The 54,298-nt window shown below is 33.1% G+C and overlaps 1 protein-coding gene across 1 annotated transcript; it reads left to right on the top strand.

Moving 5' to 3' along the window:
• Nucleotides 1–20,687: 20,687 nt before the first annotated feature.
• Nucleotides 20,688–43,238, top strand: LOC114328975 (uncharacterized). The gene is made up of 2 exons (XM_050647878.1): nt 20,688–20,942; nt 42,985–43,238. Exons 1-2 carry the CDS (start codon nt 20,790–20,792, stop codon nt 43,195–43,197), a joined length of 366 nt encoding a protein of 121 aa, XP_050503835.1. The 5' UTR covers nt 20,688–20,789; the 3' UTR covers nt 43,198–43,238.
• Nucleotides 43,239–54,298: the final 11,060 nt, after the last annotated feature.

Genomic DNA, 54,298 nt, shown 5'->3' with positions numbered 1-54,298 from the left:
CTTATGCTTTAATTACACAATCGTGAAGTTCTCATGGGCCGCTCGTGGTGATTTGGCCTAGGGCCGCAAGTATCCTAAATCCAGCACTGCTTGTATGACAAATTTATAGCCTGGTTTCTTTAGTCGGACAACGTAAATATGTTAATTATGGCAGGTTATATTTTGCGATTACAAAAGTCATAATTTTAATTTTTTAACGTTCAAATAATACATGTTTATTAAAAAAGTAATTGACCGACAAAAAAAATTACGCGAACTTATGAAAAACGAAATTCGTGGGGATAAACTTTCATGGTTGATCACTTCGAGTATGGAGCAGCAGGCGTAGTCTCTCCGGTGAGAGTCCAATAAGAGTCGAAAATCGTCGATTCAGCGTGCTGGACAGCGCTCCGTATTCTAAGTAAAAAATAAGATTGCTTTGCCTTCGCATTAAAACTGAATAAAAATGGAATTTTTATTTTATTTTTATATTGGTCACAGACGGGGTCGTGAATTGTAAGTTTTTTGAATTCCCTCTTGTCTTCTTCGCTTCAGCATCCATCTGGCTTGCAAATTTTAGAAACCATGGAGGTGTTGCCAAGGAAATGGACCAATAAGTTTTCAATTTAAAAATATTTTAGTAATATTTTAATATTTTTCAATATTATTATTGTTGCTATTAGGATTGAAAACTTTACCTTTCAATTGTCAGATGACGCTAGTCACCTAATCCATTCATGTCAGTTGCAGTGTGTGGGGATAAACATTCATGGTTAATCACTTCGAGTATGAAGCAGCAGGCCTACGTCTCTCCGATGAGACTCCAATAAGAGTCGAAAATCGTCGATTCAGAGTGCTGGACTGCACTCCGTATTCGAGGCTGGGTTTCCTCGACAGCGGCACCGAAAAACTGCGACCGTAACACTGCGATGAATTACGTCAGATTACGATGAAGAATTCAAGGTTCTTCACTGCGGCAATGGAATGTGCAAATTCAGCAAGCGGTGGCTTCCAACGCATCCTTGGAAACCACCGCTATTATTTTGCGTGGTACAGTTTTTATGACGTCATTTATTGCAGTGTTACGCTCGCAGTTTGTCGGTGCCGCTTTCGAGGAAACCGAGGCTTAAGTGAAAAATTAGATTGTTTTGCCTTCGCATTGCAACTGAATAAAAATGGAATTTTTATTTTATTTTTGAAATTCTTTTTAAACAGTGGTAGTATAATTGCACTTTGTCGGTATGGTCACAAATTACCTACCCTCTGATCTAGATGCTTCATGACAAAGCTTTGTTTGGATATGAAACGTCTATACAGTGAGTACGTTTGAGTTGGAATAAATTCAATTTCCCGAGAATGGGAGACTCTGGAGATAAATCTCGAAACAGGTCGATTTTTATTTTTAAATTATAATTTATTGGCATATATATCATACTAGTGACGTCATCCATCTGGGCGTGATGACGTAATCGATAATTTTTTTAAATTAAAATACGGGTTGTGTGATACCTCATTCAAAAGGTTATTCAATTTTCTATTCACTAATATAAACATTAACATAATTATTTATACAGGGTGCCCAAAAAAACTTTTTTGAATTAAATTAATTAGGACAGAAAGACAAATGTATGTAATTTATTTAATGCAAAATACCGGGTGTCCACTTATATTTTCCCCCATTTTAACTGCCTATAACTTCTAAACGGCTCAAGATAGAAATATGCGGTTTTCACTGAAATGTTTTATTTTAGTAAAAGTTTTGTCTGAATAGATGGAATTTTTTATATCGCTTTCAAATACGAAATAAAAATGGCGGATTTTTGAAAAAATCTTTATTGACTTTTTTTTAATGGAACACCCAATATATTCTTTTGTAAATTGAAAGAAAGGTCATTCACCTATCTAGCGATATAAAGTTTTTCAAAATCGGTTGTCAAATCACTGAGTAATTAATTTTTAAAATGAGAGGTGCAACGTGGATATCACATACCTAAATAACATAACTAAGCAAGTTATGTGATTTCCACAATGCATCTCTCATTTTAAAAATTAATTACTCAGTCATTTGACAACCGATTTTAAAAAATTTTATGGCGCTGAATAGATAAGTGACCGTTTTTTCAGGTTTTTAGGTAAATAACCATTTTTTATATCGCTTTTAAATAAAAAATGGCGGATTTTTGAGAAAGATAACGTTGTTGACTTTTTTTATTAAAACTCCCAGTATATTTTTGTGTCTTGAAAAAACGGTCATTTACTTATCCAGCGATACAAAAATTTTTAAAATCGGTTGCCAAATGACTGAGCAATTAATTTTTAAAATGAGAGATGCAATGTGGAAATCACATAACATAATATCATTTTGCTCAGTTATGTTATTTAGGTATGTGATATCCACGTTGCACCCCTCATTTTAAAAATTAATTTCTCAGTGATTTGACAACCGATTTTAAAAAACTTTATATCGCTGGATAGGTGAATGACCTCTCTTTCAATTTTTTATTTCGTATTTGAAAGCGATATAAAAAATTCAATCCATTGAGACAAAACTTTTACTAAAATAAAACATTTCAGCGAAAACCGCATATTTCTATCTTGAACCGTTTAGGAGTTATAGGCAGTTGAAATGGGGGAAAATATAAGTGGACATCCGGTATTATAGTATATATTATAGACCAGGGAATTTAGCATTATAAACACCCGAATAAATAATTTTTTAAATACACTACCTAGAGACTTGCAGTTTTTTGCATTATGTTCAGGATGACACCAGGAAAAAAGTCTACTATTCTAAAATGGGTGGAAATGCATAGTTGCACTGTAAAGTGCATAAAATGCATCCAAAATTGCATAAATATAAAAATAAAGTCAACATCGGTATACTAAGGAACAAACTTTATTATTTGGGGGGTTTTTGGGGTCACTGAATACGATTACGCCATCAGAACTGACCTCCGGATCACCTGGTAAGGTGATCGAGAGGTCTGTTCTGATGGCATATTCGTGTTTAACCACCTCAAAACCCCCCAAATAGTCCAGTTGCATGAACTTAGTGCCGAAATCCCTCGAAACTCCAGAAGATGACGTGCTTTAGTAACGACCCTGGGCACCAGGTAGTACTGCGGTCAACTTACGCATCCGAGGCTACAAAAATTACCATCAAGCTCAAAATTGGTAGGATTGTTCAAAATACCATCATAAATGAAATATAAAAAGTCCTCATAAATCCGACCCGTGCTAAAAATTTTACGCGGGGTCAAAGTCACCAAATATGGTTTTTAGCGATTTTCAGCGAAACGGTAAGTTTTATCGTAAAATTATTTTCAACAAAAAATGTAGATTAGACAATTATCTATAAAAAATGTCTCATTACTTTTTTTCCTGAGAGCCACCGTTTTTGAGATATAACGATTCAAAAAGTGGTAATCGTCATAATATGCTCACACGTTTCCACACCACCTTTGAGGTAGTGTACTTAGCGCGTTTTTTTAACGTGGTTTCCCCAGTTGGCCTATTCCACGGATCTGTTATGATTCTGTTTAATTTAAAGCTATTTTATAATTGATATTGGCAAGAGTTAAAAATGATGAAAGTTATATAAAGCGGTATAAATTAAAAAAAAGGGAAATTTATCAAACTGGTTCATAATTTTCTAATACTTCCGCTTCCCTTGTTCTTCTTCTCATTGTTCTTCTTCCTCTTCTTCATCTTCTTGTTCTTCTTCTTTTTCTTCTCGTTCTTCTCGTTCTTCTTCTTCTTCTTTATCTTCTTGTTCATCCTGGGTGCAAGTAAATTGTCCCAATAATGACACATCGCATGGTCCCTCGATAGAATCAAATGAATCCTCAATTGTTGGTGATTCAACATTGGAGCACGACCGGTTTTGACAATTAGTGCATGCTACCGAACAAACAGTAAAACTTTTTTGCAACCACATTTAGCGCTACATCCCTTTTTACAGTTGCAAACAATTGTGTTCAAGAGTTTTTCCGGCACAGGGGGGAAGTAAAGTTTGAATTGGTTCTAATGAACTGTCGACTAATTTCCATCCCCAGTCTTTTGGATCTAGCTGATAACCAAGCCACACTTGAACTGTAATATACCCGAAAAAGATGTTGATGAGCAACCGCTGAGGTTGGAGGAATACAAGACACTTCTTTTTTGTTTCGAGTACTTTTAAAAAAACATGCATATGGAAACTTATCTAAGCACGTAGTTTTCTTAGGCGCTCCATACATAGAGAGAAGAAAGCTAATTCCGTTGGAAATAACTTAGTAGTACTCAAAACTAATTAATACTTCGAGGGTGTCATCTACCTGAAGGGTACCATGAGGGTGTCATCTACCCACCCAGGAAGATTACGGTGTAATTTGCATAAGTATTTATTAGTATTTAGCAATAAACATTTTGCCTAGAAAGTTGTCTTTCATTATTATGTTCAAACCCTTCTGAGAAAAGAATAGGTAGTGTGATTAGATTAGCCGACGAACGTGTTTATTCCGACAAAACCCATCTTAACAAATTGAACTAAGGCGCATAAATAAGAAGAATTATTATAAGTTAATCCTTCTTTGATTTTTGTTGAGTTGATCTTTTTTATCTTTATAAGTTAATACTTTGTCATATCAATTTATTATTTTTGTTTGGATTAAGCCGTAAAATTCAAATAATTCTTATTATTCTCGCGTTACATTCACTTCGTAAAGATTTTTTTGTTGGCACTGTAATATAATACAGCTTATACATTGCATCCCTCAGTAGACCGCAAGCTGTATAGTAGAAATATTATCATATTTATAATCTTATATTATTATGTGCAATATAAGTTAAATTGACCGATAGAATATTATGTTTACTTGTATTACAGCTTCAGTGATGTATATACCTTGTGTACTAATACATAATATATATTATGACGATTAGAAGTCTTTCAACTCTTTGAATCGTTGTATCTCAAAAACAGTGGCTCTTAGGAAAAAAACTATTAAGTTATTTTTTATAGATAATTATCTAACTTACATTTTTTGTTAGAGCTAATTTTACGATAAAACTTACCGTTTCGCTGAAAATCGCTAAAAACCATATTTGGTGACCTTTGACCCCGCGTAAATTTTTTAGCACGGGTCGGATTTATGAGGACTTTTTAGATTTCATTTATGATGGTATTTTGAACAATCCTGCCAATTTTCAGCTTGATGGTAAATATTGTAGCCTCACTCCTATTTTTGAGTCTAACTAGACCGGTCTATAGTGCGGAGGTCAATTGTGATGGCATATTCATATTTAGGGACCCCAGAAACCCGCGAGTAATCCGTTTGCATCGATTTAATGCCGAAAACCATCGAAACTCCAGAAGATGACGTCTCTTGCAGTGACCTTGGGCACTAGTTGATACGGGGGTCGGTTCTGATGGCGTGTTCGTGTTCAGTGAACCCAAAAATCCCCCGAATAACAAAATTTGGTCCTTAGTATACTGATTTTGACATGGTTATGCAATTTTGGATGCATTTTATGCACTTTAAAGTGCGATTATGCATTTCAACCCATTTTTTAATAGTAGACTTTTTTCTTGACGTCATCCTGAACATAATGGAAAAAACTGCTGAAAAAAGTCTCTATGTGCTGTATTTAAAAATCGATTTATTCGGGTGTTTTTAGTGCTAAATGCCCCAGTCTATATAGTGTATAATATAAGTGAGTTCCTCACTTTTTCTTCTTCTTTCAGTTGGTAGCAGCTCATGTCCCTTGAGAGGCATCTTTCACTCATTTCGACTCCTTGTTAACTCTTTTATTTCTTTCATAGTATTTTATCCTTTCCTGTCTAAATGTGGCCACACCAATTTTGCTAGTTAGTCTACATAGTATTTATTACGGGTTCCTGTTCTAATTCAGTTGGATAATTCAAACGGATTACTCATGGGTTTTTGAGGTTTATAATAAACACCAATATGCCATTAGGACAGACCTCTGGAGCACCTGGTGCTCAGCGACACTGCAAGGGACGTCATCTCTGGAGTTTTGAGGATTTTCGGAATTTAATTGATCCAAATGGATAACAGGAGGTTTTTGAGGTCACTAAACACAAATACGTAATCAGAACCACCCTCCGGAGTACCTAATGCCAGGGTCATTATAAGGAACGTCATCTTCTGGAGTTTCCATGGTTTTCGGCATTTAATTGATGCAAATGAATTACAGGAGGGTTTTTGAGATAGCTAAACACGAATATGCGATCAGAAATAAATGATTCCCGGAGCACCTGGTGCCCAAGATCAATAAAAGGGGCGTCATCTTCTGGAGTTTCGAGTGTTTTAGGCTTTAAATTGATGCAAAGGAATTACTCATGGCCTGCTTGGGTTGCTGAACGCTGATATGGCATCAGATCCAACCCTCTGAGCTCCTGCTGCCTAAGACTGGTCATCTTCTCGAGTTTCTAGAGATTTCGGCACTAAATTGATGCAAACAGATTAATCAATGTTTTTCAGAATTAATGAACATGAATACGCCATCAAAACAGCCCATGGAGCACCTGGCGTCTAAAGCTCGTCATCTTCTGGAGTTTCGAGAATTTTCGTTACTAAATTGATGCAAACGGATTAATCATGGGTTTTTGGGGTTGCTGAACTCGAATACACCATCAAAGCAAACACCGGAGCACCTGGCGCTTAAGGCTCGTCATCTTCTGGAGTTTCGAGAGTTTTCGTTACTAAATTGATGCAAAAGGAATAATCGTGGGTTTTTGGGGTAGCTGAACACGAATACAACAGCAAAGCAGACACCGGAGCACCTGGTGCCTAAGGAATATCACCTTAGTGATCTACTGGGTTTTTCGGGATTTTCGCTTAAAGAATTCAATATAGATTAAATCAAGGTTTTTTTATAGGCTATATGTAAATTGAAGCAGCTGAGTCTCTAGAATATTCAAAAGTGGGAGAAACACGGCGAAACCCCCAAAAACCCGCTATAAACGGTTTTTCGCATTTTTGAAAGCGACGAATCTTACGGAAAGATCTGAAAAAATTAGAAATATAGTGTTTGATACAATACACAAAATAGAAGAAAATATACCTACAGCCATCTCCAAAAAATAAGTTATAAGCTTTAGCCCTGTTATACAGCCAACTAATTGATATATGCAATTTTTGTAATATAACTTTCATAGATCGAAGCTCACTACGTAATCGAAAAGCTATGCAATAATTCATATGAAATAATAAGTTAAATTTATTTAAATTTTTTAAAATTTGTAATAAAATTAAATTGTCACATTTTAAATTATTTTATCAGATAACCCGTTGATATTAACTTAGACCACAACAACAAGCAATCGGTTGTGTAAGTATGATATACTGACTAATTCTGCAAAATTAATGCATCATATAAATGGCTAAAGTTACTGATATCTGTTCTCTTACTTAATGTATTAGGGTATTTCAATATGTAACACTTTTGCAAAAACTGCCTTTTAGACAAAATGCGTTCATTGCAAAGAATTTTGACCTCGTCAAGTGACCACCCTGTGGTCACTTGTTGAGCAATGCTTGTTGAGCAATGCACAAGAGTGTTTTGACAAATTGATGTCACTACGATGAGAAGTGAGTCGCTCTTTAAGAGATCGTCCAGTCTGACCTATATAGCATTTGAACATTCACTTGTTCAAAAAAGGACAAGGATGTTTTAATTTTATAGAACAAATTTTTGAGTGTTTTTGAATTCTTGATAACAATTTTTACAGGAATATTATTGTTTATATACAGTTTATTCAGTTTTTCAGTAACCTGAGGGAAATATGGAAGCGATGAATAATGGGTGGATGAAGTTCCAAGTGCAGTAGTCAGCAGAAGTTTGTTATTCATAGTATTGTTTGAAATTGTTTCTAACAATCCTTCAATATTCAGACTCCGTATTTGTCTCGCAGGTTTCTTAAACTGCGATGACATAGTGCAAGAAGTAATAATAGTCTTAAGAGCGTTATCATTTCGGAAAACGTGGAAGGTCTCATAGGCAGAGATGGTTTAGTCATTGGATGGACAGATCAAGTGCAGAAAGCTAACAAAAAACTGGCGGCAAGACATTCTCTGAGTCCATGAAAGCAGGCTAGGATAGAAGCTTAAAACAAATAGTTGTTCGTACGGTAGGAATCAGGGGCTCAGTAGTAAGGAAACAATTATATATAGAGAGACAACAGAGAGAGAGAGAGAGAGAGAGAGAAAATAGTCATTAAAAGCTTGACAGTAAACAATAAAATAAATTTCTACAGTAATTAAGACAATAGAGTACTTAAAGTAACTAAGTAAATAAAGTTGTATTGTTCCTTATTATATATATTATATATTATATGATGTATTTTCCTTATAGTTAATATAAATAATTATTTAGATAAGTAACAAAAATAACTTATTAGGGTACACTCATTATGCCTATTAAATAATTGCCATTAAGAACAGTGTAAACAGCTCCAATACTAGTTCAGGGAAATTATCAAAAAAATTATACCTACTCTGTTTTTGACACTGTCAAAATTTATTTCTTTTTTGGACTTAATTAAGTAGCTTTAACAAATTAAGGTCTTCTTCTTCTTCTTTCTCATAATTCTTAGTGCCCTTCAGGGCGTCGGATGTCGAGTTCCGCCTTTTATCCATTTCTTCAAATTGCTTCTATTGGTGACCAGGTTCTTCATATCCCTCATATCGTATGTCTCCTTTCACCTATATCCTGGATCTGGTCCATCCATGTCTTCCACGGCCTTCCTTTTTTTCTTTTATTTCCCATTTTGGCTTCATGTACCTTCTTTGTAAGTCTTTCTTGCTCCATTCGTTGTATGTGTCCAAACCAGCTTAATTGTTTGTTTTCGATCTTCCTCATTATCGGTTATTGTCCCAACTCTCTTCTGATATCTTCATTTCTGAATCTATCAAACTTCGTAACTCCGGCTATTCTTCTCACGTATTTCATCACGGTTGCGTTTATCATTTATTCATGCTTCTTTTGCACAATCCATGTTTCCGCCCCATATGTCATTATCGGATTTATTATACTGTTACACACTGGCGGATCCAAGGGGGGTGTCACGGGGGTCATGACCCCCCCCATAATTGTAAACCCACGTATACTATGGTTGGTAAGACTAAGTGACCTTGCCTCAGAGAAAGGTAATTAAATCACCCTCAAGACCCATGACCCCCCCCCCCAAACAACATTTCTGGATCCGCCACTGCTGTTACATACTCTGAGTTTAGTTTTGTTGTTTATTTCTGACTTTCCAAAAATTGTATTATTTACACTTTAGTTGCCTTCTTCAGTTTATTACTTATTGCCAAGTCCCTTTTCCCGTCATCTGTTATTATAAACTGCGCGTCATAGAAAACGGGCACCCTAAGAAATGGGTCATTTTTGATGTCGCGTATCTCCTAAACCTGTTGTCCGATTTAAATGTGTTATAGCCCTATTCTTTGTCAATATCCCTCTAATAATATTTTTGCTAAACAGGTAAATTTTCATTGGATACAGGGTGTACGAATCAAACTGTGTTTTTTTCTCAAAGTTCGCAACACCCTGTGGAATATTCTAGCATTTATAAAATACTGAAATTAATACCCAACTATAGCCTCAGGTCTTCTTAACATTCTGTTTTTTGATTCATTCGCTTATGTTGGATAATACAAAAGTTATGTACTTTAACAACTAGCCATGTTCTTCATCAGTACAGGGTGTTATAAGTCTAAGGGGTTTTAGGGACTAAATAAGTTCGACAAACTTTAAGGGCTAATTCTGCATTAAAAATAATGACAGTTTGCTTTATAACCATATATCCGCAAAAGCTTCGTTTTCGAGATACGGGATGTTAAATTTTTTTTTACAAACTGATGATTTATTTATTGCTTTAAAACCGGTTGAGATATGCAAATCAAATTTGGTAGGTTTTAAGAGATGGTTATTGCGCATTTTTTGACATTCAACTAAGAATTTTATATTCACTATTGGAGCGCATACTGGTAATATGACCGATCATATTATTCGTATGCACGCCAATGGTGAATAAAAAATTCTTAATTGCATGTCAAAAAATGTTCAAAAATTACGTCTTAAAACCCACCAAATTTAATTTGCATATCTCAACCGGTTTTATAGCAATAAATAAATCGTCAGTTTGTAAGAAAAAATTCAACATTCTGTATGTCGGAAACGAGCCATTTGCGGACATATGTTTATAAAGCAACCGGTCATTAAGTTTTTATGCAGAATTACCCCTTAAAGTTTGTCGTACTTCTTTAGAAACACCCTGTACTGATAAAGAGCATGCCTAGTTGTTAAAGAACATAACTTTTGTATTATCCAACATAAGCAAATGAATCAAAAAACACAATGTTAAGAAAACCTGAGGCTATAGTTGGGTTTTAATTTCAGTATTTTATAAATGCTAGAATATTCCACAGGGTGTTGCGAACTTTGAGAAAAAAACACAGTTTGATTCGTACACCCGCTATACAATGAAAATTTACCTGTTTTACAAAAATATTATTACAGGGATATTGACAAAGAATAGGGCTATAACATATTCAAAAAATCACTTAAATCGGATAACAGGTTTAGGAGATACGCGACATCAAAAATGACCCATTTTTTAGGGTGCCCGTTTCCTATGACGCGCAGTTTATTTCCCAAATATTTAAAAGTAGATACATGTTCTATTACTTATTCCCTTATTAGTATTTCTACAGAGAGAGATTGTTATAGATGTCCTTACGACTCAAAACAACAGTCGCTTGCCTGGAGGGGTCAGCGTAATGAGAAAAACCTTATTTTCCTGGACTATACCGCCGATTATTTTTATAAAGTAGTTTTGCAATATAAAGCAACCCATTTTCTTTGTTTATACAAACATGAAGGTAACCATGGAACCAGTCATACTAATCACGGCACTTTTTGCTGGTGCTTTGGTTAATGGAGAGGTGTTTCTTATTTTTTTTATATTTATTTTGTATAACTTTTTTAGTTATAATATAACTAAATAGTTATAATATAACTTAAGTTGGTTATAATATACCTAACTAAATTATAATACAAAATATCATTTTGTAGTTAGTTTTTTATGGTTATTATGTATATTACTAGATTGTAGACTTTCATTGAGTGGTTGAGTGTTGTAACATTTTTAGAATTGCAATCTAAAATATATTAAATTTTTTGATTTTTCGGATTTTTGGGATCTTGGTTAAATAGATACTTTCACCTTTTCACTTCTCTAGAAAGCATTTTAGTTTTCTGAACTACTAGGCTATTGATTATATTCAAAATAAGATAGCTAAAAAGAACTACAACGTTAACGGGGTTTTATTATTTCATATTATGGTCAATGGACATCTATATATGAATAAACCGCGGAGTGCTACCATTTTAAGGGGTGCGTTTTTGAGAAATGGGTGAATTAGTCCCTGGGCACAGGTTACATTAGGGTGAGTTCTGTGCACTTTTGGTACAAATATACCTACATAAAAATTGTTCCTGGTTAAATTTCCTATCTAAATATCACTTTTTAAAGTTAATGATACTTTTTTTTACAAAAATATATTCAAGAGAAAACTCACAAAGAAACCCAAAAGAAATAAATTTTGTTTTTTGTCCCATAACTTTTGTCCACGAGGATATAAGTATAGATATTGCTTTACAGAAAAAAATCTACATATTTCTTCTTTAAAATGTTGTTTAGTAGAGGTAATTAGGATATACAGTTTTCGAAATATGATTTTTCAAAGTTCGCCACTCACAGCAATTGTGGGCAATTTTCCTTGTTATTTCGCAAATATTGTTCTGTAACTTTTTTCTACGTAACTTTAGGTATATGCAATGGTACACGTAGTAGGAATAGAAATCAAATACCTTTAAAATGGTCTACTGTATAACGTTGTACGACTTTTTTTAAAGAGATTATGGTTTATCAAGATTTTATACTTTTAACGATTTCTGATAATATAATATAAAAATAAAATATTATTATTATTTAATATATTATATATCATATAAAGTATATATAATATATTATTATATTATATATTATATTATATAATAAAAAAAGCTTATTTTGTTTACTTTAAAATGGTGTATTATAAAAAATTCTAGGTTATATTTGAATAAGATATTATTTTTCAAAATGTAATAACTGCTTGCAACAATTTTTGATTTTAGGATTATTTTTTAAATTTCTCATTATAACTTTTTTTCTTTTACATGAATATACTATATATTGCTTAATAAAGAGGTCTTACTTTGTGTTCTTTAAAATGGTGTATCATCTATATTTAAATAATGGAAACCGAGAGATTATTTGATATTTTTTTACTTGTATTATTTAAAAAAATTTCTTTTACAAAAATTACTTAAACATTAGTCTTAGAAAACATAACTTTAGTTAAAATTATTTAAACGTTGACATTTAAAAAAATTTCAAAATCAAAGACCATCTCTTCGTTAGGAGTAGCTTCAATATCTTCCTCTGACACCTCAGTTATCTTAGAGTTCCCACAATTAGTACCCATGCACATGCACACTTTGCAGAATATTGAACAACTAATTCCTATCTTCCTACAACCGCAGTTTTTTGTACATCCTTTGGTACATTTACATGCTATTTTTTCAAGGAAAGCTTGTGGTGCAGGAGCTTTGACAGTAAATATTGGAATTAATCCATATTTTTAAGTTGGCCCGGCCGAGTCAAGTGGATCCAAAGTATTACCTATAAAAAATAAGATTCAATCATAACACATAATTACATAAAAAAGTTATAATGAGAAATTTAAAACATAATCCTAAAATCAAAAATCGTTGGAAGTACTTATTACATTTTGAAAAAGCATATCTTATTCAAAAATAAGCTAGAATATTTTATATTACACCATATTAAAGTAAACAGAAGAAGCTTCATTTTTTATCATATAATATAACCTAAATGTAGAAAAAAAAAGTTATAATGAGTTCTATTCCTCTTACATGTACCATTGCATATGCCTAAAGTTGCGTAGAAAAAAGTTACAGAACAATTTTTGCGAAATAACAAGGAAAATTGCCCAAAATTGCTGTGAGTGGCGAACTTTGAAAAATCATATTTCGAAAACTGTAAATCCTAATGACCTCTACCGAACACCATTTTAAAGAGAAAATATTTAAGTTTTTTTTCTGTGAAACAATGCCTATACCTATATCCCCGTGGACAAAAGTTATGGGACAAAAAACAAAATTTCTTTCCTTTGGGTTTTTTGTGCTTTTTCTTTTGAATATATTTTTGTAAAAAAAAAGTATATTTCACATCAAAAAGTTATATTTAGATAGTAAATTTAACCAGGAACAATTTTTATGTAGACGTATTTGTACCAAAAGTGCATAGAACTCACACTAATATAACCTGTACCCAGGGACTAATTCACCCATTTCTCAAAAACGCACCCCTTTAAATGGTAGCACTCCGTGGTTTTTTCACATATAGAGATTCATTGACCATATGAAATAATAAAACCCCCTTAACGTTGTAGTTCCTTTCTATAGTACATTATCAATAGCCTATACTTTTTAATATATAACATAATAGTCCTGGATTCCTCGTACCAAAAAATGTTGATTAATAGCAAGCTAAAAATTTGTTAATAGCTTAACGGTGTCTAGTCGGACAAACTTTGATGTATGGGAACACTGGAACAGGGAAACTGTACGAGAAGATGAGTATCTCCCGTAGGCCTTAACAATGTCTGTGTGTCGCGGTTAAACGCGACTGGTTATTCTTCTTCTTCTTCTTCTTCTTCTTCTTCTTTTGCCGTCTTCTAACGAAGGTTGGCAATCACTTCCTTATACGCTTCTTTTTCTATATCTTTTGCAACATGAAATGTCTGTTCAAAAATGAGGTTAGTCAAATCTCTGATTTTCCTCAGCCAACATTTCTTCTTCCTTCCCAATCCTTTTTTCCCCTCTACTCTTTCTTGCACGATGACGTATAACAGAGGGTATTTATCGTTACGAAGTATGTGGCTTATATACGATGCTTTTCTTATTTTAATTGTGTTCATAAACTTTCTGCCATGTACAATTCGTCATAAAACTTCTTCGTTTGAGATTTTTGCAGTCCAAGGAATTTTCAGAATAGGTCTATATAACAAGATTTCGAATGCCTTTTTTACGGATTGGGCTTTTAGAGAGACGACAGGCTAATACGCAAATTCAGCTAAGGCCAATAAATCCTAATACCCCAGGCTGTGGGTGAAAAAACGTGATATAATTCAGGAATTTTTGAAACCTATCAGGTGTTGTAAAGGACGATGCCAGGAATAACTTCTACTAAAATGTAACCAAAAATATTGTGCGCTTTTTTTTTTAATTGCGATTTTCATTTGTTAAATTTGCAATTTTTAATGATTTTTAATTTTGTAGCTTAGGATATTGATTTTAGAGAAAAATTTTTTAATAGAAAGTTGTATTAAATTAAAAAACCTACAATTTGAGCTATGGTAAGTTTAATTTCGTTAATTGGTTATTGCAAAACAGCCTGTGAAAGTCCAAAATGGCCGTTTTTTACAATTGCATTATTTATTGTACAAATATTGTACAAGATCTTTCAATTCATAACATAAAAAAAAATGTAAAACCAGATTAACGAATTTGTTGCTTAGATATTATAAATTGTATATCCCAAGAGGTCAAATGTCGAAGGCTATAACTTTTTGAAAAAAAAATCGTAGAGAGTTGGTGAAACATCCTATCTCCTTCTAAAGAGTTATATTTTCATATTCTGATGTAAATAAATGCGTAAAACATTTTTAAATCTCTAACTTTTGGTTTTGAAAATAAGGGGGCAAATTTCGTTACAAACATTTAGAGCTGAAGCGGCCCTGTACATCCTATGAGTTTTTAACTTACAAATTATTGTTGCTGAAGATGCAACGAAGATTTGTAAAAAAATAAAAAATTTCTACGACCAACTGAAGCCGAGATAATTTTTGGGTTTGAAAATAAGGGGGCAAATTTCGTTATAAGCATTTAGAGCTGAAGCGGCCCTGTATATCCTATGAGTTTCTAACTTACAGATTATTGTTGTTTGTAAGACGAAACGAAGATTTATAAAGAAATTAAAATTTTCTACAACCAACTGAAGCCGAGATAATTGTTTTTTTTTTCTTAAATCGTAGTGCCTTTATTTATAATAATTAAGAAATTATTTTAGTCATTGACTAAAGAAAGACTTATATTATCTTAAAATAAAAATTATTATAAAATATAATTACATTTAATTATTAAAAAATATTTTTTAAATCGGTGCTTTTGCAAGCGGGCGAATTTTGCAAATCGCCCGGCTGGATTCAAATCCGCGCGCTCGGAAAATTTTTACGTAACTTGTATTAAATTTTGACAGCAAACAATTTAATAATATTACCATTATAATATACAGTCTATTTACCACTGTATTTGTTTTTCTTGATAAACTTTTATATGTGAAATCCAAAAAGAATAGTCACTACAAGAAGAAAAAGTTTTATATTGTATATTATAGTAAGAAGTAACATTATTATTATTATATTTATATAACAATGAAAAAATTAAATAGCTATTTGTATAACAAGGGAGGAAAGTGTAACTTTTCCTCCCGAGAATGAAGTTTACTGCCCGACGCGTAGCGGAGGGCAGTAATCATTCAAGGGAGGAAAAGGCACTTTACTCCCATATTATACATATGGGTTTTCCACCTTCCTCAAATAACAAGTCATTTTTTCATTTTTACTTAATTTATTTATGTAACTAACCAACAAAATTTATTAGAACTAAAACAACAAGTAGGTACAATATAACTGTCAACTGTCAAATATAAGTCAAATTATTAATGTAAACATTGTTAAATCAAAAAAGCAATTTACTGTTTTTTACCATTCTGCAAAATACAAGATGTTTTATAAATAAACGTTAAAATGTATAGATACTTCGTAATAGAAAATAGATATTATATAGGGCGTCAATAAGTTATATTTCATGAATGAAATACCATGACGTCACTTTTACTTTTCCTCCCTAGGGAGGAAAAATATTTTCCTCCCTAGGGAGGAAAAGTACAACTTTGCTCCCTACAATCACGTCCGGAAAAGTATACTTTCGGTAGAGGTAGGTGGAAAAATATATTTCATATATTATATGTATCATTTTTGTAATATTATTTCTTTAGAAATGAAATTTCACATATAAAAGTTTATCAAGAAAAACAAATACAGTGGTAAATAGACTGTATATTATAATGGTAATATTATTTAATTGTTTTCTGTCAAAATTTAATACAAGTTACGTAAAAATTTTCCGACTACGCGGATTTGAAGCCAGCCGGGCGATTTGCAAAATTCGGCCGCTCGCAAAAGCACCGATTTTAAAAATAATTTTTAAGAATTAAATTTAATTAAATTTTATAATAATTTTTATTTTAAGATAATATAAGTCTTTCTTTAGCCAATGACTGTAAAATAATTTCTTAATTGTTAAAAAAACAATTATCTCGGCTTCAGTTGGCCGTAGAAATTTTTTATTTTTTTTATAAATCTTCGTTTCATCTTCAGCAACAATAATCTGTAAGTTAAAAACTCATAGGATGTACAGGGCCGCTTCAGCTCTAAATGTTTATAATGAAATTTGCCCCCTTATTTTCAAACCCAAAAATTAGAGGTTTAAAAATGTTTTACGCATTTATTTACATCAGAATATGAAAATATAACTCTTTAGAAGGAGATTGGATGTTTCACCAACTCGCTACGATTTTTTTTCAAAAAATTATAGTCTTCGACATTTGACCTCTTGGGATAAACAATTTATAATACCTAAGCAACGAATTCGTTAATCTGGCTTTACAATTTTTTTATGTTTGGACTTTTCTCAGGTTGTTTTGCAATAACCAATTAACAAAATTAAACTTACTATACCTCAAATTGTAGGTTTTTTAATTTACTACAACTTTCTATTAAAAATTTTTTCTCTAAAATCAATATCCTAAGCTGCAAAATTAAAAATCTTTAAAAATTGCAAATTTAACAAATGAAAATCGCAATATAAAAAAAGCGCACAATATTTTTGGTTACATTTTAGTATAAGTTATTCCTGGCATCGTCCTTTACAACACCTGATAGGTTTCAAAAATTCCTGAATTATATCCTGAAATCGACCTATTTTTCACCCACAGCCTGGGGTATAAATATATTGTGCAGCTATAAAAATTAATATTTTTTTATAGGCTATTTCACTAGACTATTTTTAACTGATAAAACATCATAGCAACGTTACGTTTCCTACTGACAAAAGTCCTTCCTGCCCGTGGTTTCTCAGCGACAACATTATGACATATCCGTCACGAAGGTGTCTGGTAATTCTATTGTTGTCAGTTTGACCAACGTCATTGGTCAATCGTCATTGGTCGTCAATCCTGACGAAAAATCAAGATTTGGGTGCCAGTCAGGTGAAAAATCAAAACATTGGTTTCGGAAAATGTCCCATTGAACACGCAGAGGTCCAGAAGCTCTATTTGGACCCAATTTTCGGAGTTTCTACAGGTGAGAAATTTTACGCTTGAAAGATGTACTACCATAATGGAACTAGCAAAAATTCTCGAGGATTATGCCTTTAACATGAAAAAAGGCAATGGCGAGGACTATACAGAGTCGTCTGTATAAACAGGGTCTATTTTACCACTAGGCCCATGAGGCACCTGCCTCGGGCCAGCATTTTATTGAGGCCCGGAAAAGTCACCAAAAAATTTTTTTATTGCAAATAATAAATAAATTTTCAAAATTCATTCATTTTACGTGAAATTATATGACATCTCACAATAAGAGTCATATTCATAAACCATAAACCGTTCTGCATAAACAATGATTAATTGTTTAAACATAAAGTAAATTTACAGTCCCTGGCCAAATTATTATACGCACTATAAGGTTTTATATAAAATGTTAATTCTAAGGTGATACTAAATAGGTATTTTGCATCTACCTGACACAATGTATGTTGTTTGGTTGTCCATTTAATTGTTTATATTTTATTACAAATTAAACATTATCATAAATCAACAAATATGTATTTATTAACTCTTGAAGGAAAACAGAAATAACGACAATTAAATGTTAATATTTTAGCAAGGAGCTCCATCTTGCATACAAATGAATGGTTCCCCATTTGGAAACCAGTCTTGGAGCTGCAGAATCAATCGCCTTTGCAAGACATCTTTGTACTGGTCTTGCCGCATCATTCCTTTTACCACGTACGGACGTCCAGTACCCTTGCCGATAATGACTGACCAAATCATCACTTTTATAGGGTGCTCCACAGCATTTTTTATTGGTGACAGGTCTACTGCAGGGATAAAATCACATTTGAAATGTTGCAGAATAAAGCTCAGTTTTTTGAGTCGTCATCTTCGAGAAGCTTTTCATCCTGAGTGTGTTGTTCAGACTGTAACACCCTGCAAAAGTGACATTTGGCCAGTCATTAGCGGCAAGGGTGCTGAACGTCCATGCGTGGTAAAAGGAATGATGAGGCAAGACCAGTACAAAGATGTCTTGCAAAGGCGATTCATAGCGCAGCTCCAAAACTGGTGGCCAAATGGGGAACCAGTTGGGAAATAGAAAGGATAATTCGCGCGTGTCATCATCATTAAATGCAGGAGACCGTACAGGTTTGCATTGATAGTATGCCGTGCAGAATTGAAGCTCTAATAGCGGCTAAAGGTAGCTCAATAAAGTATTAACATCTAATTGTCGATATTTCCGTTTTCCTTCAAGAGTCAATGAATACATATTTGTTCATTAATAATGTTTTAGTTGGGATAAAATATAGACAATTAAATGGTCAACCAAATAACATACATTGTGTGTACTACATACAGAAAACCTATTATTTAGTAGCACCTCACAATTAACATATTGTATAAATCTTATAGTGTGTCTAATAATATTGCCAGGGACTCTATTGTTAATAAAAATTTAAATTTCTGGTGTAACTATATTTCTATTAAATAATTAATATATTTAAAAAAGTTACTATTATCATTCTTCTTCTTGTGGTGCTTTCTCCTTTAGTGGAGGTTAGCGACTACACTGGCAAATCTGTCTCTGTCCAATGCGGCTCTAAACAAAGATGTTGAATCAACGCCGGTCCAGTCTCTGATATTTCTAAGCCATGAAATCTGGCGCCTACCGGGACCCCGTTTTCCTTCAATCTTACCCTGGATGATCAGTTGCGCGAGGCGGTACTTTTCGTTTCTCATTATGTGTCCCAGGTAGCTAACTTTTCTGACTTTAATGATTTTTAGCAGTTCCCTACCTGTACCTATTCTCCTCAGAGAATCTTCGTTGGTGGTGTGGGTTGTCCAAGGTATTTTCAAGATTCTTCTATAAAGCCAGAGTTCAAAGGCTTCTAACTTGTTCATCAGTGTTGTGTTGAGTGTCCAGGCCTCCGTTCCATACAAAAGTATTGACCACACATAGCAATGCACTATTATCATTATTAAATTATATTTAGGGGCCCGAAAATTGTGTAGTGCCTCGGGCCTGACTTGAAGTAAAATGGGCTCTGTATATAAAGTCAATGTGGAATACTACAGCAAAAATGGTACAAGAAAAATATTTTACGGAATACGGCATAACAATCGATCCTTCCACATATATATCTTTCGAATGTGCAAGATTGGCTAGAGGTACCAAGCGGAGGCAGCTTCAGAGTGTTCAAGAAAAAAGATAACTCAGTTCAAAAGCATTATCCAGCGAAAAACTATTAAAAATCATCCAAAACTACGACGAGGAAACCCCCGATGAAGCACAAAAAGAGTTTTTTCACCTTTGCTCATTTGAACTTGCTTGGAGAGGCAATGAGGCCGTAAACTGCAAGATTCACTTTATCCAGAAGGAATTTGATGTTATGGGAGAATTTACAGACCGAATTGCATACAACAGAATTTTTTCCAAAACAAATCAAGGCGGTTCGAAAAGTTTGGCAAGCAGCAAATGGCAGTTAGATTATTTTTGAAATTAATGGAAAAAAGGAGACCAAAGATTTTATCAGACAGACTTTTTCTTACCGTTTACCCCAACTGGAAGAATGGATCTTGATTCAAAAACTGTCCACTTGGATCAACATCTTATCTAAGTGGACAAATTATCAGCTGAAAAAATTGGAGTAGACACAAAAAACCATAAAATAACAAACCATTCTCATCGATCTTCAGCTGTGTCAGCCTTGTTTAAGCAAGGTGTTTCTGAACAGGAGTTCATTAAATTAACGGGTCACTCAAATGCAAGCCTTCTAAAACCATATCTGCAGCTATTTCAGTCACCACCAGAAGTTAATCGAAAATCTCAGAACAACAAATGAAGCTGGACCTTCTACTTCCCAACAGCTACAGGTCAATAATACACAAAATAATGCTTTGGTAGTAAAGAATGGGCAAACTACTATAGCTTATAATAATTATACAGTTAATATTGTTAACAAATACATAAAGATTATGGTTCGTGGATATGGTGAATTAATTGTCTCGTGAAATAGTCTTGTCGAATATCATTCGAGAGAAATTTCTTTAACGGCAAAATTTTCTTCTGTTTTTATTAAAGTTTGCAGCGTTTTGGTAATGTTCGCTTATGAAATTTTGATAAAATCACTCGACTGACATCTCGTGTAGTCGAGAAAATGAAGCATTTTGTTTTTTAGCTCCTGATCCTTCAAAAGCCAAGCTTGCAGTTGCATGTTCTAAGGCGTTTATTTGGGCAGGAAGTATTGACAAAAGCCAACCAATTATCAAGAAAATTATGGACGCTTATTTTAAGAGCACCAACAATAAAAAAGCAATAGAAGATATTAAAAAGATATTGGATGAATATAAAAAGCAAATCGGAGATTCCGGCAAAAATATGTATAAATGTATGAATGATTTGGACATAGGCGATAGATTTGACGTGCAGGTAAAGAATAATAATATCCAATAACTAATTTTATGCTTGTTAGATTCTACCTAAATTTTCATAGGTTTATAAATCTGGAATAAATAAATAGTATAGGTACTGTGCAACGAGCATTATGATGCGATGATGGTCACTATGATGCGAGTATGAGGGATACGTCACGAACCGCGTAGCGACTAATGTCGTATAGAATACGAGCATCATAATGACAATTAAATGCGAGTTGTATAAAAAGATTAAATTTTTAAATTTGTCAGTTTGTTTAAATATTGTGAACTGTCAAAGCGTATATGTCATTTGATTCGACATTGCGTATTGCGCATGTGCCTCTTTCGATACAGAACGTCATCTATTGGTACTTCCCTGCACAAAGGAAGGTAGCAGAAATCATATTAATTCATAAACAGGGAAAACAGCCAAGTGAACCTAGCTCCTATCGACCAATCAGTTTACTACCAGTCTTGTCAAAAATAATGGAAAAGTTACTGATGAAGAGACTGATGGAAACTCTCGCAACAAAAAGCTTAATCCCAGACTATAAATTTGGGTTTCATCAGAAACACTCGACAATAGAACAAGTGCATCGTGTTGTTAACACAATCATCAAAGCATTCGAAGATAAAGGTTACTGTGAATCAGCTTTTTTGGATGTCAGCAAAGCCTTTGACAAGGTGTGGCATGAGGGACTCCTTTATAAATTAAAAACGCAGCTACCAACAACAATATATTTGATTATAAAATCCTACTTAGAAGAACGATACTACAGAGTCAGATATAAAAATGAAGTAACTAAACTACGCATCATCAAAACAGGAGTCCCACAAGGAAGTGTCTTAGGCCCAGTCTTATACCTACTCTTCACGGCTGATCTGCCATGTACTGATGACACAGTCACCTCTACCTTTGCTGATGACACAGCCATATTAGCAGTAAACAGAAATCCTGAAGTAGCAGCGATAACACTACAAACCAGTCTCAACAATATAGCAACGTGGGCAAAGAAATGGCGAATTACAATAAATGAAAGTAAATATGCACACATAACATTCACAAAATGCCATGGTGAAACGCCAAGCATCACATTCAACAATGAACGAATACCTAAAACAGATAGCGTAAAATATTTGGGGATACACCTGGACAAACATCTAACCTGGCGTACCCACATATAGAAAAAAAGAAAGCAGCTGGATACTAAATGGAAAAGCAGTACTGGCTCCTTGGCAGAAAATCACAATTATCATTGCGGAACAAATTACTAGCTTACAATACCGTTCTCAAACCAGTATGGACCTATGGAATCCAGTTATGGGGAACAGCATCTAAATCGAACATTGCTATCATCGAGAGATTCCAGTCAAAAGCCTTGCGCAGTATAGTAGACGCTCCCTGGTTCGTAACAAACCGAGACATTTATAATGATTTAGAGATGCCAACGGTTACTGCAGTGACTAAACAGCTTAGCACAAACTACCTAAGACGCTTAGAGCAACATCCAAATACACTGGCAATTAATCTGCTTGACTCGTGAAGAGACCCGAAGGCTGAAAATAAGAACACCCTTGGATCTACCATTCTAACAGCAATAATTGTACATATGAAATTAATTTTAAATTGTGATAATTTTATTTTATTTTTTAATATCGATGTAATAATGTAAAGTTACAAATTTTTATTGTTTTTAACATAAATGTAAGAAAGTAAAAGTGCATACAGAGAGTGGATCATTGGACAAACTCTCTCTCACGACATTGTACCAATCAACATGTATGCTTATTGTTATTATATGATGTAACAGATTGCAAAATAAACATTAAACAAAAAAAGATCTATTGGTTAAAAATCTGTATTATAATGAAGCAGGTATATATGATACAGGTATTGATATTAAAGTATGAGAGTAGAAAAACCATTTAATATTGTTACAGCACTTAGGGGATTAACCAAACACTCTTGGGAGTGTGATGTAAAGTGTGTGGTAAAAATTAGGCCAAAATTGGTATAAGAGACATAAAATAATATTCCTTAAAAGGAAACACTAATTTTATTTTAGTGCAGGTACACTTCTTGTAGCGCTGTTGTAGCATACGCATGGTGCAAGTGTTTGAATAAATTCGTTATTTCGTAAGGCAGCGATTTTAAGGAAAAATCCTGAAACATATGGATTTTTATTTTTGAATTATGATTTTTTGACATATATATCATATTAGTGACGTCATACATTTAAGCGTGATGGTCGTGTCATACATTTATGCGTGTGAATTGGGGTCGTGTGCTAGCTCATTTGAAAGGTTATTCACTTCTCTATTCAGCAATATAAACATTGACATACTTATTAGGGTGTCCAAGAAAAATTATTTTGAATTAAATTTATTGACACAAAAAAAAGAATGTTGTATGTAATTTATTTAATTCAAAATACATTCTACCGCTCTCAGAAAACAGAAAAAAAGTTTAGTTCATAAATAAACATCTCGATACCTAAACTCCAAAACCTCTCAACTGTTTTTGTTCGTTTTTCCTATTTTGGTCTTTATGTATACAGAGTGGGCCAAATAAAAGGAGCCACCCCGATATTTGTCAGTATTTATTGGATTTTAAGAAAATAAAAAAACAGGTCAATTTTTGATCTAAGGGGGACACATTTTTACAGTACAAACATCTGTCATTTGTCAACTCCCTCCCTTCCACTTCCCCCACCCCTTATTTTTAAATAGGGAATAGGGGGCGTGTGCTAGCTCATTTGAAAGGTTATTCAATTCTCTATTCAGTAATATCAACATTGACATAAAAATTTATACAGGGTGTCCAAGAAAAATTATTTTAAATTAAATTAATTGACACAAAAAGAAGAATGTATGTAATTTATTTAACTCAGAATACATTCTACTGCTGATAAAAAACAGAAAACAATGTTTATTTGATAAATAAACACTGTTGCTTAAATTCAATATTCAACCTACCAAGTGGCAGATGGGTGGAAGCTTGAACATTAAAATTAAGCAAAAAGCAGTGTCTATTTATCAAAAAACATTTTTTTCTGCTTTCTGTCAGCAGTGGAATGTGTTCTGAGTTAAATAAATTACATACATTCTTCTTTTTGTGTCAATTAATTTAATTCAAAATAATTTTTCTTGGACACCCTGTATACATTTTTAAGTCGATGTTGATATGACTGAATAGAGAATTGAATAACCTTTCAAATGAGCTAGCACACGACCCCTATTCCCTATTTAAAAATAAGGGGTGGGGGAAGTGGAAGGGAGGGAGTTGACAAATGACAGATGTTTGTATCGTAAAAATGTGTCCCCCTTAGATCAAAAATTGACCTGTTTTTTTATTTTCTTAAAATCTAATAAATATTGCCAAATATCGGGGTGGCTCCTTTTATTTGGCCCACTCTGTATAATAGGTGCGTTCGCGGGTAACTGTCGGCCACAAATTGTTAGCAAATCGCATGCGCATTTTAAAATAATATAAATAATATCGTTAATAGATAAATATACAAGGTATTTTAACCTAGTACAATTTAATAATTAGTTATTAATATCATAGGCGTAATGAGGGGGTGGTTTTGGGGGTATAACCCCCCTTTTGGAAGTACTTTGAGCTCTATAAACTTAACACCATTATTATTCCATACCTCAAAAGAGACCTTCAAGTAGATGTACCCCCCCTTAGGATTATCCTGGTTACACCTCTGATTAATATTAATTAAAAGGAAATATACCTTGTTTATTTATCTTTTAACGGTATTATTTATATTAGGTGAGGTTAGGATTTGCCAACGACAAAATAGTCGCCGACAGGTACCAGCGAACGCTCTTAATATAATATATTATAAAGACCAAAATACGAAAACCGAACAAAACCATTTAAGAGGTTTTGGAGTTTAGGTATCGATTTCTTTTCGCTTAAATTCAATGTTCTAACTGCCAAGAGGCAGATGGGTGGCAGATTGAACATTAAAATTAAGCGTAAAGTAATGTTTATTTATAAAAACATACTCTGGGTTAATTAGCAAAATACAAGGAAAAGTTATTTACCAGCAATTTTATTGCTGGAATCAAATCTTATTATTGTATGTATTAATAATATAGGTATGCAAAGTCCGCAGATAGTGTGCTACTTTTTTTATAAACAAAATGGCGCCCGAAAATCGTGTTTTTTTTCAATATTTGCTCTGTAACTCCAAAGATTTTAGCTTTACACCAAAATAAAAATTCACCGCAATTAAATTCTGCATAGAAACGTGTTTTTCCCGATTCACTTCGACGAAAACTTTCCCCTGAAAAAGCGGGTTTTTCCAACAAAATCTTTAATTTTCAACTAAAACTTTAGATAAGTAATTGTTAATCAATAATTAAATAACTTGGTAATTATAATTCCAGAAGCCGATGGAAATTGAATAAAAAGTTTAGCAACAATTGAATTGTAAATTAAAAATTTACGGTCGCTATAATAACGACAATAATTATGATGCATAAGAATAACTATGATTTTTTTATAAAAAGACACTATACCTATCTAATGTACTTTACAGAATTGAAATTGGACTATTTAGGCGGCCTCAGGAATATTTTAAAATTATAAACAATTATTTGGCTTATAAACAAATAGAATATCTCGGGAAATATTAAACTAAATTAAATTGTAAAAACGTTATTCGAAAAACAGCGGCAGGATGCTTCTTTTAAAAGAAAAAATGTTTAATTATGACGAGTGGTTCCTGAGATACAACCGTTCAAAGTTGACCGGAATTTACGCCAAAGATATAAACAACAGGATCATAGTTTTTAAACCATCACCTTGTTATTTTTGTCCTCTCTCTCCACACCCATTTTCATATCTTTGAAATACTCATAATATATATTATTATAATAAAAACTATCGATAATACGTGTGAAAATTGCCAAAAATAGCAAAATTCCAATCAAAAATTAGGTTGGAGAAAATGTAACCCTCAAAGTTCAAAATCGGTACACGTTAAAAAAATGCATTTTCTCGGCTTCCCATGGAGCAATTTCGTTCATTCTTTTTTTGTTGCCTAATAACTCGAGTAGAGCCATCGAACTAACGCATTATTAAATGTCAAACTTGCTTTTGTTTTGTTATAATAGATTACTTTATTTATAAGAACAAAAAACTACATATTTTTTCCAGTTTTAGGCTTTTTTTTAGATAAACTTACTACAAATGTACCTTTTAAAGTTAAAAACATAAATATTCTCATTTGAAAGCTGTATAATTATTTAAACAATTTTTATTTAAACAAATTAAAATTTTGTGTTATAATAAATAAATTAATTTATTATAACAAAACAAAAGCGAGTTTGACATTTAATAATGCGTTAGTTCGATGGCTCTACTCGAGTTACTGGGAAACAAAAAAAGAATGAAGGAAATTGCTCAATGGGAAGCCGGGAAAATGCATTTTTTTAACTTATACCGATTTTGAACTTTGAGGGTTACATTTTCTCCAACCTAATTTTTGATTGGAATTTTGCTATTTTTGGCAATTTTCAAACGTATTCTCGATAGTTTTTATTATAATAATATATGTTATGAGTATTTTAAGGATATGAAAATTGGTGTAGAGAAAGAGAACAAAAAGAAAAAGGTGATGGTTTGAAAATTATGATCCTATTGTTTATATCTTTGGCGTAAATTCCGGTCAACTTTGACCGATTGTATCTCAGGAACCACTCATCATAATTAAACGTTTTTCTTTGAAAAGAAGCATCCTGCCACTGCTTTTCGAATACCGTTTTTACAATTTAATTTTGTTTAACATTTTTCGAGATATTCTATTTGTTTATAATCCAAAACATTGTTTATAATTTTAAAATATTCCTGAGGCCGTTTAAATAGACCAATTTCAATTATGTTAAGTACATTAGATAGGTATAGTGTCTTTTTATGAAAAAATCATAGTTATTCTTATACATCGTAATGATTGTCGTTATTATAGCGACCGTAAATTTTTAAGTAACAATTCAATTGTTGCTAAACTGTTCATTAAATTTCCATCGGCTTCTGGAATTATAATCTATACGAAAAGGGCTTTTACATTACCAAGATATTTAATTACTGAGTAACAACTACTTATCTAAAAGTTTAGTTGAAAATTAAAGATTTTGTTGAAAAAACCCGCTTTTTCCGGGGAAAGTTTTCGTCGAAGTAAATTGGAAAAAATACGACTCTATGCAGAATTTAATTTCGGTGAATTTTTATTCGAGTGTTTTTGGTGTAAAGTTAAAATCTTTGGAGTTATAGAGCAAAAATTGAAAAAACAGGATTTTCGGGCGCCATTTTGTTTATAAAAAAAGTAGCACACTATCTGCGGACTTTGCATACCTATATTATTAATATATAAAATCATAAGATTCGATTCCAGCAATAAAATTGCTGGTAAATAACTTTTCCCAAAAATGGCCTATTCTCAGATAATCAGCCCAGACTAACAATAGTTTTTCTGTTTTCTGATAGCAGTACAATATATTTTGAATTAAATAAATTACATACATTATTCTTTTTGTGTCAATTAATTTAATTTAAATTTTTTTCTTGGACACCCTGTATAAATAATTATGTTAACGTTTATATTACTAAATAAAGAATTGAACAACCTTTCAAACCAACTAGCACACGACCCCCATTTTTCATTTAAAAAAATCATCGATTACGTCATCACGCCCAGATGGATGACGTCATTTCTTCTTCTTCTTCTTCAAGTGCCATCTCTGCGACGGAGGTCGGCAATCATCATAGCTATTCGGATTTTGGACACGGCTGCTCTGAAAAGTTCATTTCATTTGATATACATACATACATCCATACCATTCTCTCAGTTTGCGCATCCACGATATTCGGCGCCTCCCTATGTTTCTTTTTTCTTGAATCTTTTCCTATTCTGTTTACCAGAATAACGTTACTAGTATGATATAATATGTCAAGAACTAAAAATTAATTTAAAAATAAAAATCGACCTGTTTCAGGATTTTTCCTTAAAGTCGCTGGCTTACGAAATAACGAATTTATTATAAACATTGGCACCATACTGTACATATATTTATGTTATAGCGATAACTTTTTTCTGAAGCTGTTTTATTTTGGCATCTTAATACAATTTACTACTTTTATTTGAGTTTAATTTGATGTTTTAATTTCCACTTCGGAAATCGTTTTCAAAAGACAAAACATTAATAAATTAAAAAAAAATTGTGTTTGTTATTTGGTTAAATTCTTAGAAGAACGAATTCTTCTAATAATTTAATTTTATCTGACGCATTTATATAATTGCATATCTTAAAGGAATATTCCTGTGGTCATTACAACCACGTGGGAGAGTACATAATATTGTGTTTCTCTGGGTCAAATCCACGAATATTTTGAACATTATACCATGTTAAAAACATTATGTAACAAATTTTAAACATCTTAACATTTAAAGGGTTTTTAACCAAAACAGTTTGGTGGTTCAAGCATGTACAGTATTGGATTTTAACACTGATGATGAGTTTAGTCATCCAAAAACGTTCTGCTACGTGATGTCATACGTTTATTCTGCCATAACACAGCCAAATGATGGCAAAGCAGCAGGTCCCGATAATATGCAAGCAGAACTACTCAAACTACTGGACAACGAATCAATAGCAATAATCACACAGAGATATTCAACAACATAATACAACTCTGGAGAAATATCAACAGAATGGCCGAAGTCTGAGTTTATTGCACTTCCAAAAAAAACAGGAGCCAAAAATTGTGAAGAATACCGTACGATAAGCCTGATGAGATATCTCCTAAAATTGTTCCTAAAGGTTCCACACGAGAATTTACAATCTATGTGAAAGTCAAATTTCGCCCAACCAGTTCAGGTTCATAAATGCTGTTGGTACGAGGGAGGATTTGTTTTCAATACAAGTCTTATTCCAGAGATGCCGATACGTCAATTCCGACGTATACGCTTGTCTGGTTGATTACGAGAAAGCGTTTGATCGAGTACAACACGCCAAGATGATGCAAATACTAAAAGAAGCAAGAATTAACAACCAAGATATGAAAATAATTAGAAACCTTTACTGGAATCAGACTGCAAACCTCAGAGTTGACGCTGAACACACCGAATATGTGAAACTCATGCGTGGAGTGAGGCAAGGCTGCATTTTGTCCCCCCTAATTTTCAATCTTCACTCTGAAAGAATATTTATCAAAGCTTTGCACGAAACTGAAAAAAGTATTTTACTAAACGGGTACCGGCTAAATGACATCAGGTATGCAGATGACACCATAGTATCTACGGACAACCTTGAAGACCTACAAGTCCTCATGAGCAAAATCACGTATTACAGTCAAAAATATGAACTCAATGTAAACGTAAAAAAGAGAAAGCTTATGATCAAGCTTATAAAAAGATAACAGAAGGTCAACTCTACATCAACCAAACCCCTGTAGAAAGAGTAAGGCACTACAACTACCTCGGCACCATAATAAATGAAGAATGACTCAACAACCAAGAGATAAGAGCGCGCATCATATGGGGACCTTTTTCAAGAGCCACAACCTTTCTCTTGGTATGAAAGTAAGAATGCTGAGATGTAGGGATGCGGTTTTTGACAAAACACCGGTTTTCGGTTATACCGGTTTTTTTGCTTACGATTTAACCTGGCGTATAACCGACTAAAAAACCGGTTTTTCGAAAAACCGGTTTTCGGTTTTTTTAATCCAATAGGTTACGATGTCACATTTACAAAATACATCTTTCAAATGGGATTTAAAAAAAAATATCAACATAAATATTTTACTTTAAAATAAATTGGATAATATTACATCTCTGTAATACTTTTAACACGTTTGCATATTTGTATAATAGGTACATTTTAACTCATTTAATACTTCCTGTTATGGGTGTATCGTTTTGAAAACGTAGGGAAAACCTTAAAGATTCGTATTCGTAATCGGTAATTCGATATTCATAGTCAGAACATTATTTTTGGTAATCAGAAAAAGTCATTCACTCACTTTCAATGTCAAGAGTCAAGTGTGAAAAATATATGATGTTTGCGTCTACTTCAACCAGATCACTTCTTATGTAAATATTATGATTACAAATACCTTTTCAACGAAATATTATAATAAAACTTTCTGGCTGATGAGAGTTTGCACTTTTAGTTTGCTTCTGTATTTATAAAATAAAATTTGAATTATGGTTTTGTTTGGAATAATTAGTTGAGAATAATAATTATGAGTGGAATCCAAAAGAATACCTAACCTAATCCTAATCACTGTAAAAACCTAATAACCGGTTTTTACTTTAAAAGAAAAAACCGGTTAGAACCGGGACAAAAAACAACCGATAAAACCGGTTATTGAGAAGTAAAAAACCGGTTTTAGGTTAAAACCGGTAGGTTTATCCCATCCCTACTTAGATGCTACGTCTTCTCTGTTCTTTTTTATGGTGTTGGATCGTGGACCTTGAACAAACATACGTGCCGAAAACTGGAAGCATTTGAGGTGTGGCTGTATCGAAGAATGCTTAAAATCCCATGGAGTGATCGGGTCACAAATGAGGAGGTCCTTAGAAGAATGGGGAAGAACCGAGAAGTACTAACCACCATCAAATCTCGAAAATTGGAATACTTTGGACACATTATGCGAAATGAATCCAAATATGCCCTCCTACAAGCCATCCTACAAGGAAAAATATTTGGAAAGCGAGGTCCAGGAAGAAAAGAACATCCTGGTTAAAGAACCTCAGAACCTGGTTCAACACAACATCTGTGCAGCTTTTCCGCGTTGCTGCAGATAAAGTGAAGATTACCATGATAAACGCCAACATTCGTCACGGATAGTCACATCAAGAAGAATGTGATGTAACTCTTTTTTTGGGACATATACATTTTACAAAGGAATTTAGTATTTTTGTGATATATGGTATACTAGTCCAGAGAAACAAGATTTTTCCCGTGACACATCCCCCTCTAGGCCGAAACCAAATATTTTTTGAGTAGTATGGACATCTATATTAATAACCTATACGTTTCCTGCAGTAGATTTTGATGATATACATAGATATAAACAAATGAAGGTCAAAAAACGGTAAATTTTCGCTTTTTTCGTCTATAACCAAAAAGTTAAGCATTTTAAACAAATTTGAGAGTAAGAAACTCATAAATCATCTAAAAAATTTCAATAAGGCGTTCGCTGAATATGTCTATCCTTATTGGTTGCTTAGAAAATTGCAAAATAAATCATAAATTTTGAGTTTTTATAAATATTCATAACTTATGTAAAAATTAACTTAGAACCTTCTTATTACACGAATTGCTGAGACTTCTGGTGCTTAAATTATATTTTAAATTTCAAAGCAATTGGTCCAATAGTTTAAAAGTTATTTAATTTGTTTTTCCCAAATTCATTTTCTTGCAACACGTTAAGTCAGAAAATGATGAGGTTACAGTAAGATTTCTGACAGTTTATGGAAGAAGAACATACATACTATTGACTTAATTAAAAAAAATGACAAAAAGTAATTTTAAACAGTGTAAAATTATTTTGCAAAAACACGTCGATTTTTTGCTTACTTATAAACAATTAGAATAACTTTTTAACCGTTACCCGTAGAAAAATTATTTTTTCATATTTGGAAAAACTGAATTTTTATACACATTTAGAAAGAAAAACAGTTGTCCTAGGACAATTAGGAACGAAGTTAACCCCCCCTTTTTTTAATTTACATGTTTTTGCAAAATAATTTTGCAGTATTTAGAATTATTTCTTGTCATTTTTTTTTAATTAAATTAGTAGTATAAATCTTCTTCTTTCATAAACTATCCAAAGTATTAGGGCCGGTTGTTCGAACGCTAATCAAGAAGTTGATTATAATCAATCATTTATTGTAATCAATTTTCTTGATGGGAATCAAATCGCGACATGAAAAATACGTGTAAAACACTAATCAGTTATTGATTGTAGGTAAAACAGTAATTAAAATATAGCCGCAGCTCTTAAATTATTAAAAATTGCTTATTATTATTATTGATTTGTAAGTAAAAACAAGAAATTAACATCAGAAAGAGTTTAATTATGTTTTATTTTAAATTAAAACCAAAATAATAAAATAAATCAGTCAACATAACCTCAAAATGCGACATCTGTCAGAAGTACGCTTAATCAAATATGATTGTAATTAAATACTTGATAATGATCAGTTTTGATTAGCGTTCGAACAACCGGCCCTAAGTGTAACTTCATCATTTTCTGACTTATAGCGTTGCAAAAAAAATAATTTGGGATAAACAAATTAAATACCTTTTAAACTATTTAACCAATTGCTTTGAAATTTAGGGTATGATTTAAACACCAGATGTCTCAGCATTCCGTATAATAAGAATGTTCTAAGTTAATTTTTACATAAGTTATGAATATTTATAAAAACTCAAAATTTATGAATTATTTTGCAATTTTCTAAGCAACCAATAAGGATGGACATATTCAGCGAACGCCATATTGAAGTTTTTTATACGATTTATGAGATTCTCACTTTCAAATTTGTTTAAAATACTTAACTTTTTGGTTATAGACGAAAAAAGCGAAAATTTACCGTTTTTTGATCTTCATTTGTTTATAACTATTTATATCATCAACATTGGCTGCAGGAAACATATATACCTCGTCCAATTTACTTACCGTTGCACGTCATCCGCGCCATAGCCTCTGACACGATACCAACACGAAATATTTAGGCGGTGGGTGTGTTCTTTTTTAGAATCAAAATGATTCTAAAGGGGAACACATCTACCGCCTAGATATTTCGTGTTGGTATCGTGTCACAGGCTATGGCGCTAATGACGTGCAACGGTAAGTAAATTGGACGAGGTATAGGTTATTAATATAAATGTTCCTACTACTCAAAAAATTTGGTTTCGGCCTGGAGGGGGCTGTGTCACCAACATTATATTTTTTTCCTTATTTCTCTGAACTAATACATCCAGCTAAAGGAAATTATTTTCCTCGTGAATTTTTGTATATATTTTGATATCTTTGTATTCACCTCGTGAATTCCTCGCTTTGCGAATACTTAGTCTTAAGTAATACGGATTACCTTCAGTAATCTGTAATTAGTACCGTTTCTCATTATGTGTCCGAGATATTCTAACTTTCTCCTTTTAATTGTGTACTTACATCACCTCTCTTTCTTTTCCCATTCTTCGTAGTACGGTCTCGTTGGTTATCTTGTCCGTCTATGATATGCTTACGATTCGCCTGTACAGCGTCATCTCGAAGGCTTTAAGTTTTTTATCCATCGCTTCAGTGAGTTTCCAGAATTCAACTCCGTCAGTGGCGACTCGTGACTTTTTCTGAAGTGTTACCAAAACCAGATGCAAAAAATCTAATTTAAGAAAATGAAGATATGGCTAAATGTATATATACACTCACCGGCACAAAATTCCGCCACCCAAAATTTTTGATTAAGTTTGACAATCTATAACTTTATTATTTGTACTTCGATTTTCAAGACTCTAGCACGAGTTTGTAGTTACCTGTATTGATGGCAATTGCTATTATTCCGTTAACAAAATTTTTTTGCTTAGATGGCATTATACGGGAATGAATGTAAGCGTTGTTTTTTCTCCTAACTTTAAAAATTCTGTGGAAAAATTGGAGGGCTGATTTTGTTTCATACCCTTTTTGTATTATCCTGGAGGTATCACTAAGGTCTTGTTGTTTGAATTATCTGAATATCTCTTTTCTCGTAAGAGCTGTAATTAAAAACACTGCTTTGAAGGTTTATTTAATTAAAAATATCAAACGCACTAAAATTAACAAAACAAAACAAATTTAACAAGAAAACAAAACAATTCAATAGCGGTTATGTCCACCTCTTGCAGCAACGACTGCTCGCAATCTGTTTAGCATCTAATAAAGATGTGTTTTCCTTGCTTGGGGAATAGCCCGATATTCCTCTACAAGGGCCATAAATGTACCAACTTTTCTGGAGGCTTAGGATGACGGCAGATAGCTTTTTTATTCATCCCATAAATGCTCAATATGATTGAGATCTGGGCTGCATGCGGGCCTTTCTAATCTTATCAATCCAACCTCAATTTTTATTCAATCAGTGTTTTTATTTACAAAAAATGGTACAGCTCTTACAAGAAAAAAGATATTCGGATAATTCAAAAAACAAAATGTTGGTAATGCCTCCGGGAAAGTATGACAGGACTATGAAACAAAATCAGCTATTCCATTTTCCCACAGAATTTTTTAAAATTAGGAGAAAATACAACGCTTCATTTCACCCCTGTACAATGACATGCAAGCAAAAATTTTTGTTACCGGAATAATACTAAACAATACGAATACATGTACCTACAAATTGGTGTAAGAATCTTGAAAATCGGAGCACAAATAATAAAGTTATAAATTGTCAAACTTAATCAAAAATTTTGGGTGGCGGAATTTTGTGCCGGTGAGTGTAGCTTCAATAATATCAATTTGTATATGACTTGAAACTCTCGAAAAAACAGATGTTTCTAGATGTTGACAAAATTTTTGATCTTTTTTGGCAATTAATGTTAACAATTCCCCGTAACTCCCTCGAGTGTCAGAGTCGTCGCACTCAAAATGATCACGAAACGCTAGTTCTTGTTTGGCCCAAAAACATACAGTATCTCTTATAAGTGTGCTAAGGATATACCATATACCTATCTATTTTTGAACAAACTCATTATGTTTAGCAATATTTGCTTTAAAAGCTTGGTTAAGAGAAATTTTGATTTTTGTTTTGCCAAACTGAATCAAATTGGGTATACATCTTACATGTAGGTAACGGAGAAATTTCATGTCTCCTTTTTAAAAATTTAACACCATTTAAATCGTGAACCTGGTCCACCCATTTTTCTATAGAAACCAGAAGACATGCCCAACAATACAGTATATTTTTCTTGCAACGATAATATAACCAAGGATTTTCACTGTATCAACTAAATTTAAAATATCGAACTACTTTTGTTGATTCCTTTTTTAAATTGTTTAAAATAGGTCTTTAATTTTTAATAATCTCATTTTTTTCTTCAAAATTATACAAGGAGAATTACTTTTCAAGTAGTTGATAGATTAAGAAGCGACACTCATCTATGGTTAACTGCACGCACCCTTGTTATAGGTACTGTCACCAATTTTAAATTTGGTAACAGCCCTATTGATACACAGAGCGCTTATGCCGTCGCTTCTTCAAAAATTTCAGTCACTACCCGGTCCCGAGTAGGGATGGCGGTTTTTGACAAAACACCGGTTTTCGGTTATACCGTTTTTTTGCTTGCGGTTTAACCTGGCGGTTATAACCGGCCAAAAAAACCGGTTTTTGGAAAAACCGGTTTTCGGTTTTTTAATCCAATAGGTTACAAAGTTGCATTTACAATACACTTTAGTTTGCGATAATCCATTAGACTCGATACCAATATGATCAAAATTAGTACATACTATCGAAAGTCGAAAGAACATGTCTGTATAACTTTTAACACGTTTGTATATTAGTATATTTGTAGAATAGATACATTTTAACTCATTTAACACTTCCTGTATGAGTGTATCGTTTTGAAAACGTAGCGAAATTCTTGGAGATTCATATTCGTAATCAGTAATTCGATATTCATAGTCAGAGCATTATTTTTGGTAATCAAAAAAAGTCATTCACCCACTTTCAATGTCAAGAGTTAAGTGTGAAAAATAGATGATGTTTTGATAAAATTTGAATTATGGTTTTGTTTGGAATAATTATTTGAGAATAATAATTATGATTGGTATCCAAAATAATACTTACCCTAATCCTAATCACCGTAAAAACCTAATAACCGGTTTTTACTTTAAAAAGAAAAAACCGGTTATAACCGGGACAAAAACAACCGGTAAAACCGGTTATTGCGAAGTAAAAAAACCGGTTTTAGGTTTAAACCGGTAGGTTTTCCCATCCCTAGTCCCGAGCGCCAGTGTGCGTATATAACCATTGTCACCAGAAATGAGTCTGGTAACAGAGTATAATAAAGTGCAACGGAGTCACATAAACTCGCCAATATTTTCGTGTCTACGAGTAGTTGGCTATTCGTGTCTACGAGTAGGTTTTTCCCATCCCTAGTCCCGAGCGCCAGTGTGCGTATATAACCATTGTCACCAGAAATGAGTCTGGTAACAGAGTATAATAAAGTGCAACGGAGTCACATAAACTCGCCAATATTTTCGTGTCTACGAGTAGTTGGCTATTTAGTGAGATATTTACTGAGTTAGGTACTATTACCACATAATATAATAATATATTTCTATTGGTAAAAATATTGGTAAATAGAATTATTCATCGTCATAAAATATTTATTTGCAAGATTTTTAACTGTTACCAATGGTAACAGTGGTTACATGGACGCTTCGCCAGTGAACTCCGTTGTATAATATTGAGAAGATATAAGATTGCAGTAGCCTTACTTTTACCTCTAGATTAAAGCGGCGGCTTTTATAAAGTTTGCAGTTTGGCCATGTTGTTGAATGCGCTCCTAGCTTTCTCTATTATACATTTTACTTCTTATGAGTGATACCATGGTTCGTTTACTTCGTTCGTTCTAAGTACAAATAATGAAAAAACTAAAAGTGCGAATTTAGTCATGAGATTTGGTATTGGGGGTTAGAATAATATTTGTATCAACTTTTTCACACAACTTTATCCTATATCTCTAACGCGAAGCAAAATATCGAAAATTTACCCTGTTTGTGGAGTCGCAATAGGCTGCGTTTAAAATTTAAATTGCAGCTGAGTCACTTAAAAAATGTGAATGGTCAACCTGTATGACTGTGCAAAACTTCAAATCTGTATGTATTTTGATAGCCAAAATATATAGCTGTCTTCATCTGAAATACGACACACTGTATATATGTCATTTCCTTTTGTAAATAATTTGGTTGTTTCTTTTTTCCCAATATTTTTTTTTCATTAATCGTACAATTTGTCCTGCTCTACTACTTCTCTTGATTAACGTACCAATTGATAAAATATGTTAAGGAGATCGCTCATGTTGAATAACTGTCCTATTGATATTTTTTCAGTTATTATACCCATATAAAGTTAGAAGAACAATATTTTTCATGGAAATCAGTTTACAAGCGTAACAAGAAACACTAGTCTAGTAAAATAAAATTACACTACATGTAAATCAAAACGTAGAGTCGTACAGGTTGGAACAAATTTTCGTACGTATCCAAATCATACAAGGCAAGGGGATCATTGTTTAAATAATTAAAAAGTGGACATTTTTGCAAAAAAAAAAATACTTTTTTAACTGTTGAGTTCATTTATTTACTAATCAAGGTATATAGGACCATTTTCTGCAAAGTTGAAGGGTAAATCTTTCACATAAGACTTACTAAATTAAATTTGACCCCTATTTATTTAAATAATTATACATACAACTTTAACAACAAATTTGCATAAAAATATTTTTAGCGTTTTAAATAAGCACTATAAAATATCTTATTTTACCGGAAATGCTATGTTATAAGTATTATTAAAAAAAAATTGGTCCAAAAATATTTAATATTTTTTGAGATATTGAATTTGTTTATTAAATATTACAATATGATATATTCAATTAAATTTCCCCCTAAAATGGCATTTGAAAATTATTCAAATTTGTTTATAATTTGTTTTTTTTTTAATAATGTCGCGTGGATTAAATGTTTTGAAATGCCGTTTCGATAATTGGATTCCTGGGAATTTTTCACTAATTAACAAATTTTTTTGTCTTTTTTTCCTCTTATTTTTTTTTTCTTGGAGTTATATCACTACGGGCCCTTTTAGGGTTAAGTTTCATTAAGAATGTCGAATCTCTAAGTTGTAGATTCTAGACCTAAAAATATTAAGATTGGTCTAAAATCACTTAAATAAAATGTGGCTACTTACTGAGTTACAGGGTGTTTTAATTAAAAATTTAAAAAATATTTTTACCAAGTACTTTCAAACTATTTGACGTATTCTTATCATACTGGACAGAAAGTGTGGGTACTATACAGTCTACTAAATTGTGATAAATAAAAGTTTCTAGCTACTACCAGAGGCGTACGACAGGGGATAGTTAATGGTTGACCCTTCCCAAATTCTATGCCACTGAGGGAATTACTATTTCAGCAAAATTTTTCGATTCTCCAATACTTTCTATGTAAATAATGTACTCTTTACTGGTAACGATTAAGTCATTAGTTTTCGAGATATTGGACGTTAAAAATGAAACGGCATAGTTATTTTGATTCATTCATCCATTCATTCATTTTAAACTTCCAATATCTCTCAAACTGATGACTTTATCGATACCAATAAAGTTATTTACATACAAAGTATTGGAGAATCGAAAAATTTCGCTAAAATAGTAATTCACTTAGTGGCGTAGAATTTGGGAAGGGTCAATCATTCACTATCCCCTGTCGTACGCCTCTGGCACTAACTAGAAACGTTTATTAGTCACAATTTAGTAGGGTGTATAATAGCCACACTTTCTGCCAAGTATGATAAGGATACGTCAAATAGTTTTAAAGTACTTGGTAACAATAATTTTTAAATTTTTAAATAAAACACCATGTAACTCAGTAAGTAGCCACATTTTATTTAAGAGGTTTTAGTTAAATCTTAATATTTTTAGGTTTAGAATCTACAACTTAGAGATTCGACATTCTTAATAAAATTTAACCCTAAAAGGGTCCGTAGTAATATAACTCCAAGAAAAAAAAAGAAGAAAAAAAGCGACAAAAAATTTTTTTTAATTAGTAAAACATTCCCAGGAATCCAATTATCGAAACGGCATTTCAAAACACTTAATCCCCGCGACGTTATTAAAAAAACAAATTATAAACAAATTTTAATAATTTTCAAATACCATTTTAGGGGGAGTTTAATTGATAGTCCTGTCGCCAGGGGGGGTACAACGGCCTCCTTAATTCAGATGGACTTACCCAAGCTTTTTCATGTATTTTGACCCGTAGAATACGATTTTTTTGGGTAACAGTTGATCCGGATGTCGATAAGATTGTTATAGACAAAGAACTTGAGGAATTACATAACAGCGATTTCTAGCAAAACAAAATTTTTTTTGTATTTTTTTGGGTCATTCTAAGCAAAAAATGTTCTGGCAAGTTTTTTCGTAGGATGCACAGTTTTCGAGATAAACGCGGTTGAACTTCCAAAAAATCGAAAAATTGCAATTTTTGAACTAGAATAACTTTTGATTAAAATATAAAATAGCAATTCTGCTTACTGCATTTGAAAATTCAAGTCAAATTCTATCGGTTTTGATTATTTGCATTGCTAAAAATTAATTTTTTTATTCTTAAACAAAGCTATAAACAGTAATAAACACCTAGTGCGTGAGTGATGTTTTCAATGATTTCTCATTTAAAAGCGAATAAGTAGGTAGAGTAGGTACTAGTGCAAGCGAGGCAATATCTACGTACGATGTATTAAAACGCATGTATTAGGTACGGGAAACACTATGTGTTTATAGCTTTGTTTGACAAGAAAAAAATAAATTTTTAGCAATGAAAATAATCAAAACCGATAAAATTTAACTTGAACTTTCAAATACGGTAAGCAGAATTGCTATTTTATATTTAAATCAAAAGTTATTCGGGTTCAAAAATTGCAATTTTTCGATTTTTTGAAATTTGAACAGCGGTTATCTCGAAAACTATGAACCGTACGAAAAAACTTGTAAAAACATTTTTTGCTTAGAATGACCCAAAAAATACGAAAAAATGTTTTGTTTTGCGAGAAATCGCTGTTATGTAATTCCTCAAGTTCTTTGTTTATAACAATCTTATCGACATCCGGATCAACTGTTACCCAAAAAATTCGTGTTCTACGGGTCAAAATACATAAAAAAAACTTGGGTAAGTCCATCTGAATAAAGGAGGCCGTTGTACCCCCTCTGGCGACAGGACTATGAAATTTGAATTAATCAATACATTTATCGAAAATATACATAAAAAATAAAAATAATGAGATCTTAAGCAGGTCAATATTTCTTTGGCTACAACCGCGTTTTTGAAATTGAAAATATAGTAACATTTAATAAACAAATTCAGTATCTCAAAAAATATTAAATAATTTTCGACCAATTTTCTTTGCTTAATACTGGTAGCATAGCGCAACTTAGTCTGTAAAATAAGATATTTTATAGTGCTTATTTAAAACGCTAAAAATAATTTTTTGCAAATTTGTTTTTAAAGATTTATATACAATTATTTAAATAAATAGGGGGTCAAATTTAATTTAGTAAGTGTTGTGTGAAAGATTTACCCTTCAAATTTGCAGAAAAAAATCCCATAGACCTTCATTAATAAGTGAATTACCTCAGTAGCTAAAAACGTCATATTTTTGCAAAAATGACCCCTTTTTAATTATTTAAACAATGATCACCTTGTATGATTTGGATACTTTCTTGAAATTATCTTTTGTACTCACCTAAACTTTGATATAAAATTTGTTTTAACCTGTACGAATTTACATTTTGACTTTTTTTATTTTATTAGGCTACACGGCTACATTTAGGACAGTACACTAACCACGCGCGAAAAAATTTTTCCCCATAGCTTTCATTTTATAAAAAATCGCAAATGTCTGCTCTGGTTTTATTATTATCCAGTTGTGTAACATATTTACTAATTTAATCAATATATCAATTCGGTCTATTATTTACAAAATGTTGTTGAAATTCCAGATACAAATGTTTCGGCCAATCCCCAATATCGCTAGGAAAAGAGTTATTGACATTGTCGTTTTCTAAAAGAGATGACGGAGATGTGCTTGTTACAGGTGAAGTCGATTGAAAATCAACAGTGGAGTCATCATTTACACAGGCCTACAGTTTTTTTGGTGCCAAAGTGTTTAGAGCTGATTTTAGGTATATTTGGAGTGCTGATTCCGAATATGGCTTTCGTTTTGCGCTATCAGCTCTAGTTTTCAAGATAACGTAGGTCATGCCAGCTTTTATGCATTAAAATACGAATATGCTGATATGGATATACTAAGGTGAAATAGAAACCACACAATTAAAAAATACGTATATTATAAGCCATTTCATCATCATCATCCAGACCTTTGCGTCCACTGCTGGACATAGGCCTTCCTCATTTTTGTCCATTGCGCTCCATTTTCAGCACTTAGCATCCAATTTCTTGAGATCGTCAGTCCAAAGAGTAGGGGGTCTTCCTCTACTACTTTTGTCTAATCTCGGCCTCCACTCAAGTAATCTCTTCGTCCACCTCCCATCACTGATTCGGGCGACGTACCCGGCCCAGTTCCATTTCAGGGTGACAAATTCGGGAAATTACATCGGTAACTCATGTTCTCAGTCTTAAGTCTTAATTTCCAACTCGGTCACAAAGCGATATACTCAGCATTGACCTTTCCATTTTCCTCTGAGCTATTTGCAGCATTTTACAAGTTGTAGCTGACAATGTCAAAGTTTCGGCACCATAAGTCACCACAGGCAACACACATTGGTCACATGTTTTACGTTTTAAAGAGATTGATACATATATCGCTTTTAAAGATGTCTTTGAGTTTTTCATAGGCTGCCCATGCTAGGTTTATTCTTCTTCGTAGTTCGCATGTTGGGTTATCACTTGTGATCTTTATTTCGTGTCCAAGGTATATGTATTTTTCCTCTAGCTCTACTTCGTTGTCTCCAATATTGATATTTCCGCTAGGTAATAGGTTTGTCATGAATTTTGTTTTGGAGATGTTTATTTGAAGACCTGCACTGGCACACAGTAACTGAAGTTCATGTAGCATTGCACATATCTCCTTGAGGTTGTCAGAGAACAAAACTATGTCGTCTGCGAATTAAGCCATTTAACTACAATAAAACCCTTTCTACAATGAAACAGATATACAATTAATTTTCAGAAAAAAACTACTAACAAAATAGAAAAAAACTTTACTTGACGTAACGAAAGTTTCGCTTGCGTGATTTCCTGGAATGAACTTTTAAACAGTCTCTTCAAATCTTTCTTGGTGAGGTCTAAACAGTCTCTTTCTTGGTGAAGTCTCTCACCTTGCTCCTCACTTGTGTCACCTAAGTTTTCAGGGAAACGGTCCAGCTGGCTGTGAAGATAGTTGACTTTGATGCTCATATTCCATCCAAGTGATTGTAAGTTATTCAGTAAACGGTTTACCAGCTCAGCATTGTTTTCACTTTTGTGATTTCCCAAAAAAATTTTCATAATGTCCACAAATGAAAGCCGAGCTTTTTTCTCTACCTTATTCTTTGACCCCACAAAAGCCGGATCCTTTGTAAGAAGTCTGATATGTGGTCCATCAAAGATTACGGCTTTAAGTTTTTCCATACTTATCTGGGCCAGCTTCCTTCCTATGTAGGCGAAGCATGGTCCATGGGCTATGAGCCATTATTAGGTGGAGGCTGAATGCGTTTACAAGTGGTAAATGTATCATTTTGAAAGTTTAAAAATACTCTCCAAGCTGTTTTATTTCCTTATAAAATAGTAATGTAATGACATTAAAGTAGATATTATTTCTTGCATAAATAAGGCATAAAACAGTGAGAACAACAAACATATACTGAGGAATAAGTTTAATTAACAATGTATATTAATTTGAATAGCATATTATTCATTATCTCAAATATTAAAACTCGTAATTTCGGAATTTGCCATATCCATAAAACTAGAGCCGATACAAGAAAACAAAATCCATATTTCGATTTATCGCCCCTAATATAGTAAAAATCAGCGTAAAGATTCACGGCACCAAAACAATTTTTTTTTCTGTAGGCCTGTGTTATCATTTCATGTTCGTAAAATGAAAGAATTTTAAAAATTTATTTTGTTATTGCAATAATTTTTTTTTCTGATGATCTTTCTGGGCCTCATTAAAATGCCGGCCTGAGGCAGGTGCCTCACGGGCTTAGTGGTAAAATAGACTCCGATTACAATTTAGTTAGTTATTTATAAAATAGAGTTTAATTAATTTTTAATTTATTTTTAGAATTTTGGAGAGTGTAGGAAAACTTTTACCAATGAAGATATAACGAAACTCCTAATTCCAATAGTATTGAAAGATCTAAAAACATCTAGTAAAATCAAGAACGATATCAAAAATGCTATAATCGGAAAATATGAATGTAACGATCCTGAGAATACGCAAAAACCCGAATGCCTTCTACCAGCAAAATATGAAACATGTTGCGCTTCTGCATAATAATAATCTGGTAGTAATCCTAATTAAATAATTACAATCCAGTGTAGACTATTTCTTATTTTAGTACTAAAAACTCATTTGTGTTTACTTACGCGGATAAATCTTTCCTGGCATCATGCAGAAGTATTTGAAACTATTGTACTAATAGAGGTGCATGTGTAAGTTGTGTAATACTAGTCCACAGTACACCGTCCTTTTTCAAAAATGATTACAAAAGTCTTAAAAATGGTTTTAATTGCTTCGTTTGAAAAATCTATAATAACATAATATAGCAAAAGTTAAGCTAGGCAAAGAAATCTCGTCAGGGTTTGAAGTGAATAAGGGTCCTAAACAGGGCTGCTGTCTATCGCCGACACTATTTAAAATATATTTAGAGCAAGTTTTGAAATCCTGGAAAAGGAAATGTAAGAATATGGGTATACCGCTAAATGATGATAACATGCTATACACTCTATGTTTTGCGGATGATCAGATTCTTATGGCCCAGGATTATCACGATATTGAATATATGACCCGAAAAATCATAGAAGAGTACCGGAACTGGGGTTTAGAAGTGAATACCAAGAAAACGGAATATATGTGCGTTGGAGGTATACAGCAGGATCTAGCGTTGGAAAATGAAATAACTATTAATCACTGTCAGGAATATAAATACTTGGGTCTTAAAATTACACAAGATGGAACGTTGGACAAGAATATCCAAGAAAGGTGCACACAAGGAAGGAAAGCTATCGCATTATTGAACAAAATCCTATGGGCCCAAATTATCTCCAAAGAAAATAAACATAACATCTATAACAGCATTTTTAAGAGCATTATTACATACAGCAGTGAAGTTTGGCCACTTAAAGAAAAATCCGAAAATATGCTCAGAACAACTGAAATGGACTTCTGGAGAAGATCTGCTGGTATATCAAGAATAAAAAAATCAGAAATACAAGAATATTGGAGATGATGGATGTAAAGCATACAATAATGGACGATATAAAAACAAAGCAACTAAGATGGTTTGGCCACGTACAACGTATGGAAGACGACAGATTACCCAAGCAAGTGCTACGATGGGCACCAAAAGGACGGCGGAAAAGAGGAAGACCTAGGAAAAGCTGGATAGAAGGAATCCATAGGGAAATCAGAGAAAGAGGCTTGAACGAAGACATGTGCTACGATCGAGAGCAATGGCGATTGGGAATCGGAAGACGTCGTAGAACGTTATGAACCGATTATATATATATATATAAGGCAAAAAGAAAAATGTACATAATTTATTTAATGCAAAATACACTGCTGTCAGAAAACAGAAAAATATGTTACTTTGAAAAAGAAACATTGCTTTTCGCTTAAATTAAATGTTCAAACTGCGTAGCGGCAGGTGTAAAATAAATTATATTCGTTCTTCTTTTATCTCAATTAATTTAATTAACGCATTAATTATTTTTTTTGGGCACGCTGTATAAATAATTATATTAATGTTTATATTAGTGAATAGACCATTCAATAACCTTTCTAATGAGCTATCTTGTAGAATTTTCAAGGTATGTGACATTAAGCTTATGGTTCGGTAGTCACTGCATTCTTTTGCATTCATCTTCTTTGGCAAACACAAAAAGGCTGATGTCAACATTTCTCTAGGGATGATTCCTGTAGTATAGATAGCGTTGAACAGTTCTACTATTATGTACAGGTTTTTCTCGTTAACCAACTTTATCAGCTCGCTAGGCAATTCATCTATGAGCTATCACACGACCCCTATTCTCATTTAAAAAAAATCTGCGATTACGCCATCACGCCCAGATGGATGACGTCACTAGTATGATATAGATGCCAAAAAATATAATTTAAAGATAAAAATCGACCTGTTTCGGGATTTATCTCTAAAGTCGCCCATTCTCGAGAAAATGAATTTATTCCAACTCAAACGTCCTCACTGTATAAATAATACTAAAATATAAATTATGTACTATCCTGGATATGCTATTGACTTACTAATCGTGGTATTTTCTTTCTATAGCCTTCCTTCTTTAGTATGGTCGGGATAGTATCATGAAGTTTTTTCCTGGATTTTCCTCGTGATTTACTATGGAATCAGTAACACGAGAATTTTACTATCACCATTGCATGTTGTTGTGTTTTTAAAGACAAATCACATGCTATGATTTAGAGGAACTATCGAATGAAATATCTTTCAGTAAAGTCGTCCCAGGATCGCAACTCATAAATACACCCCTGGCCAAAAAAATCGGGATACCATAAAAACGGGTCATTTTTGATGTCACGAATCTCCTAAACCTGTTGTCCGATTTTACTAATTTTTTTTAATATCTTGTAGTCTTATTCTCTAAGAATATCGATGTAGTAATAGTGTTGCTGAACAGGTAAATGTCATTGTATACCGGGTGTAACAATAATACTGTGTTTTTCCTGAAAGTTCGTAACACTCTGTGGAATATTTTAGCATTTAAAAAATATTGAAATTAAAACTCAATTGTAGCATTAGCCTTTCTGAACAGTCTGCTTTTTGACTCATTCACTTATGTTGGATAATGAAAAAGTTAGGTACTTTGACACCTAGCCATGTTCTTCATAAATACAGGGTGTTTCTAAATAAGTGCGACAAACTTTAAGCGGTAATTCTGTATGAAAAAATAATGACAGTTTGCTTGATAAACCTATGTCCGCATATGCTTCGTTTCCGAGATACGGGATGTTGAATTTTTTCTTACAAACTGACGATTTATTTATTGCTCTAAAACAGGTTAAGATATGCAAATGAAATTTGGAAGGTTTTAAGAGGTAGTTATTTCACATTTTTTGACATACAACTAAAACTTTTATATTCACCATTGGCGTGTATACAGGTAATATGGCCGGGTAATATGACCCATATGCTCGCCAATGGTGAATATAAAATACATAATTGTATGTCAAAAAATGCGCAGTAACTACCTCTTAAAAACCACCAAGTTTTATTTGCATATGATAACCTGTTTTAGAGCAATAAATAAATCGTCAGCGTGTAAGAAAAAATGCAACAGCTTGTATCTCGGAAACGAAGCATTTGCAGACATACACTCTGGGCCAAAATTAACGGGCCACCTTAAAAATAGGTCATATTTGATGTCTTATTTCTCCTAAACCTGTTGTCAGATTTAAGTGATTTTTTTAATATGTTATAGCCTAATTCCTTGACAATATCATTATAATAATATTGTTGCTAAACAGGTAGATTTTCATTGTATACCGGGTGTACGAATCAAACTGTGTTTTTTTCTTAAAGTTTGCATCACCCTGTGGAATATTCTAGCACTTGTAGAATACTGAAATTGAAACCTATCTATGGCCTCATGCTTTCTCAACATTTTGCTTTTTGATTGATTCGCTTATGTTGGATAATAAAAAAGTTAGGTGCTTTAACAACTAGACATGTTTTTTATCAATAAAAGGGTGTTTTTAAAAATTTTTGGAAAATTTTAAGGGGCAATTCTGCACGAAAAAATAATGACAGTTTGCTTTATAAACTTATGTCCGCAAATGCTTCGTTTCCGAGATAGGGGGTGTTGAGATTTTTTTGAAAAACTGACGATTTATTTATTACTTTAAAACCGGTTGAGGTATGCAAATGCAATTTAGTGGGTTTTATGACGTAGTTATTGCATATTTTTTGACATCCAATTAAGAATTTAATTTTCACCATTGGCGCCCTTAACGGTAATATGATGGCTCATATTACCCGTATGGGCGCCAATGGTGAATATTAAATGCTTAATTGTATGCCAAAAAATGTGCAATAACTACATCTTAAAACCCACCAAATTTCATGTGCATGTCTCAACCGGTTTTAAAGTAATAAATAAACTCACCTACAAAATTAACCGCCCACCTTGTATTTCTTTCAATTTGCAGAAATTGTTAACCTTGGACCACATTTTATGAAAGATACGGTGAAAACTACCTCCGCAGAAGAGAAATAATATTTTTTTTGAAAAAAGTCGTTTGTTACAGCAAAAATCCAATGAAAAAAATCTTCAAAGAAAATTCAAATTAACAATATTTTGGAAATAAAAGTCTAATCGAAAAAAAAAAAATTGGGTATCAATAATGAGTGTTGCCGCCTCTAGCCTTTAGGACTTCTTGGAGCCGGTTTGGCAATCCATTCATGATATCCTGGATATCAGATTGGGGGATATTTTACCACTCCTCTACCGCAGCTGTCTTCAGCTCTTCAAGGGATGCAGGGGCTGGTACTCTCGCTCTTACCCGTCTTTTGAGGTTGTCCCAGATTTGCTTAATTGGGTTAAGATCGGGACTGTGTGCTGGCCATAGTAGAACTTGAATCCCGACTTCATTAAGGTACTCACGGGTAGATCTTGCTGTATGGCAACGTGCATTGTCATGCATTAGTCTGAAATTATCACCAACGAATGGTGCAAAAGGCATGACATGGTCTTGGAGAACTTCTTACACGTATACTTGGGTATTCACACTGCCTCTACGGAACACAAGATCAGTACGCGCTTCGTAAGAAATACCTCCCCAAATCATTATTGACCCTCCTCGGTAAGCCACTGTTTCGGTTATAGCGCATGGAGCAAACCTTTCATTTTGACGCCTATAGACACGTTGGCGTCCATCTGGACCTTTTATGACTATTCTGCTCTCATCTGAGACCAGTATATTCTTCCATTCCGCCATAGTCCAGTTAGCATATTCTCGCGCAAAATGAAGTCTAGCCCTACGGTGTTGTGGGAGCAGTTGTGGTGCGCGAGCTGGACGGAAAGCCCTCAAGTTTATTTCTGACAGTCTTCTTCTAATCGTTTGTCTACTCACACTAACGTTTCTCACCTCAAAAAGAGGAGCGGTGCAAAAGCGATTTCTCAATACTGTGGTGGCAATGAAGCGGTCATCTCGAACTGAAGTGCATCGTTGTCGGCCTTGACCTGGCCTGCGGTTGTACGATCTTGTCTCCCGAAATCGTCTGATGGAATTTTGTACCGTAGTTGTGGATAAATCGAGCGTACGGGCGATATGACGTTGACTGTAACCAGCATCAACTAAAGCCACTGCCCTAGCAGCATCTGTTGGAGCGAGTGGCATTTTTAAAATCACAAACAATAAATAAGCACTAAAATTTTAACTTAAACAATATTCGCTCACAATGATATGAAATTACAGGGATTGTTCAAGAATTGTTGTTAACACGGAAACAGATTTGCAACAATGTCGTACAACGACTATATGTCAAAAATCTTTCAATGACACAAATTTAGGAAACAAACTGTCACAGATAATGTAAACAAAACAATAATAAAGGAGGCGGGGTTAACTTTGCTGGCGAGTTAAATCGTTTGTATTAATGAAAAACATGGTTAGTTGTTAAATTACCTAACTTTTTTATTATCCAACGTAAGCGAACGAATCAAAAAACAGAATACTGAGAAAACATGGGGCTATAGTTAGGTTTTAATTTCAATATTTTATAAATGCTAGAATATTCCACAGGATGATGCAAACTTTAAGAAAAAAACACTGTTTGATTGGTACACCCAGTATCAGTGGTGTCATGGCAAAATTAGCAGTGCGGGAACGCAGTGCCGGAACGCATTGCTAATTTTTGTTTACAAAACCTAAATTCTCTATTATTTTTTTTCTTTTCTTAACCAGTGTGGGAACGGCGTTCCCACGCGTTCCCACACCATGACACCACTGCCCAGTATACAATGAAAATTTACCTATTTAGCAACAATATTATTATAACGATATTGTCAAGGAATTAGGCTATAACATATTAAAAAAATCACTTAAATCGGACAACAGGTTTAGGAGATATAAGACATCAAAAATGACCCATTTTTAAGGTGGCCCGTTAATTTTGGCCCAGAGTGTATGTTTATAAATCAAACGGTCATTATTTTTTCATACAGAATTACACAGGGCGTTACGAACTTTCAGGAAAAACCACAGTATTATTGTTACACCCGGTATACAATAACATTTACCTGTTCAGCAACACTATAAGTACGTCGATATTCTTAGAGAATAAGGCTACAAGATATTAAAAAAATCACCTAAATCGGACAACAAGTTTAGGAGATTCGTGACATCAAAAATGACCAATTTTTAAGGTGTCACGATTGTTTTGGCCAGGAGTGTATTAGCAATATCATTTTAAAGTCTTCTACTTTAAAATGTACATAGGCCAGGAAACGAAGCATTACACCTAGGAATTTTGTGCAGTAAGATGAATCGTCATGCAACTTTTTGAATTCGATTCAGAAGAGTGCCAGGAAAGTCTGTGAACTAAATTGATATCCGGCAGATGAAAATATTCATAAGAAAAATACATTCAAAGTGCATCTCGAAAAGATGGAAAACGAAAAATTTTAACTCAGGAAATACCTACTGAGGGAAATGGGTTCAATATTTATACTCGGGGTTTTGGAGGTCGTTGAACACGAACTTCATGATGGAGATTGTCTCCGAGGTACCTGGTGCCCAGGGTGGAACTTGTCGCCTGAAGTTTTAGTTTATAATCATTCAAAATCAGTCAATAACTATTATTAATGGGTTTTGGAGGTCGCTGAGCACGTATTTCATATCGGCGATGATCTTGGAGGTATCTGGTGCCTATGGTGGAACTCGTCGCCTGGAGTTTTATGTTATAGTCAAAATCAGTCAATAACCTTTACTTGTGGTTTTGGTGGTCGCTGAGCACGAATTTCATGATGGCGATGGTCTCCGTGGTACCTGGTGCCCATGGTGGAACTAGTCGTCTCGAGTTTTATGATATATTCATTCAAAATCCGTCAATAACCATTAATCAGGGGTTTTGGTGGTCGTTGAGCACGAATTCTATGACGGTTATGGTCTCTGAGGTACCTAGTGCCCATGGTGTAACTCGTCGTCTGGATTTTTATGATACAATTATTCAAAATCAGTCAATAACCATTACTCTGTGGTTTTGGGGGCAGCTGAGCACGAATTTTATGTCGGCCATTGTCTTCCAAGGTACCTGGTGCCCAGGGTGGAACTCGTCGCCAGGAGTTTTATGTTAAAATCATTCAAAATTAGTCAATAACCGTTGGTCGGGTGTTTTGGGGGTCGCTGAATGTCAATTTTTCATTAGTAAACCATGTACAGTTACGATCACTGAAAAGTTTACACCTTAATTTTTATATTGTAATACTGTAAAATTGCAGTGTCGTACGGATTTGATAAATGTCAAGGTCAAAAAATTTCAAAAAGTCAATGATTGTCAAAAATTTCGCTAGTGTTCAAAAATAAAATAAAACGATATCAAACTCCTCCAAAAAATAAAATAAAACGATATCAAAAGCGCTACATGACATTATTCCATCTAATTTCAGGCTAATTCAATATGCAGATAAACTAGCCCTCATAACAGTTAACTAATATATGTCTTACTCACATAACTCAATGGTTAACAGAAAATAAACTACCCTTGTCCCATGGTAAATCCTCTGCAGTCATCTTTAACAAAAAGAAAAACATCATCAATAATATTCCGTTAATAATAGAGGGAGAGATAATTCCTATTAGAGAATCAATTAAATATTTAGGGACAATATTCAATAATCGACTTAACTGGATTGAAAATGTTAAACGTATCGAAACACAAGCTCATGAAGGTTTGAACATAATGATGGCAATATGTGGAACCTGGTGGGGAGCAAACCCCCATACACTCTCATTAATTTATAAAGGAATAGTAAGACCCCATTTGGATTATTCATGTGCAATATTAAAACCCTGTAGTAAGTCCACACTCTTAATGTTTGATAAAATTCAGTTTAAAGCTTTACGAATCATCACGGGCTATATGAGATCTACCCCCACTAATGACCCCATTTGGATTGTTCATGTGCAATATTAAAACCCTGTAGTAAGTCCACACTCTTAATATTTGATAAAATTCAGTTTAAAGCTTTACGAATCATCACGGGCTGTATGAGATATACCCCTGTAACGGGCACGTTACTAACTTAGCTCTTTAATTATTTTTATAATTATTTTCCCTCGCTCTCCCATTTAAATTCTCTAATTTCTCGTATAGGACCACTGACGTGACGTCATACCTCGGTGATGGAACGTACTCCACCTATCGAGAATTATTTCACGTTCTGTGAGTTTGACGTCGTACTCTTGGAAGGAGAGACGAATGTTCATCACTTGATTTGTGGCTGTAGGTGAAGTTGGTTGCTACCATGGAATATTAGAATGGCGGTTGATTTTTTATTTTATAACATCAGTGAAAAGTGAAAAAGTTACCACAAATGGTTTTCTACAGTAGGGAGGCATGTGGGTAGAACAACCCCTCTTGGAATCGGAATAGAAATCACCGGTAATAAAATCTTTTTTATAATAATTTTTTTTGTTAGCCTTGAATATTAAAATATTAGTCCCATTGTTAAAATTTCTTAGTCAACTCATTATTTGGATTTTATGTAGATTATTTCGATTATTGAGTATTCATTCAAAGAAAATTATACATTAATATATTTTTTTGGTTAGACATAACCAAACATATGCAGTCCTCAAATTAATATTGGAAATAAGTATCATTTCTCTGTAGGTTTTTGAACATCCAATATTTTACAAATTCAATATTTTTACAGATATTTCCTTAAATTAATCATATTCAAATTACAAATTCCATGTCATTTGTTCATGTATTCACACTCAAAATAGTTCAAGGTTACCTGAGATTGGTTTTTGTTACATTTTTAATGGTCGGTTTTTCTAACTATTGCTTCTAAAAAGTTCCTCAATTATTTCTTCTTCCCTTTACTTTTTGCTCATGTTTGAAATGAGAAATAAAACTGGGAATATTTTTTAGCCATTTTGGAGTAACCACATGGTGAACTCATAGCCCTTTGACACCTAGGGAAACCACTACAGCCACAGTCAAGTCACCATGGGAATATGTCGATTTGGGAGCAAGCGATGGGACATTACAGTCCCACTTTTGTCATCTTTACACCGGTATCTACGGGAAACATGGTTCAGCACCTCCTCTGGTGCTAATTTTATGGGTTGCAGCATCAGACTTCACCTTGAGGTCGTCCGATGAAGGGATTGGTTTGGGAACATTTAGTGTTGTGCTTTAAGTAACTATGGGTTTTTACGTTTCAGACATTTGGTTTAATGAAATATGTTTTTTTTTCCAGATTTAGTTTACCTCTGGTTTTTTTTATATGACATATTCATATAGTATGGTATTAAGTTCCCAAACTCATGTATAAACCTGCGGTATCGTATGTTGAGCTCGGCATATTTGCCAAAAAGGTATTAGGTTTTATATTTTATTGGTAATTTAGACGATTTTATGTCATTATGTAAATTTAGGTTGTATTATTTGCTTGTTTCCCAAATATTTTATTGTTATTCGCTTTATTTTGTTGGGTTAATTCGTCGCTACTTTATTTCATTTCATTTGCTCGGTTAATTTAGGTCATCGTTTTGATATGTATCTCAACTTCTTTTAGTATTTTCCCTTAGTCAGGCTCATGCCTCTATACATATATATATACATATATATATATATATATATATATATATATATATATATATATATATATATATATATATATAAATCTGTAGGAAATATCAGGTATGTGGTCTATAATAAAAAATCTTTATTTTTTCTAAAAACTCAATATTTCGCACATTTTTTTGATGGCTTCTTCAGGAGTATACTGTAACAACAATTTTAACAACTTACAAAGACGTACAAACTAGATTTTAAAATACTTACAGAAAGTTAAAAGATTTCACAAATAAATAACATTGACATTAAAATAAAAATTGTTACTGTCATATATTAAAATGCATCTTAAAATTAATATAAGGAAAGGTCTGAAGCACGTTCGTTACAGTAATAAGACAAAACACATAAAATGACTCAAACGCAAAAAATAACAACAAAAGAACAATTAGAGGAATACTATTACTTTAATTATTAAGGTTAGTTGTTTATTAAGGCGAGTGTTAACTTAATGATTACTGTAAATTTTATTCAATATATTACAATATATGTTACTTAACTGTCCAGTGTCTGTTTTGTAATTTAAAGTTTTTTTATTTTTGTTAATGTGATACATCTCCAGAAATAATCTACTTTTATAGTTATCAGACTGTGCCAAAATACGAGTATTATTATAGTCCAGCATATGACCGGTGTTTTCATAATGCTCAACTACTGCACACGTATTTTTTCTTAAGCGGCAATCACTTTTATGTTGTGTGATTCTTTGCTTTAACCATTGTGATGTTTGGCCAATGTAACTATTCTGACATCCTAGACATGGTATTTCATAAACAACATTACTTCTATACAAGGTTGGTACTGGGTCTTTAATTTTTGAGAATAATTGTTTGCTGTTCATAGTATTGTATTTGGCTATATTGATATTGGGAACATCTTTAAATATGGATATGACTGAATGTGTTAGACCATTAATAAAGGGGAGTTTTTTTATATATAATTGACTTATTGTTGGAATCATGGACGGGACCATCGTAGAAATTACTGCTGTAAATAAGTTTTTTTAAAATATGTTTAGGATATCCATTGTTGCGAAAGATTTTGTATAATATGTCTAGATTTTTTTGTAAAAAAGTGTCATCAACAATGGACGTTATTCTGTTTTTCATGCCTAATACGGTATTGTATTTTTGGCGAGTGGTATGATTTGAAAAATAATTAATATACCTGCCTGATGCTGTCGGCTTTTGGTACCAATCCAATATTAAAATATTATTCTCAGTTCTTATTACCCTTGTATCTAAAAATGGTACACCAAGATCTGTCTCAGTTTCTATTGTAAACTGAAGATGTTTATTAAATGAATTAAAAATATTTAATGTAGTGTTGATGTGATACGATGGAACTGCACATATGATGTCATCGACATATTTATATAAAAACGGTAACTCAAACGGTAACTGTGTAATCACATTGTCTAAGAGATGATCAGTTACAATAGTCGCAAGGATTGGACTAATGGGGGAACCCATCGGTGTTCCAAAAATTTGGGAGTAAAATTTTCCATTAAAACTGAAGTAAGTGTTATTAAAAATAAAT

Source organism: Diabrotica virgifera, chromosome 3, assembly GCF_917563875.1.
Source record: "Diabrotica virgifera virgifera chromosome 3, PGI_DIABVI_V3a".
Classification (NCBI taxonomy): domain Eukaryota; kingdom Metazoa; phylum Arthropoda; class Insecta; order Coleoptera; family Chrysomelidae; genus Diabrotica; species Diabrotica virgifera.
Note: the sequence above shows the minus strand (reverse complement) of the source record. Positions and strands in the feature narration are given on the sequence as shown.

Bases quoted from the DNA above. Each gene is read 5' to 3' on its own strand.
- LOC114328975 (XM_050647878.1), top strand. From the start codon at position 20,790: ATGGACGCTTATTTTAAGAGCACCAACAATAAAAAAGCAATAGAAGAT. The intron at 20,943-42,984 runs GTAAAGAATAAT...ATTTATTTTTAG, and splicing joins GCGATAGATTTGACGTGCAG to AATTTTGGAGAGTGTAGGAA.